A 72089-nucleotide genomic window follows, 5' to 3' on the forward strand; every position below is an offset into this window, starting at 1 on the left:
TCCAACTCCATCCACTTAGCCAAGAAAAAAGGGCTACTATGTATATGTGGGTATCATGTGGAACTTTTCATGTGTGTCTACTGGTTTCCCTGGAAAGTAGATCAAGCAGGAGAATACTTTTAATAAGAGCTAATTTGGTCACACTCAACAAACCCAAGCACATTCACACACTTCTTTGTGGTAAAATCTGTCAACTCTCAGCACCATTTTAGCCATTAACTCAAAGAACGCAGAGGAATGTGCATTACAGATGTTTTATTCTGCCCTGAAAGTGTTTGAGTCCACATGAATACCTAGACACTCGCATATCTCAGGGTATGTACATGAGACCTCCCTTCTGGAAGGAATTTAAAAGTAGAAAAAGAAACAAGCAGAAAGGTCTATATGCCATGGAATTGCCCTTCAAACAATTCAGGAACTGGCAGAAATTAAGGAGAATTTAAGCCTGAATTCTGGTTTCTCTGCCCTGAACTGGAAAGCTTTATAGGAACAAGTGGAAAATAGTAGTGAAATTGCTATCATCATATTAGTGATCTAAACCAAACTTCTCAGCAGTACAGATAAGAGGGTAACAGATTTCACAGGGTATTTTAAATTGTCATTTTGTTTGCCTATTCTTCCCTCACAGCTTATTCTCAGCTTTACATTAAGTAATTCACTGTTAACTTAATAAAGCGATGTGCACACAACAATTAGCAAATCAAGGCTAAATTGTTAAATACATTTATAGGCAATTATAGGCAATAAAAGCCCTCACTCACTATCCAAAGGACTCAATTTGTGAATTTGAATCACAGGTCATCCATTCACCTTTATAATTTCCATTCAGATTTAACCCCAAATAATTATTTGACACTTTTTTTTGTTTGTTTTGCCTTAAAAAGCACTTTCCAGCTGTTTTTTTTTTTTGTAATTGTTTTGTACTACTAGAAAATTCTCTTACATGACACAGACCCCAAAGGAAAGATAAATACACCTGTAAAGACTTAGATCAGCCCTTTCTTGAGAGAAGAATTGAATTAAATTAGCTATCAGCTAGCAATCACTGTCAGTTGAACTTGGCTACTGTTTAAAACCAACTGTATTACTGCTGTACACCACTTACAATGTTTACAGCATTACTAAACTGTTTAGCCAACAGCTGTAAAGAGCAACAAATAAATGGCAGCAAGCAACATGGAGGCAAAAAAAGAACAAATTGGTAGATAAATTAAGTTACTAAAACCTGAGTACACAATTTCCCTGCTAGTGCCAGTCATAATTTGGGTCAGTGACACCACACCCTGACTAATTTTGTTCAGTGTCTGGATCCTGACACAGTAATATTTGATAAATTGGGTACTGTCCATTCAGTAGGTTATCTGGAAGACAGCTTCCTTAAGAAACAACTGGATCTAGGGTTAAGAAACAGCTTCCTTATGAAACAACTGGATCAAACAACTGATTCTACAGGTATGACAGTGCAATGCAATCAATGAAACAAAGAAGCTAATGGTTCCTGTATCCTTCACAGCAAAGCTTACTAGAGTGTGACTACCAGCAATAAGGATAACCTATAAACATGAATGGAAAGTACTATGTAGTAACTTATTACAAAACACTCATATATAAAGGTCTCATTTGTATTGTTTCTACTCCACACTTCTGTTTTACTTAACATACATAATCCTGAGGTTGGGCAGGGATGCTATAACAATGCTGATCTCTGTATTTCAAAACTCAGCCTGCTATCAAAAAATGATAGAGTAATAACTGTACTTCCACTAAAAGGAATGTGTTGCTATCTGCAGTACTGTACGGGTCAGACTGCTACACCAGATTTAAAAAAAAAACATTGTTATGCTTGGGTATAAGGTGGTATAACATATACCCATACTTACTGCACATATGTGCCCATATACTGTACAAATATATACACCATATCTATATTATTCATATATATTCATTATTTGGCAGTGACTAAGGCTCAATCATGAAAATACATTGCTCAGTCATAGTCCCAGGCCTAACCTTCCAAGATCCACCATAGGGAGTAAAAACAATTAGAAAATAAAAGGTATCCATTGGTCATATGAGGAACTGTGCAGACTAAGTGACAGATGTGGTATCAATGTGTGGATAGTAAAGTAAGGTGGCCATGTAACAGCGCCACGGGGCCATCTGCAGTCCATGTATTATGCCTTTCTCAGATGATGGGGTAATCATTCTCCTCATAAAAGACAAAAGTGAGGGAATGTAATAAGAAGGGGGCCTAAAACGTAAGCCAGCCTATCAGACAGCTGGTGTGAGGCCTGAGGCCTAGTCAACAATGGTCAACACTTTATTGATATAAAGCAAAATTAAGCGATGAGCAAGAGGCAGGTCCTGCTCACAGAACTTGGCAAAAATACAGCTCATACAGCAGAAACACTCATACCTAAGAGGTACTAGGCACAGACCATGAATACATTCTAGAGGGATGGTAACAGAACATTTTATTCTGAAGCACCTTGGTACCAATACGCTCCCCACAGATAACATGGACATACCAACCCAGGTTCAGGATAAAGTCCGGCATGACAGCATGTGGAATAGTGACATTTTGATTCAACTACCACGTACAAGGTAATGGATGGTAGCCAAGTCTGGCAAAGGGCAGCATCCTGATACATCAGGACTGATGTGTAACTTGTTTGTATCTGTGTAGAAAACTGTATCTTAAGGGAGTTGTCCTTGTTCAGCCTAGGGGGCAATGGAGAATCCACCCCTGACTGAGCTGAGTCCATTGTCTCAGACTCACATTCTTAGCATAACTGTAAAACATCTGAGCCAGAGAGCTAGGACCTATGCTTCATTTCTAAATCCGCCTTGGGTGCCTTTGTTCCTTATCTGATTTTGTGATTTTTGGGGTTCACTCAGAGTTTCCTCTGCTGGCTACCTGTACAGAGCCAGTGCAACATTCAGGGAAAGAACATACTTACAGCCAAACAGTTATCAGCGAACAGAGCCAGATACCTGTCAGGAGATCACACCAGTGACTTCTGACCACATTTGGTACTCCACCTTGAGAAGAGGAGTACCGCAGATATAGCACTATTCAATGTGACATTCTTGGAAGGAGGTATCCCATAGTGCCCTAATATTACCAGTCTGGCCAACACTTTCAACTCTGCTGCACTCTCTGGAAACTTTTCAATTTCATTTCCTGTTCAGCCAACATGGCAAGCCCAGCAGTACACCTGACTACAAACACCAGGGTCGTAAGCGAACTCCAGCATGGAGCATGCAGGAGATACTGGATGTGATTGCTGTGTGTGGAGAAGAATCAATGCAGGCAGAAAGTCTGTCACGCACTTATGCTTTGTTGCAGTGTGTGCAACAAATGTCTTTGATGACCACCCTCCGCCCCTGGCTGTTAAGACTGGCACGAATCAGAAGGAAAAAATTAACATGGAAAGATGCTGGGCTTGATGGACCTTTGGTCTGACCCAGTATGGCCATTCTTATGTTCTTATGTTCTTATGATATCTTCCTTGAGTGCACAACAGACACATGCAGAGAGGGCACAGTTAAATGTCTGGAGGAGAACCATGCTGGAGGAGAGGAGGGTAGATCGGGAGAACAGAAGGTTTGACTGGGATGATAGAAGAGTGCTCAGAGAGCATGGAGTCCAAATTAGCAGTTCCCCTCACTGTGCTCTTCTTATTGTCTGGGTGTCTGGCCGCTCATAACTAGTTGCCAGACAATCTGCCTTGGCCTTCCAGCATGGCATGAAATATTCCCCCGACTCTCTCGTAAGTTATGGAGCACAGAGCGGGCTGCCACCATGAGGGGAATGTTGCTTTCACTAAGGTCTAACTGACTCGCTCCTGAACCCAGCCTTTAAATGGCCAAATGCGTATTCTGCTACTATTCTGTTCTTGATCAGCTTGTAGCTGAAGTGTTCCTTACTGCACTCCAGGCTGCCTTCATGAGCCAAAAGAGCAAGGGGTAAGATGGATCTCTCAGCATCACTATTGGTGTCTCCAATCGTGATTCTTCTGGTCTGGGAAGAAAGTTCCATTCTTCATCTTTCTGAAGAAAGCTCCTAAAGATGTGCACATCATGCACCTTTCCCAATCATCCCACACTGATGTTGGTGAAACAGCCCTTGGGATACACCAACACTACGGAGAAGTACCCCTTGTGGTTTTTGTACTCTGTGGCAAGGTGGTCTGGTGCAGAGGTAGGGATGTGTCTTCCATTAATCGCCCTGTGTAGTCAGACAGAACCCCCCTTTTGCTCTACTCCATCTTCCCTTCCCTAGGTGCTTCAGAGGATGAAAGGGTTAAAAGGAATAGCCCAGCCCTGGAATGCCTGAGAGCGCAGATGGGCTTATCTTAGCCATGGTCTTTGAAGCTCCAGAGCAAAGCTAAGAACAATGGACTAATTAACAGCCGGGCCTTGGACTGCACTTGGCTAATTACCATCAGTTGATTCGCTGCACACTTGGTCCCAGACAAGAGGAAAATCTCCAGCCCATTAAGAAACAAATGCCCTCAATTGTCTACCTCACAGGTGTGAACTATGCCCTTGAACTGCCTGTGAGAACCAGCATCAGACAGTTTAATTCAATTGGCATTTTTTTTAAACCAAGGAAGAAGCCTACGTGACCCAACAGGTATAAAAGAGGGGTCCGGCAGACCCCCTATTTGAGCTCCAATCATCTTTCCTGTTGGACAGGAGGGTGGGGGTCTCCCCAGGTCCCCGGGGATGCCTGACTCCTGGAGAAAAAGGGACAAAGGACTTCTTCCCAAGGGATTGAGAGAAACTGGCCAAGCCACGTTGGTAACACGGTGAGAATAAGACTTGCATTTGCCATTGTTTTCCAGCAGGCAGGAGGGAAGGAGATAAACGCAAAGCGGGAGGATGAGCACACACCCCCAAAACACCTGCCATACAGTTTTGTCACCTGAGACACTGGAAGCTTAAACATCAATGCAAAGGGGCAGCAGGAACCATGGGATAGGTACCCACAGTGCATTGCTGACAAAGTCAATGCTGTCCACTCTCTTGGGGACTCACTCCCATATGCTAATGTGGACATGCACCTTTGACTTCATAAAAATTGGTGCTAAAAAAATATAAACCTTAATAAATTTGACCTAATCTTCTAGCATAGATGTACCCTAGGATTCACAACAGTTTGCTTGGGAGTTCAAGGCAAGTGGGTAAGAAAGCTGCACCTAATTCTGAAGAACACATATAAAGAAGGAGAACTTCACTGACTGACCGTTGTGACTCCTTTCTGGCAGCTGGTGTGAGAGCTTATCAGCCTGAGGGACTAAGTCATACACAAGCTTTCAGACTGAGAGTGTTTTATTTTTTTGGCCTAAATTAACCATAATGTCGGTCTGTGCTCTCTCTCTGGCAGGGATGTCAGACAGGCCACGGGAGGGGAAGCTATTTAACTCTGAATTGCTTTGATTTTCCTCTTCAATTTCTACCAAAAAGTACTTTCATTTACCTACTGCTGGGAGCAACCTTGCTATGGGAGCTCTCCCAGCGGTCCTTCTCCGAGACAAGTTAAAAAAAAATTCTAATCTGAGCTCTCAGTCCAAGGCATGGGCCAGAGAGGAGCTCCTGCCCAAAAGAGGCTGCCAAGATGCAGTCTGTAATCATGACAAGCAAGGAAAGGCTGATGACTGCCAAAGGTTAGACTCAGCAGGGACATGTAGGGAAGCACTTCAGCCTGATGTTACTTGTGCTGTGCCAAATATGTGTCTGGAGGTGCAGGACCTGTTGCATCCCCTAGGTAATTTTGAATATAAAATATTGAAAAATAGTACATGGGGGATAGTTCTGTCTCTGATGGCCTATTCTGACCAATAACAATGCTAATTTATGCAGTTAAACTCACCCTTACTGTTATCTTGTTCTATCACTTTTTAAAAAAAAAATCTGCTATTGTGGCAGGTTGCCATCCTGAATTGTGAGCTCAGAGGCATCTCTTTTTGACTTACTTGGACAATGACTAGCTTAATGAGGGCCCTGTCCTGTTGTAGCATAAATTAAATAAGAATAATAACGATCTAGGAAGGGCAATATGTATAGTTTTCAGCCAGACTATTTGCCAGACTTTGAGTAAAGAGAGACACAGGTAGTCCTACTCCTCACTAAAAGCTGGACAGACAACATCTGGCAGCGAGAGATGATTATAATGAATGTGGCGTAACACAGAGCAAAGCACCAGAGGAATATCTGACATAAGAGGATAAAAAATCTGTGGGTAAAGCATTGGTGTTAATCTCAGAGGATAAACATGTTACATAGGTCATTTCATATAGCATCACAACTACCTTTGATATATACATTCTGAAAAGTTGATTCAGTTCTATTATCTGTATTTTATTCTGATTTATAATGAAATTATTTTATGAAAGTTTATGGCTTTAGTCATACTAAAAGCTATATCAAAAATTACAGTGCATTCATTTCCACAAAGAAAGTGAACAAAATCAATTCCCCAAAGTATTACTATGCTACTAATTGATCATTCAGTAAACACATTAATCTACATGATCAACTAGTAAATATCAATTCCATCAACTGTCTTCCCAAAAAGTCCAGGTATACTAAGGTAATCCAGAAGTAACAGCATTTCCAGAAATGTTATTTCTCTTACTACACACTGTTCAGTTGGCAGAAATGTAGATTTTACCTTAAGCTTTAGGACAGCCTGATAAACAACAGAGTGGCAACATAAAAACCATTTCCCCACAAAATATTAAGCTTTCATTGAGTACCCTCTGCTGGCCAAAGCAAGAACAGTGATTGGAGCAAGGTGAGCAACAAACTATAACAATAAAAACATGGGCACAGTTTTGAACATGCTAAAAAAGAGTTAGAGTGGAGAGAAAGGTGAGCTACTGTGAAATGGAGAAACCCAGTATAAACTAAATCCAAAGTAACATATAACCCCCACTTAAGTAACTTTTAAAAGTGTAAGAAGGAACATCAGATCTTAGCGGTATCATTATTACTATTTTTATATTAGCTTCTGTGAAAGAATAGGATATAGGAACTCATCATGGCAAAAGCCTCTGGTGAGTGTCTAGTCCTTCAGATTAGGACAACTTCTTTTGAAGTAGCTGTGTCCAGGAATCCTACAAACCTCAACTGGCTCATCCCCCGCCAATGAGGCCTTACCACTTTTTTTTTTAAATTAAGAACTTACTGGCAAAATAATATAATCTCTAAATGAGATTAGGAACAGGTTTCTGTTGTGGTAACTATTCGTAGATTTCACCCTAACCCGACCCCCAAATAATGCTTGTTCTAATTTTAAAAATATAGCCTAGTCACTAAACTAAGGAGGAAATGACATCTTCAGTCTCCTATGCTGCCTCTGAACAGCTTGTGAAGCAGCAGCACCCTATTGATTGTGCAACTGGCCAAGCCAAAATTTATACCATTGTTGCTTCACTAAATTAAGGTTGAACCACTCTAGCCAGCACTCTCATATCTGGCAACATCCATAAACTGGCATGAGTTTAGTTATTTGGATGACCACTTAACATGGGTGTGGCCAAGTTTCCAGTGGTCCCATAAAGATTGTTTACAGCCACCAGTCCTGGCTTTCAGGGTTCTGTGCTGTTATTTACCCCCAAGTGTCTTCTAAGAGCCCAGTAAGCAGGGAAAAGGTAGGTAATGTGCTAGACAATACTGACCTCCTGTGGTTTGGCAAATTCTTATCTGGCACTGATCAGGTCCTGAAAGTGTCAGACTAAAGAAGTTCAACCTGTAGTTCATTACTGTGAGACCTCTCATGGCAAGACTTACTGCTAAGCCCACCTTAAATGAGCTTCACCAGGGAAGATGCTCTTTTATTATTACCTGATATGGATTTCATTGATTAATTTTGGCTGCCGCTGAGTGCAGGATGCACATATGGCTAGTAGGTCAGAGAGACCTCGTTAATTCACAAAATATGCTGGATAGTAGCAGAGAGGTAGCCACATTAGTCTGCATTCTAACAAAACAAACAGAGATCATGTAGCACTTTAACAATAATTTATTAGGTGATGAGCTTTCGTGTGGCAGACCCACTTCTTCAGATCTAACATCTAATATGCTATTGTTCAGTGTTTTCCCAACCTTTTCACTAGTTCAGACCCCCAATCACATCTCCTCCAAACTGTTCAGGGATACCCAAAGCCAATTCTATTTTCTATTATCTTCCCCCCGACCCCTGCCCATGGAAACACCCTGAAGTACCCTCCGCAGATCCCAGGTTCAGAATCACCAATCTAGTGTCTGGCTACCTGTTGGCAGAAATAATTGCACTATTTCCCAATGACAAATGAGTAAAACCAATATTTTATTCTCATTACCTCAGTAAGCAGCAGGTAACTGTGCCTCTGAAAGGTGACCAGATCAGCTTAGGATGGATCTGAAAGTAACATGTTTGTCAGGCTTACTTCCTGATAAGATATGTAGAAAGACTGAGTTTATTGATTGGTTCTGATAGTCAATATTACAGAAGATGTTTCCCAGTACTCTAAAACAAAGTGTGTCATCCCCATATTAGTTATAGGTGCTGACATGTTGAGTCTAACAATCTGATAGCTGTCCTCTTGCATTCGCTCACTCTCTAGAGGCATGCTGCCAGCACAGAAAGTATAGGAAACCTGCTGAAGCGCAATGTCAAGGAGGGGAAAAATGTCCCAAAGTGTACATGTCTGTAGAGCTGTAAAGTTGATAGGATCTGAAATGAAAGCTAATATTTAGTGTAGAAGTCTGTATCATAATGTCAGAGTTGGTTTTTTGGTGGTAAAGTGATACCAAGAGTAAGATTTAGCAATTCATTGTTATGTGTAATCCTACATCCTTTACAGACAAAGGTAATCAAGAGCAATAGGGAAAAGATATGGTTTTAAAGGCAGATATAGAGGATAAATGAGCAATTTTCTTTGTTTACATTGCAACTATTACTAAGGCCATGTCTACACTACAAAATTAAGTCAACCTATGTCGTTGTACAGCCACTGCAGTAATTAAGGTGGTGTTTCACACATCTAAAGTATGTTCCTTCTATTAGCACTGTACATCCTCACCAGAAGAACTTCTGCTGACTTAGCTCGGCAGGGCGCTGTGGGGCACTGACAGCTGGAGACCTGTTGTGCTGAGCTTGAGCTGTCAGTCCCACACAGGGCTCACAGATGGAACTGGATGGCTCATAGCGTAAGAGATGTTATCTCTTGGACTCTACTCATCCCATTACAGATCAAGTAGATCAAATTTCTTCGTCTTTGTGATCACACAGCCTCCTGTGTCAAAAACTGCTATTGTTTTCCTGGGGAAGTAAGATGAACTTTTTAATAGTACATTACAGATTCTTTGCCTTTGACTCTTAGGTTTCAAGTCTTCAGGGTGCATGCAGTCCACATTTTCAAGATTCTTTTCAACCAGGTGCTCTAGAAACATCTTTATGAAATGAAAACTGAGATGACTCCAAGAGCTGAAACATGGCATAAAACCCCAAATATTATAAGTTTTATGGTCAAAGTGCATTAACAACACTACTGTCCTTCCTTTTCAAATCACACAAAGATGTATTACAAAATGTATGATAGTCAGAAATCCCTGCAATCACTCAAGAAACTTATCCTAATTTTTTTTAAATCTCTTTTTCATCTGTTAAATTCTGTGACACAGACTGCATCAAGAAGGTTACCCTGGATGAGTGGGGTCATCCATTTGGTAGGATCTCTCAAACCTCGTTTAAGGACTTTATGCAAATAGCAAATCCTTAGAATATTCTGTTAATATGGGAGTCAAATAAACACACACACACACACACACACCCTGAATAAGCATGAACATACTTGGCTACGAGAATCCAACAGTAAAAATGAAGACCAACCCAATGACCCTCAGGCAATTACAAGAAATAGACAGAGAAGAAAAAGAACACTTTAATAACAATTTGTGTAGGGAGCTGTTAAAATGGTCAATGGTATCGTTAATCACCTGTGGTCACCTCCACCTTGTCTTACTTTTGGATACAAGAACTATTAGCAGTTACATCTCATGAATAGATCTGACTTTACAAGTCATGGGTGAATGTCTGTAATCAATACTCTATTTGTTTAGCAAATCAATTCACAGCAAAGTTAAAATGCAGACAGGAAGAGTGTCCTTGTTTATATGAAAATAAATAAATCTGTTCCAACCCAACAGCTTTGCAGTCTCAGCAGATTATCTTTTTTTAAAAATGCTTTAAAATGCAGCTGAAATCTTTAGGCTAGAAAGATATTACAAAATGTGGAACCATGCAAGGAGATTAACTCCTAATAACCTGCTGAACAGAGTAAGCTCAACAGCATTTAACCTGCTAAATTGATTACATTTGTAGAACTGAGCCAGAGTGAAAAGAATAAAACAAAGCTGAAGCATAAATTATTTTTATTCTGCCGAGAGTCATAAATGTAAGAAGAGGATGATGACTTTCCCTGACTCACCTTTAGGGACACTTCTCCTGTTAAGACCTATTTACTTCTTCACTACTTCTATGTTTGCATTAGATTGTGGTAAATTTCTTTCTGCTCACTCATTGTCTGAACAGACTACCATTTTCTCCTGTGTTTTGGTTAGTTTGATTGAGTGAAAGGCTGGATCAAAGTGTTTTCAAATAAGAGCTTACAAAGACATGGTGTGTAGATGCTTCACGTTTGGTAGTATGACAGAGGCATCATGCTTCAAAGACCACAATGGCTGGTTGAGCTGGGGAGGATAATTTTTGGTAACCCTTTAAAAAAGGCACCATTCTTCCACCCCACCTTCCATTGAAGTCATGTGGAGAACAGAGGCATGGTTCTGCCCATTCCCTCTCACGCTTCAGTTGCTTCTGTGTGGCCCTTTGAATTCCCCTAGCTGCCAGAGCTGAAAATCTTATCAGGGCTGTGCAATGGACAAGGAAGTTCTTACTCCCCTGTGTAGCCATGTAAAGGCCAAACACAGTCAAACTCTGTGTGCTTCTGTACACACTTCCTGGGCTGCAAGATTGACAGTGAATGGGGTGGATGCAGCTGACTGAAAGTATGAGTGGGGTGAGAGGAGGGTTGGTGACATGATAGGGAGGTGATGTGGGGTAAGAAAGAATGTGAAACCATGGCCTGCTGATTGATTTCTCAGCAAGTGAGCAACCAGGTAGCATGAGAGAAAAACAAGGTCTAAGCTGCTGCCTCCACCAGCTTTTCTTTGTCCTGCCACAGATATTCACAGTGCTTCCCCTGCCTAAACTGCCACTCATGAGCTCGCTCAATGCTAGCTGCAGGCATGCCAACTCCAGGAACTCAACAGGTGCAGCTACCTCTGCGTCAGCTACCTATTGCCTGCCTGGCTGGCAGCAGCTGCTTCAGTCATCTCTCAACAATAAGATGCAGCTGAACACAACTATCTTTTAAAAAATTACCATAGAATATTAGAACACTACAACTGGACATGACCTCAAGAGGTCATCAAGTCCAGTGCCCTGCCCTCATGGCAGGACCAAGCAAAACCTCTCTCATTCATTTTAGATATTTATCTAACCTGTTCTTAAATATCTCCAGTGATGGAGATTCTACACCCTTCCTAGGCAATTTATGCCAGTGCTTAGCCACCCTGACAGTTAGAAAATTTTTCCTAATGTCCATATTAAAGCTAGGGAGTCAAAATGAAAACCTACAAATCAGGGGCAGTTGGGCTCTGATATCGAAGGAACAAACTGTGTGTGATATCAGGGCCCAAGAACGAGAGAATATAGGTGGTGAAAATCCGGGGAGTAACGAAGGCCATTGACCTTGGGTCCTGTGTACCCTGACTGTGGCCTAGGAACATCAGAGTTATACACTGAGGCTATGTCTACACTAGGAGTACCTGTCGACAGAAGATACACACTTACTCTGTTGATAGAGAACTACCAGACTGTGCTGCCCTCTGGGGCCAGAAAGCAAAATGGCAGCTCTGCAAAGGGGGCTGCCCGGCAACCAGAAACCCTTTCTGTTGACAGAAGTATCTTCACTGCACTTCTGTCAACAGTGCTCTTTCAACAGATTGTTATGCCTCACATTCTTGAGGGATAATACCGTTGAGGAAAATGCAGATTTCTGTCAAGACTCTGTCAACAGAATGCTTTAAGTGTGTAGACACTCCCTAAGTTATGTCGACAAAACCCTCTAGCGTAGACACATCTTGACTGGTCAACCATGCAGCTCATTTGGAACTGGAAGGCCGTGACTACACTACCTCCCCACTTTTGAAAGGGGTATGCTAATGAGCCACTTTGGCAGATGTTAATGAGGCGTCACCATGCATATGCAGCACCTCATTAGTATAATGGCAGCCACGCACATTTCTAAAGTGCTGTTTTTGAAACACGCGCCACTGGTGTAGATGGGGACCTTTTGAAAGGTATCATGCATCATCATAAGCTGCAGCTTTCAGCTGGAATTTTTTTCCTGATTTTTGAAAGTTTATTTTCTTTTTCAGAATAATGTGGCTAGAAAAAACAGAACAGAACTGATTCTCTTTATCAGTGTGTTACTATTTAACCTCTGGGATCTAGCCATGAATGAATAATCCTTTACGTGAATGAAATATAAGGGTGCTCTTAGATTGAAATACTACCCTTCTCAGGTGTACCCTAGTATATTTAACTAAAGGAATAAAGATGACTTTTGGGAATAGGAGATAGAATAATTAAGTTAAAAAAGGGATGTGTTTTCAGTGTAAGGTGAAGGTTTAGTGCTTATCTCTATATATAATGGTGACAAGTAAGCTAGTTTGCAAACACTGCAAGAAGATAATTGGAAATATTTTTGTTTTTCTCTTAAGAGACGGCTTCAGGAACACTGGTAGCTACTTGTACAGTCCAATGGTGGGAATGGGGAAAGACATCAAAAGGACAAGATGTATTGTAATGAAGGAGAGAGAAATGGCTCATGTAGACACTGAGCATGCAGAATATGATTTGGCGCTCTCTGTCTCTCTGTGTGTGTGTGTGTGTGTGTATATATATATATGTATGTATAAAATAAAAATCTTTCAACCAATCTGCTCCCCTTTGACAGAAAGAAGGGATATCCGCTATAAAATTATTTTAAAAATCACAGTCAGCTTCTTTCCTCATTTCACATCCACCTTTTCAATTTCCTCCTTACTGCCCCATCCAAATAAAATAATAAAAAGCCAGTCAACATCCCTAAAGTCACGCTTCCTCCTCTTGAAATTTTCTATTTGAACTCACTTGGGCTATAATGCTTTTAAAGGGCTATGAATTTTGCACACATGAAAGATGTGTGAAAATAGCAGATTTGTACTGCCCCATGCTTCCCTGCCTAGTTGTTTGTACCTGTTTCACCTGATATCTTGTCTCTTTGACTGTCTGCTCTCTGTGAAGTAGAGGGCTGTTTCTAGGTGCATGTACAGCAGTGGAGGGCAACCTGCAGCCCAGAGGGTATATGAGACCCTTTGAGGTTTTGCGTGCTGCCTGTACAACCCCCCACCCACCTCCTCCTGTGCCTCTCTCACACACTCGGGCCCTGTAGAAACCTATTGCTCCCCTTTCATCCCAGAACTTCCCGAGAGCTGTGAATCAGCAGATTCATGCTTCATCCCTTGTCCTCCCTGCCGCATCCCTGCTCCTCCCCTTCCCTACCAAAGCTTGAATGCTTCACATTGCTCTGGAAATGCTGGGAAAGAGGGAAAAGAGAAGGAATAGGGCATGCTCTGAGGAAGAGGCAGGAAAGAGGCCAGGTGGGGGGCTGTAAGAAGGGGTGGAGCAAGGGCAGGGCCTGCAGCAGATGGGAGAGTCGAGCAGCCCCTGGCAAAACTAGAAGTGACACATTTAAAGCAAGGACATGTGTGAGGCTCATGCTGATTACATCCAGCATTGCGAAGCCATGAGCCTTCTGCTTCTTTCTCTTACTTTTGCTGGGAATTTAATTTTCCCCCAGTAATGGATGGCTGTGTGGAGAAGGCCTGGGAAAGAAGGAGAATCACGTTCAAGGTATTCAGTCTTGTCCATAGGGTTATAGTTAGTGCACATGCTCGATTTCAATGTTGCGGCCCTCTGAGATAAAGGAAGGCCACTCGTGCCTCCCACTCACTAGTCTGGGTTGCCCATCGCTGATGTACAGCAACCAGCCCAACCTGCCTGAGGTCTGTATGTGCTACCACACCGTGAAGGATGACAATAACTCTCTTCCATCAGCAGCTTTTGCATTAACCTGGCCATCAAATGTTGCAATTGCAAAGAGCAGAGAAACAGCAGAGATACACTTTATGCTATAGGAACCTCTTGCACTCAAGGCCATCCCAAGGTGGGTGGGGCCCAGGGCAGCCCTCTCCCCAGTGTTCCTTGTGTGGGACCCTGGGCAACCCCCACACAAGCTGCATGAGCCCACCCCTTCCCTATTCTGCCCCCACCCTCACCCCTAGCCCCCTCCCTGGGCCCCTGCCTGGGTGGATGACAACAGCCACTGCTGGGGATCACTTCCTCCCTTCCCGTCACAAACACACTCACTGTGTAGAGCTCTGCCACACTCACCCAGCCCCCTGGGCCCTAGTTCTCCTCAGGCAGCTGGGAATGGAAGCCTCCTAGCTGCCTGGGGAGAAGCGTGGCTCAGCAGGCTGGGAGGCCATGGCAGAGCAGAGCAGGCAGCTTCTCACACTGTCTGGTAGTCGGGGGAAGGCCCAGGAGAGGCAACCACCTGTGGCTGCTACTGCCACCACTTGCCCCTGCCGCCTGCACTCTGCCCTAGGTAATCCTTTCCTCTCCCATCCATAGGATGACTGGGACAGCAGCCGCTGGGCCTGGGGCAGCGACCCTACCTTGTCCTATAGAGGAGATGGCCCTGCTTGCATTTTAGGAAAGATTTCCAATTTCCCACTCTCCCAAGCCACAATGAAAACAGAGCCAGTGCAGCCTAGAAGGACAAATCAAAGAGATTTGTTCCTCAGGCCTCATGGGATGGCAACCACAAGATGACACACATGGCACCTCATGGGAGGAAGTTAGAAATCCCGAATTCTTTTCCTGAGAAGGGCTGAAATATTAATTGACAAATAGTTTGACTAATTAAGCCTGTTCTTCTGTTTGTTAAGTATTTCTGACCAGATCACAGTGTCCTTAAAAATACATGTGAAAAATGTATTCAGCAAATGTTTGTGGAGTTTCTAAACTATGCCTTGATCACAGGAAGTTTTGAAAAATAGTTCAGCTTTTACTGATACAACTGACTCATTTCTTAGCGAATAATCAAATAAATCACACAATGGTTTGTTCCTCGACTGGATGAGTGCACAAGCATATTTAGCATGAATATACTTGATTTGCAATTGAATTTCAGCAAGTGCTCAAGGGCGCTGTGATAGGGTTTTGGAGGCGGGGCAGGGGAAGCAGGGCAGAGGGATGTTTCTGCCAGTGAAGCTGAGGAAATCAAATGTCAAAGGGATGCACACTCACCTGGAAGTGCTTGCGGATAGACTCCACTGAGACGTGTAACCTTTCGGAGGCAGAGTGCTGAAATTTGGCCTTTTGGCTCCTGTGTCTAGTCTGAGTGCCGATGAAGGTTTTTAAAGTCACTAATACTCTACTTACAACAGCTTCATTAATAAAGAAAGATGCAGAGCTTTACTGTTTATCGCAGCAGGTGGAAGGGGTCAGCCAGCGTGCCCCTGGGCCCTCCTGCCTGCTAACTGAGCATGGGGCAGGCCAGCTCCTGCTGCTGTCCCAGCCTTGCACTCCAGCAGGGAGTCCTGGCTCCTGACATTTTCCAGGGCATTTAGCCCTGCACTGCAGTAAGGTCCACATGCTATGGTGGGGGCCATGTGGCAGGGGCTCTGGGCCTGGGCCTGGGCCTGGGCCTGCACTCTAGCACTGCGGCTGTATGCTCCAGCCTTGGCCCTACAGAGAGGCCCTGTGCCTCAGCTCCACAGCAGGACTCCAGCCCTGTGGTTCTATGATTGGCCCCCAGCCCCCTACCTCCGCAGCAGGGCTCTGGCCTTGGCCCTGTGCTCCTGCCCCCTCCCATGCTGCATGGGGGAGGAGGGACGGGATCCGTCCCCCTCCGCTTGCCACGCTAAGTTGAGTCTTGCTGAGAGTGGCATGCATACTGCAGGTTGCTGACCCTGGTCTGACCATTGTTCAAAGACACTGCTTTGCAGTATTTCTCTGGCTCTTTATGAGTCCATGAGCCTTGCATGGTGCTCAGGTTTGTGAAGAAAAATCCTGTAAATTTGAATTAATTTGTTTGTGCCTTTATACAGCAGATAAATATGAAGTTAAACTTGATATTTAATTACTATTTTATTTAAACCATTGGGCTGACTATAATTTACATACACTGTAACAACTAAAATCCATTTTTCTGCAAGCATGGGATTCTTAAAATTGTTAATGTTGCAACTATTATTTTCAGTTAAATTATTAAAATGTGGAATGCATATTTAAATGGTAGGAACTTGCAGAAAGAACTGGTTGCATGAATACTACAAATAAGCTTACAGTATGGTCAGACCCTGTTTCTAAAAAGATATTTTTAAAGCACAGATTGAAGAGTCCCAGGTCTATCAATTACAACACTAACCAATACCTGGACAAAGAGGAACTAGATGTTGGATCAATGCATGTAATTCTTCCAGACTCCTGATGGCAAGTGATTTTTAAAAAACTTTCACCTGAAGCAAGTTTATTCAGCTTCCACTTTCTCTCTATTGCTGAAATATTACAGCCAATGATACATGCATGTTAAAAATTAAGATTAAAAACAAAATTCTGTATTAGAAACCTGACTATGTCATTAGTTTCTCTGGTATTTTTTTGGAAGCACTAAATAACACTGAACAGTGGAGCAGGAGGAATTTCATAGGGCAATAGTGCTGTGCTAATTACTGTCAGTTAGCTGTTAAAAAAGATTCCAAGAATGTATTGTGTACGCCAAATAAGTCCCAGAAGAAGTGGTGATGATGATACAATTATACATCTATACATTCATAATTTTATATATATATATATATATATATATATATATACACACACATATATATATAGTCTTCAGTCACAAAATAGATATCGAAGTAAAGGCATATACTTAATCTAATCATATAAAATTACGACCAAAGCCCTTGCCCCCAAATACCAACCCACTGAAGAGACCATCTTACACCACCAAGTAACACTAAATCCCACCTATTTACAATGGCCCTGGCTGTAAAAGTCCCATGCCAACCATATGGGACTAGATATATAATTGGAAACTAAAATCTGTCCATTGGTCGTATAAGGAAATGTTCAGCCCAAGGGACACATGGGGCATTAATGTATAGATGGTGAAGTAAGGTGACTATGGAAGTGTTTAGCCCACTGGATCCTCTTCAGGCAATTCATTACACTTTTTCTGGATGATGGGTAAACATCCTCCCTACAGAGACAAAAAGTGGGGGAATGTAGGAGAAAGAGCCTGAAGCATGGGCCTGATGTAAGGCCTGAGTATTGAACGAAAGTCAGCAGGAGTTATACTATGAGTAACATGCAGGCCCCATCAAAAGCAAATATTTGCCTGCAAATCAGTGTCCAGAGCATGAACTCAGCACCAGTACTGCTAACACACATGGAACATATGAATACATTCCAGCAGGACAGTTCAAGGACACCCCAAGCTAGCACAGGGTAAGGATGTCAAGAGTGATGAATAGCCACGTTTTGTCTGAAACATCAGGAAAGAAAGTACAATGAAAGGTAGTGAATAGCAATTTTTGTCTGAAATATCAGGAGGAAAATACAAGGGGATGTCACAAATACATTATGGAACATGTAAAATGTGTATCACAGATTGTTTATCTTAGTTTATAAATGGTGGGATACCTCAACCTAACTCTTTTTCCAGCCAAGGGGGCAGTGGAAAATCCCCCACTGTCTGAGCTGCATCCATTGGAATGAGCATACATGCATTAGCCTAACTGTAGACATCTGATCCAGGGAGCTAGTCTATGCTTCATTGACTATAAACCTGGCTCAGATGCCTTCATCCTTGTCTGATTTTGTGCTGCATGGGGGTGGTCCTGGAGTCTGCTGTGCTGGCTGTCTCTATAGAGTTGTGGCAGCATGCAGAGGGAGCATATGCTTGCAGCTAAATGGTTATCATTATCTGACAGAGGAAGATAACTGTTGTGACCGTCCCCACCCCACCCCGGTGACTTCTGACCCTACCTGCAATCATCCCCAACTAAGCTTCATTTGTGCCGTTCAAACATCAGATTGTAAACTTGAGTCTGCCCCATTGTCACCGTTTCATCAGCTGACCAGCACCTGAGAATTTCAGTTCTCATGTCCAAAGCTTCATCCTTTACAGTACTCATACTATCTGGAGCTCTGAACAAGCTGATGAAGAGGTTTATATCATTGAAATACTTGGTTCCATTATGAAAGCTCCATCATAGATATTTTCACAATGAAGTGTAACACCTGCAGGCCATTGCTTAATATATGCATCAAATACAGCAAAAAAGAAAAAATTAAATCATTCACAGGACAATCCCTTATGCTCTTATTAGCCTTCATCAGTTTAATCTGTTTAATTCACAACAAAAAGTTATTGGGTATGTGAGAATGGTCAGTTGCCCTTCTTGAGTAAAGATAACAAGTTCTTGTACTTGAATGCATCATGCTGGATGAGGACAATCTGCCATCTTCCCCTGTTACATCAGTGGAATATATGATCTGTACCCTGCTTTGTAAAGTGTTCCAGGGTCTATGGGTAAAGAGTGATTCTAGCACCAGTCTGCCTTAATCATGAGGAACAGAAAGAAAGGAAGCCATGTATGGGAAATGTCGGCAGAATGTTCAGTCAGTGATCATAGTACTGTAATGGCCTGAGTAAGCTATGCTGTTCACCAGCAGGAAACTGCTGTTCTAAATGCAAGAAAGGGGAAGATAGAGATTAATAAGATTTATGTGAAGAACTTTAAATAGCTACTATGTTTTCATCAGACTTTGCCTAGCTCTGTTTCTACTTCAATAACCAATGAAACATGTACAAGATACTACCCTCCACAGGCATCTTAGGAGACTGGTGTACAGATACCCAGAATGCACTGAGCACAATCCTCTATTAGAAAGGCATCTGCTTAAATCACTCTGACCCTCTGTAGGAGTCCTGGGACGCCCAGCCGTTGGCCCAGGGCAGGGCGACAACCAAAAAGGGTTATAACACCGGCCCACCCCCCAGTTCAGGGCGGGGCAACAGTTCACAATTTATAGTACAAGCCCAGCCCTCCATTCAGGGCAGGGCAGCAGTTCACAGTTTGCGGCACAGGCCCAACACTCAGTTCAGGGCGGGGCAGCAGTTCACAGTTTGTAGTACAGGCCCAGCCCTCAGTTCAGGGCAGGGTAGCAGTTCACAAGGGGCTTGGAGCCCAAGCCCAGCCCTCAGTTTGGGGGGGGGCAGTAGCACAAGGGTTTGGAGTACAGGCCCAGCAAGGATTTGCCCTGTCAAGGAGGGGGTAGGGGGGCGCAGGCCCTCCCACTCCACTGCGACCTGGCCCGGGGCCCTGGGGGTCGTTCACACACAACCACGGCAGTGGGGATCCAGGCCGCAACACACTGCCATGGGTTCAGGAGCGTCGTTCCCCGGGCCACTTCCTACCTCTACCTCCACCGGGGGAAGGTCCCAGTCCATCTGGTCAGGGGGTCCCACGGGGTCAGTCCCCTCCAGATCGTCCACCTTTGGGGGCTCCGGCCAATCGGTCACGTCTATATCATTGGGGTAGTCTGGCGGCGGTAGCACGGTGGGCCCGTGGCGATCCTGGGCCTGGGGGCTGCAGGGGTCCGCTGGGGCTCCGGGATAGGCCGCTCCTGGGGCCTCGTGGTCGCTCGCCCTCGCCGGTCTGGCAGCGTCTGGGGTTTCCTCCAAGGTGGGGGGTCTCCACCAGTGTGAGGGCCCTGGCAGGTCTGGGAAGTCCAGGTAGGTCCCTTGGGGCATCTGGATCCGTGGCTGGCCTGGAGGGTCTAGGCTGCTGGGGGCTTGCTTCTCTGGACCAGCCAGCTGGTAGAGGGCTCTCTGCCCCTGGCGCTGGGGAGCTCGCGGAGGCGCTCCCTCCCTGCTCGGAGGCCCAGACTTTAATGGGTCCCAAGCCCTGCCCTTGGCCCTTCTGGCTCTAGGCCCTACCCTCTGAGGGGCGGGCCACTGGTGTTCTGGACCTCTGAGCAGCCTCCTCTGCTTCTGAGTCAGCAGGAGGCTATACTGGCTCACTACACCCTCCCATTCTTTGAATGGTCACTGGACATAGAGTGCATCCCAGGAACACAGCAGAGCACCCACAAGATCACATTTTGGCTTACCAGCCTCAAAAGCATCACCTTTAATGCTGGGGCATTTTGAGGTGGTCTTGGAATGTGGTCAACTATATGAAGAACCTGAAAAAGGACTTGTCGGTCCTTGCGTTTGCACATCTAGTGTACCTAAGAGTGTTATCTACACTGGCATGTTAAATCATGTCAGTGATGGGGTATGGAGAAGATGTGATAAGTCGATAGCAGAGTGCTCTCCAGTCAACTTTGGTACTCCAATGCCCTGAGAAGCAGAAGGTACATTCGTGGGAGAGCATCTCCAGCTGATATAGGATGATGTAGACACCACATTATGCCGAGGTAAGCTACATCATTCAGCGTATTTGGATTTTTTCACACTCCTGAGTAATGTAATTTCCGTCTACTTAAGCAGCAATGTAGACCAGGATTTACTGATGCAACTAGAGGTGGCATTTGGGTCTTCAGAGAAGGCACTGACATTTGAAACCTGGGCCCACGAAGACTAGTACATGGACACAGGCACTTATGCTCCAATGTCCAGCTGTGCAAAGATGCCAAAAACAAGTCCAAAAGGAGTGACAGAAAATGTACTATTCCACAGACTACATAAATCCTTTTGTTTGCCATGATCTAAAAGGTCATTTGCATAGTTAGTACAAACATATTTATATTTAATTAAAGGAGGCTTTTCCTTCTGTAGCATTCACTGTAAAAATTATAGCTCTCAGCACAAAACATATTACCCAGGACAGCACTTCAGTTTGCTTCATAATACCCAGTAGAGAAGAGTCAGATCAAACGATCCCATATCATGAGAGTTCATCCTCTTAATGTTATGCTTCGATGAAAGAATTCTGTTGAGAACTAACTAAAGCCTCATTTACTGAAAAGTCATTAAAAAGAAATTCACCATTAGGGGACAAATCAAATAATTTTGTTTACTCTTTGGGGATCAGAATGAATCATGAAACATTCTTCAGATTTTGAATGTTGCATTCATTCCATCTGTCCCTGGATGGTAATAAATCCTCTTCACAACTTTACAGGGAGATATCAGAACCTGTTCTAGAAACAGCTTAGATATATTTTGATAAGTAAGAACAAAGACAACAGTTTATTTTTCATGCTCTGGGAGCAGGAAGTCATTTTTATAAGAGACTCAGAGACAGTATCACTTCACAATGCTTTGTATAGTAAACTTACTTGCACAAGAACAAAATTAATTTTACTTCACGGAAGTCAAAGGAGTTACACTGATCATTCCATAGTGTTTGCCACTCTCCTGTACTGTACAGATAGTCATTCTTTTCAGTATATTTTACTTTTGTTTTCACAATGATTCTCCTCAGTAGAGTGTAGCACACCAAGATTGTTACTACAGAAGTGTGGCAATGGTATTTGTGAACACCTCTTCTAATTACAGGTGTGCACCTTTTCCAGAGCTCTAGTCCAGGATCTGATTCCCTGACTGAGCCTGACAGCTGCAGCTGGTAATAGTGATGTAAGGTGAACTAATCACTGTAAGTAACATGGAGATGTAGAACTATCATTGCATAGAAGCGTAATGACTGGGTATCAGTGAAGAAGCTAGGAACTTTATTGATAGAGAGATAATATCAAAAGGTATTGAACTGTCCAACTTGCTGCCTTCCCTTTATCTCCTGGAGCAATGTAGTTCTTCCCTGCCCTCTATAAGATTAAGTAAAAGCAGTGCTGGTGAAAGTTATTGACTCGAAGCCCTGGAGATTGATATCCTGTTTTCATCCACAGGATGGCTACAGCACAGACAGTGCTAAGTCAAATGCGATGACAACAGGTACAACAAGACAATGAAAGACTTCCCTCCCACATCACTACTGATTGGTCTGAGTTCTGTCATGGAGGAAGTGCCTGAGGGGTTAAACAAGCAGTTTAGTTTCCATGCTTCTTCATGCTGCAGCCACTCGATTAGTTTTCAATTTGATGAGACCTTGTTGGTATGACAAGCTCATCAAGTGTTGCCAAAATATAAAAAGAGGTTGACCTCCCCAGGGTCTGTGAGAGACTCACCACTACACCACCTACTGCCAGTCACATGGGAATTAGCTTGTCCAGCCTCTAGAGTGCCCTCTTCTGCCTGGTATCTTCCCCACTGTTGTCTATCAGTTTGTTCTCCACCTTATATTAAGACCCATGTCCCTCTATAACCACGCAGGCCTTCTCTCAGGCTACTGCCATGCTGCCGCACCCCACACTCTGGGGTCTTTCTATTCCAGGAAACCTCAAGCCTTTAAACCCACCTTGCCTCAGTAATCCACTGCCAGTCTTCATCTAGTCCCTTACTCAGGGGCAAACTCCAGTCTGAAATGGCTCCTCATCATTGGCAAGGGGTTGGACCTGCTACCTTCCACTATCCTGGCCGCCTCTCTGCGACCCTAATAACCTCAGTCCTTGTCTCATGTCCTACAGCCTCTGACTTGCATGGCCAGAGCTCCCCTGGCTCACCCTGCCGGTCCTCAGCTCTGCTCTGTCCATGGTACTTAACTCTAGCAGGCAACTAGGCCCCTTCCATCCAGGGCTAGAGCAAGAGTGTCTTCACATTGGCCACTTATCTCTTTTATACAGCCCTTCTGGGCTCTGACTGGCTGCCACAAGCCTTATCCCTGATTGGTTCCTGGAACAGCCCTCTCCCAGGGCTGTTTTAACCTTTTGTCTACAAGTGCAGGGCAACTCCCCTGTCACAGACCCATACATGCAGGGAGGAAATGTTGTGTAGAGTGTGATCAGCTATGTCCATTGTTCATTATTGTCCATGTTGATCCTGAGACAGGTTGCTATATAGCATCTTACCACTCTGTAAAGCTGCCAGCAAGGGTACCAAATTCAGCCATGGCAATTGTGATATTGATGCTTTCCCTCTGGAAGTCGAGTGAGACTCCTTCACATTAGCTGCAGTACCAAGGTCGGGGAGTACCCACTCTCAGCCATCAGCAGCCTTAATGGGACTCACATAAGCAACTTATAGGCCAAAAGCCTGATGTCCTCCTTCCAAAACACCAAGTAGTCCTGTAGCACCTTAATAGTAAAATAAGGAATACATTTGCTAGTCTTTACAGTGCTACAGGACTGCTTGTTTTCATTATTTATTATTATTGTTTCCATTATTAACTAGCACAGCAACCCCTCTAATCCTGTTACCAGTACCCACAAATTCTCTCAGCTCCAAGGAAGTGAGACGCTCTTTAATCCACCCCCTTGAACAGCTATACTTTCTGCTGTCCCGAGAGAATCACTGCCCTGATAGCTTGTGAGTTGGGGAGCAACTTAGATAACTTCCTATCAAGCCATCAGTTGGAGCACACAGATGATTCTCTGTCATCTGGCCCTGTCACTGCACTTTTGGGGATCTACTTGAATCCTATTATTAACTCTTCAGAGTATTGCTAAAACTACTTGCCATTTGAGGACACGGTTACATTTCATTTACAAGCAGATGTTTTTTTAAAGGACACACTAGTTCAATACAAGTGTAGTCTGATACTCCTGCATTGGGAATTGTCACACTTTAGTGCATGCTGTCTTGTTGCAGGGGTAATACAGCCCCTCACCCTTTGGGGTGGGGAGGAGACATATCACAGCCACAAAGCCAAGTTTGAAGGGTACTATATGACTTGAGATGAAGTGGCTCAGTCACTGTGGTAGGGGCACCATTTAGAGGGGGGCTGAAGGGGATGTAAGGCCCCCCTGCCCCCAATCTTTTGAACCAGAGGTCTACTCACCTGGGCCCCAGGTAGCACACTCTGCTGCAACACAGCCTGAGTGTAATCTGTGAAGAGCTGGGAAGATGGAGCAACACAGGGCTGAGCAGTCCAGCGCCATGCCTACCATTGCATGGGGATCGGGAGGCTGCTCTGACAGGGAGCCAGTCTGTCTGCAGAGAAGGCTGTGAGGAGCGGACTGGAGCCTCAGGAGGCAGCGAGCAGCACAAAGACAGGCTACAGGGCTTCCGATGAGCTGGAGAAAGATGGTATTTTGAAGCAGGAAAGTGGCGCTTCTTTCCAGCCGCTGGCTGGATGGCTGGACACTTACAGACTCTGTTTATGCTGCTGGCTGGCACCTGGAAAGTGGTGGCTTCCTGTGGGGTGGGGAGGATGGACGGCCATGGCAGTTTGCAGTGAAAGAGGGGAGACAGGTGGCTGGGGGATGGAGAGGCTACAAGCTACCCATCTTCTGTCCAGCAGCTGGCTTCATGGCTGCACTGCCCTCTCCTTCTGAGTCCCCCCATCCCTGTAATGTTGCGCTGCTGTTGACCACCACCTGGTGAGTGGCTGATACCTGTGGGTGAGGAAGACAGAGTGGCCGAGGGATAGGGAGTCTGGGGTAAGTGTGGGGAAACTCAGGTGGCTGATGAAATTGTGTCCCCCCTCACCTTCAAGTAGAGCACATGTGGATCTCTGCCCACTTCTCCAGGCTAGCCAGAGGATGGCCACTGGGTGCCTGAAACCACCCTCCACAGTCATGCAGATCTTTGTGTCTCCTCTGTCAGACTGTTTCTCTGGCCCCAGAATGTGTTTCACCTGAAGGTGCGGGGTGACTCATCTACTCTGCTCCTGCACTTGTCTCCCAGTTCCACATCTTCCACCTAAGCTCCCCGCCCCACCTTGCCCAGGGGCCTGGTTATTGTGTAAGCAGCCCTGTTCGAACCTTTCTGTAAGTAGAGGAATGGTCCCACTACTGTGGGGAACTTTCCTGGCTCCTACACTACCCTGGTGAAATGAGCTAGTGAAAGGATCTGAGTCACCCCTCCCATTTCCTTTACCCAGAGGCCCGGGGCTTCCCTTCCACTTCCCTCTGTGGCAAAGCCCTTGTAACCCCAACAAGGCTGGGCCTAGGGTTCCTGGAGCTTGACCCCACAGCTTGTCGTGGTCACCTGGGGCAGAGGCTGAGTTAGCCCCAGTCCAGGATGCTCTCTGAACACTGGCTGTTTCCTTCACATACTTACAGTTGCATATAATTTAGGCAAATACAATTTACTGAACAACAATCCATTAAAAATACCAGAAGAACAAGGAACAAATGGAAAAAAGTTAAGTGAAAACATATCACTCCACTCTGTGACCTGGAGACCTCACACACCATGTCTCTAGGCTGTAAAGACAGGTCACAATCTGTTCCTTGTAGGTTCCAGGCCTCCTTATCAGGCTGTAAGCTATGCTGCAGGTCAGATACTTGCTTCAGGTGTCAGAAACCTTCTCCCCAGCATCAACCCCCACAGTTCATGTTATGATCCCCCTCCAAGTATGACTGGCTAGGCCTCTTGGCTGGAAAAGTCCCACTGCACATGGCCTTTACCAAGGGCCTTCCCTGCTGCTCTGTATAACCAGCTCCAGGCCACATCAAGCTTCTAGGCTTCTACACAACACATTTTGAAGCTGCCCAAGAAGCAAGTTTAGCTTTTTAGCAATAATGAAGCAATGCCATGAATGTGGTAGTCAAAAAAAAAAAAAAGTGAGTCAAAAAAGACAAATGCTAAGCAAAAAGAGTTTGTCATCTTATTTTAAAAATCTTGAAGTATTAAATAGAGGACATTCATCATAAAGTATGGGCAAGGAAACATCTCAACTATCTGATCACTTGCCGAGTTGTGGGGATACCACAACGACTGTGAAGGTTGAACAAGCTGACTCTGAAGTGTCAATGAAAGTACAAAATATTGGTAATTTTGTTAAGGTAAGGGAAGAAACATACCCTGAAAACATTGCATTATGGTCAAAACCTATTTTTTAGATATGATAGAATATTTCTTAGTAAATAAACCAAAAAAATAGGTAATAGGGAAAATTTGAGAAACAGTTATTTGGTTGGAGGATGAAAGCAATTTAGAAGTCTTCATGAATCCCATTTTCTGAGGATGAAGAAAGATGGGACCACAGAAATGAGAAATTGGTTGATTTTTTTTTCCAGAAACCACCAAGAAAGTCTACCGTTATGTTTGACAATTATTCTCTGACCATAGTAAAGGAAAACAAATATTTATCAATGACCAGTCTAATTGGAGAAGTGTTGAAAGAGATATGGCTGATCATGAAACTTCCAAAGCTCATATTAATGTCATATGTAAGTTTGTTCAGAGATGTAAATTATCCTGAAGAACTGATTGTGCATTATCGTCTCAGTTTGAGAAGATGTTCTTATTGAAGGTAAGTGCTGAGATGTATTGTTGCCACGGTGAAACTGCCATCTTCTTTGGGGCTACCCCTAAGAGGACATAATGAGTCATCACAGTCAACTCAAAAAGGTCATTTTTAACCTGCCTTGATTACCTTAGTAAACTTGTCAATTTTCTCAATGAACTTTTGAAAAAATTATTAGTATTGTGGCTCAGGGAAAACCAACTTTTTAACGCACCAAACCTACAATGAATTCATTATGATAATGGCAGAGCAGCTCAGAAACCAAGTCACTGATGAAGTAAAGCAGGGGTGAGCATAGTGGGGAGCTGGCCCCCTTGAGCCCCCATGGGGAGGAGTGAAATTTTGTAAGGTGGTGTGCAGCATGATCAGCTGCTGGGTCTCAAAGTTCATCTATCTCACTAAATATGTTGACACAAGTTACTGTTTTTATGTATCTGTATTTACATTTATATACTGGTTAACAAAGATTTTACATTCTACATACTTATTGTCTTACACATTCAAAAAGCTTTTTTTCATATGAACATAACTGAAATTTCCATCAATTTGGATTACGTTAGACAGGTTGTGGTGCCCTGCTAATTGCAGGGATGAAAAAAGTAGCCCAGCGTAAAAAGTGTGATCACTCCTGAAGTAAAGGGTGCTAAGTATTATTCTGTAACAGTTGATTCAACACCATATGTGTAGTTATGTAGACCATTTAACATTAATTTTAAGATATGTGACCAGCAATGATGAAGTTGCAGAGAGATTTTTTTTTTGGTCTCCCTAAAAGCCCACACTTCTGAACACCTAGAGACAGTGGCTTTGGAAATCTTGCAAACTGAGGTTTGGACATCAAAATTATCATGTGCAGAGCTTCAATAATGCCGTAAATATGACAGGAGAACTCTGAGGGAAATCCACCCCTCCACATTTTCTTTCAACACGTTTCTGAGCAAGAATGTTTATCAGATGCTTTTACTTCCTGAAATAAGTCAGGTGCACACTGAGAAGACCATTTTAAATCAATTAATAACCACCTCCTGCTGGCAGCAATGCAACCATCCTGCAGCTACGATCTAGGCACACAATGGAATAGGTTATAAACCAGACTAGTACCTTTAGAGATTTATTGTTGCTTGTTTGACACTGGACATAGGAGCAATTTTAGTTCTTTCTATATATTCATCAGTATTTGATTTGCCAGCACTTATTTGTTCAAATATACAGTTCCATGATTCTTTTTCTCTTCCCCTGCTCCTGCCTAAAGAAGAATTATCAGCATTAAGTTAGACGTTTAAATTTGGGTCACCATATGTCAGACAAAGTCTCCCATGGGGCAGAGAAATACATACATACATTTCCTTGGCCTCATTAACTCTGCACTGTGAATGCTGATGAAATGGATAATGAAAACAGATAATGGATGATGTGACTGTGACCAAAAAAAACCAGACAAACCAACATTGTAAAAAATAAAAATACTCCTGCATATTAGAGTACCAGGCTTGGGAGCACAGGGTTTGCAGATAAGGCTGTGTGGCTGTTATCCCTTCCCCGCCCACCCAAACACATAGCGTACTATTCTTCAGCTTGTTCCCTATGCTTCAAGTTCTCAAATATCAAATTCTATCTAGTCCCCTCTTCTCTCTCAACATTGGCTGGTAGATAATGATTTTGGGCTGCTGCACCATCTGGAACAACATCCCTACTGCTCTGTGCCTAATTGCATTTGAAGAAATCAGAGCATCTATCTCAGAAAAACCCATCTCATCTGAGGGTCACAGTTCTGCTTATTTATCCTCCTTCATTTACATTTTCACCATTTCACCTGTTTACTCCATGTCCCACCACATCTTCAAATGACATGTATTCTAAACTTGATTTGCATTCACAGGTATATTACAGTCCAAGCTGCTGGGTAGAGTTTGTAAAGCTTTTATATAAACAATAACACATACACTCAGTGGCCATTAATGCAGTGGTAGCAAGACATGGTGGTATGCTAAGCCCTTGCAGAACAGCAAGCTAAACTCAGCCATCAGAAAACACAGAGGTAAGGTTGTCCATGCACCTTTAACTCTTCCCATCTTTCAGCAAGGCCTCACTATACCCCATTAACACACATACCTTTACTCTGCTGTCCCCACAGCTCGCTTTCTTTTGCAACCCATTCACTCCCACCTAACACTACTAAAGGGCAAAGAGGTCCAACAAAGTTGTCCATGCAGCTGTACATATCACATCTTGCAATTTGCTCACCAAGCCAAAGCAGCTTGTGTTAGAAATCCCAACGCTAGGGTTATCTTCTTGCCCTCCCTCAATCTTCTGAAATGTCCAGTTCCAGGAATCACCCAGAGCCCATATATTGGAGGAAATGCAATTAAAGTATTTGGTAGGGAAGGATATTATGGGGCAGAGCAAAGGCAGGGGTTAGGAACTAGGGCTTCAGTGTGGGGTTGGTGCCCAGAGAAGGGGGCAAAGGAGACTTCAAGTGGCTGAACCCCACCCCTCCCACCACCACACGCACACTGGTCCTTGCTCACCTCCCTCACACTCTCCCCTATTGCCCGCAGCCCTCCAACCCTGAGTCCCTCCTCCTCCTCCTCCAAGCCCCCTACCCAGCCCTTATTCCCCTCAAACCTCCCTGCCATGAGCCCCCAACATCCTCAGCCCCTGCCATTTATTCCTGAACCCCCCCAATACCTCCTCCCCTGAGTTCCCAACCCCAGCCTGCTGCTCTTATTCCTGAGCTCCCCCAAACCTCCCTGCTCTCCATGCCTCCCATTTCCATTTCTTACAGGATTGTCATATCACCCCACCCCACCCCCATTCCTGCCCTGAGCTCCCCACATCCCCGCAGTGGGGTGCAGTACAACAGTGCCTGTAAGGAGCTTACCTTACTTTGATCCCTGAGTGTGGGGCAACATGTTTAAAATACAAGAACCCTGGAAAGTTGTTGAGTGGGATTTTCAAAAGCACTTAAGTGACTTTGTAGTTCAGGTCTGCTTGACTGTCCATAGGAGGACGTGTGGCCTTAAATCATTGAGGAGCCTTAGGAAAATTCAGCTGTATTTCATCCTCATGAAAAGGAGACAGATAGTTTTATGGGTAAAGCACTGGACGAGGAATCAGAAGCTCTGCTTTGCTTCCTGAATCTGTTACAGACTTTCTGAATGGATATGGGAAAATCACTTAATCTTCTGCTTTTATTCCTGATCCATTAAACTTCCAATAGTCCCTGACTACCACTGGCTGGCTTGCTGCCCTCCATTCAGCCTAATTCTTTCTCTTACCTGTTTACAGAATGGCTATTTGGAGCAAGGCCTATCTCTCACACTGTGTCCAAGTCACATGTAAAACAAATGGACTCTGCTCTCAGCTGGGGTTTCTAGGCACTACAGTATCACCAATGATGCAGATTTTGAATAAAAAAATAACGAATTGTTATAACAGTTAACAGATGCAGGTGAGAGGGATTGTCTCCATTTTTAGTAATGGAGAAGCTACAGTGCAGAAGGGTAAAGGGACTTGCCCAAGGTCCCAGTGCACACCAGTGGCACTGCTGAGACAAGAAAGCAGCATCCTGACTCTCAGTCCTGTGTTAGAGTCGCACAGTCTCCTTATTTCAGAAGTATCTCCTGTGTCCATTGCATCTGGATCATTATAATGAATCCACAAAAGCCCCCCGTATATTTAAAAGGAATATAGTGGAGCTCTTGATTCAATAGGGGATCCTGGGCCCTGGTGTTACTACAAGTTTGAGGATTAATTGCACTGGACCAGGCTATTAAGCAGATAAGATAAGTTTCAGCTGAGTGGCATGTTTGGTTTTATACAAATTAAAATATCACAATGCAGGATAAGAGTCCCTATTGAAATTACAATGCCAGATGTCAAAGCACCTCGGGGAATAAAATAAATGACATTGTTGAAGTATCCTGCATCTCAAGAATGCAACTAGCAGTGTGTAATGAACAGTGAAGGGTAAACATTGTCTACCATGTAAAGTGAGTGCTACGTTTGTGGAACTACATCGAAATTAAAAATTCCCTCAAGGTTTCATTTCTCACATTAGCTCTGTGTGTGTGTGTGTGTGTGTCATTAGAAAAACAGAATCATCTAAGAGATGAAGGTCTCCCCTCTCTGAAGTGAGATGTATGGGAACAGAGAGAATCTGTAATTAGTAAAGATGAACAATACCTTTAAGTACAGAATTGAATCAATACCATTGATACTTACTGAAGTGCGCTTTAGAATAAGTCCTACTCCTGTATCTGGGATAGCACTCAAGTACATGGAAGCCAGGGTACTGTGGATTGTTATTGGAGTGGTTCAAATACTAGAAGCAATTAAAACTGTGCAAACTTATTCAATTGCTCCTTAATATACTGAAAAGATGCAATAAAATAATGTTACCTAAGCAGTAATGCTCAAGAGGTGAGCAGTGAGAGAAGGGCAGGGCAAAGTCAAGATAGTTGCACCCCTGGAGGACAGTAAGCGGGGTCTGCTACTTTTGAGGAGGCAGGTAGTTTGGTGCCCACCAGGATAGAAGGGAAGTCAGAATGGCTCTTCTGTGAAGTTCAGGGTGGCTGCTAGTAGATCAGGGAGTTGAATAGGCCCTAGGAGCAGAACAGTGGGGCAGGAGGGTTGAGCTAAGGTTTATGCTATAGTCATTTCTCAGTTAATGGAAATTTCAGGAATGGAGTGCTTGGTCTTGGTCTTAGAGCAGTTTGGGAAAGCCACCTGCATAGTGTGATAAAGCTTTTCCACAAGTATAATATAGGTCCCCTCTTCTCCATTGCATTCCCTTCCACTGTCCGTTAACCACAAGATCCCAGTGGGTGATATACCTAATCCAGTACAAACCTGTAAGCTCACCCAAGGATTGTAAAATTCCTAAAATGAAAATCTTTGCCAAAAAGACCAAATGCTGGTCTGTTCTCGGAAAGAGATTTTCTTGAGTAGGAAATGGGATTTTATCACTCCTAGTAATTTGCATTTTAATTTAACTTAATCTGCTTTTTAATGTACACTCTTTGCAAATGTGAAGGCCAGAGTTGGAGCTGGGTGTGTGACAGTGATAGATGAAGAATTATATGGAACTAGGAAACTGATGGAGAGCTTTAATTGTTCATTTTCACACGTAACATTCGGGTGGTGACTTGTAACAATAGAATTACCCCGAAAGAAAGGAAAATATTTTTGGCAGTTTTTTGACTTTATTGAAGCCCACTTTCAACTTCAACCCTTTTTCAAGTACATTTTGCTTAGGAATAAAATAAACATGGAAGCTACGTCTACAATATAGAGATCTTTCGAAGGAAGCCTTTCTGGAAGATCTCTTCCAAAAGAACTTTTTCGAAAGAGTGTGTCCACACACAAAAAAGCAACTTAAAAGAGTGATCTGCTCTTCCAGTAGAGAGCATCCACACAGCCTCTGCTCTTTCAAAAAACCAGAGCAGGGAGCGAAAAAAAATCAGACCCACTAGAACTGCTTTTTGGAAAAAGGGTCTGCAGAATGTCTACGCACGCTTACTTTCAAAAGAAGTTTTCGAATGGGGGTGCTCTTCCTGAAACGGGAAAGGAAGAGTGAGTTCAGAAGAAGCACACATTCTTTCAATTCACTTTCAAAAGAACATTTTTTGTGTGTGATGCTCTGCGGGATCTTTTGAAAGAGCCCCCTTCTTTCAAAAAATCTTTTGAAAGAACTTGGTAGTGTAAATGCAGCCAGAGACTATTTCGTGTGTGTGTGTGTGTGTGTTGTTTTCTTGCTTCTGTACATTTAATCACTACTCTTACAGTAAATAATTTGCAATGGCAATTTCTAACAAAACTGACAGGTTTTATGAGATGTAAATTAAACTTACTCATTAAATTCCTACAATCAAACATGAAAATGTATACTATTCCTGTGAGGAAGGAGAAGTAATAATATAATCTCAGTTGCATAGAAAATAGCTGTAGCTGAGCAGAGTGCCTGATCCTAGTGCTTAAAAATACAGGGCTGTGCAGTAAATGTGATTGGATTTCTTATAATCTAATCATATTGCTCCATATGTGGCCCCCAATCTGTTTAGGATTTTAAAATTCCTGAGTATTGTACTGCCTTCCCTGGAGAATGCTGGGAAGAATTATGGACAGGGCCTGGAACAGATGGGATGCCAATGACTCAAAGCCAGCAAAGACTAAAAAAAAAAGAGGACAGTTATTAACTCCTTCTCTGCCAGCTGTAACGGAGTGTTTGAGACAAACAGGTACAAAACATTCGGAGTACGAAATGCTATTTAAATGTTCAGGCTTTTCAGTGAAGATAAATGTAAAAGAGCCCTTTCTAGTAGTCATTCAGCTTTTCAGGTGCAAGTATTAGATATATTAAAATTGTCACAGCTCTGTGAAGAAGGGATCATCATTGAAACACACACAAAGAAAACCCTTCTCTTTCAGAGTGGAGGTGCCATAAAAGTGTCTTCAGACTAATGCAAAACCAAGGAGTTTCCTGCCAGATAAAAGAGACTTGGCAGCCCAGAGTAACTTGAACCAAATGAAATAATCTGGTTGCTCAGAGTTGCCTGCTTGTTTCCAGCTTCTTACTAAGAAACTCATATCAGCATTTGAGAGCCTCTGCCATATAAAATACATGGATATTCCCCTTTAATTGTGTTTTATGGCGGATTAGTTCTATTAGTTTAATGCCTTGATATGTATGACAGCAACACATTTTCTAAAAATACAGGATTACCCTATTAAAATGACATAGATTAAGGGGCTAAATTGGCTCTTTCTTTTTCTGTGGCCTTTTCAATTCCTGTTCCATGGAGATACCCCCAAGATTATGTTAAAGTGAAAAAAACTGCCGATCACTGTCTGACATGCACACAAAATAAAGGTTTTGTTTGTTTTGAAGGCCCAGGAGGAAGTTCTCAGTTTGTTTCCAAGACATGATTTAACAGAAATTAATCTAAAATCCTAATTTCCCAAGGATGGGTGGGAGCAAAGGAAATTATTGTAGCTGCCCTGGTCCTTCAGTATGTTATTCTCTTTAAGTCACGAAGAATCTGTTAGTATCATCATGCAGGGCTGAATTCTGGCTGAGGAGTTGGCACATTTTTCTTTTTGCACTGAATTTTACCCTTGTCGAGCAACAAAATCTGTCATAAATAATAAGGAATTTCCCCCATTAAACCTGATAGGGCAACTTGAGAAGTAATCTCCTGGCTTCTGCAAACTCCATACCTTATTCAGTAACCCTTTTCCTCCCCATAGCTCCGGACTGCCTGCAGGTGTCTCCTCCTTCCATCTCCCCATTAGACATATGAAGGAGGCTAATATGCGTATGTTTAGATAGCTTTCTACTGAAACACTCTCCGCAGCTGAGTTTAATTTTCTTAGTTAACAGGCCTTACCTTACATGGAAAAAAAAATCTAAAATAGAAAAACCACAAGATGTATTCTTTAGAAATGAGGCTGCCTTAAGGAAAAACTAGTTGTAGGTAGTCTGTCGTGTCTGATGATGACGTCTTGAGCTTGCACAGGCTCATCGGTTGTGGACTCACATGTGGCTGAGGAGTCCAAGTTTAAGGAAAAATCTGCCCCGTAATTTAACAGATATTGTAGCGAGAGCCACATAATGCCACAGACAACTTTACACACAGCATAGGCATATAGAGTGGGTACTTTGGAGCCAGAATATGGAACAACAACACATGCGACCCCCACAAAGCAAACAGAGGATGTCAGGACAGGAGCTACCAGTCAAAACAGTCTACACTTAAGAAAGCTAACAAACAGACAATAGAACAAGAAAAAATGTATTGGGCAGTCTATCTTCTTTTCTACATGCAGCTCCCTATGCCTATGGCATATTAATTTCTGACTTGAAATAGGCTCTGCTTGCCCTTATTTGGAAATCCTCAGAGTGCTTATGCATTGCCAGAGGCTCTCAAAATATGACAGAAAAAAGAACTATTCCAATAGTAACAACTATTTCCCAAAGTTTGAACCCCTGAATGTCATATCTGAAGTCTGCTTAGAGTGCATGCCCTATCCCGGGGGTCAACAACCAAAGTAGCAAGTAGAGACATTTCCTCCAATTCCGTAAAAATTCAATAATTCAAGAGCCACAGTGCAAGTGAATACAACACGGTCCTTAATAAACAACATAACCTCTATTGTAAGAACAGTGTACACACACAATGATTTGTAATGTGATCCCTGTTTATTGTAGGATGTTCACAAACTTTTTACATACCTATTTCTTCATACCTGATGTGTATGTTTGTACCACTGTCTTCCTGACTTCCACTCACAAACCTTTTCTCTCTCTGGAGGGTGTAAAGGGGAGTTATCCAACATTTTAAGATGACATATCTTTGCTGTTTATATATGAGTTGTTCATTTGGTGATTTTAGACTGGAACCCCAGCTGGGGCTGGGGGGAGACCCAACCCCATGGCTGGAAACCGGCTGGGGCAGAGTCCAAGCCAGCAGCCCCAGCGGCGGGAACCCTGTGGGAGGCTGGGGTGATCCTGCCTCCTGCAGAGGCTGGAAGCAGGGAGCTGATCAGTTCTGCCCTCCCTCCTAACCTCAGACCCAGGCCCTCACCTTACCTGACCTGGGTGCTGCTCCTCAGGTACGCAGTTCTCTGCCCTGTCGCTGAAATGGTTCTCAATTTAATTGTAACAGAGAAGCAGCAGTACTCCAACAAAACAAAGCAACCATGTTAGTCTGTACTCCAACAAAACAAAGCAGCAAAAATGTAGCACTTTAAAGACTAACAAAATGATTTATTCAGTGATGAGCTTTTGTGGGACAGACCAACTTCATCAGATCAATCTCATCTCCAATACAGACTGACATTTATAAGTACAGAGGAAAAAATTGCAATAAGAAGTGACGAATCAAATAGGATTGAAGGAGTGGGGTGAAGGGTGGGGAATGTTAATTGTCCTGTCTGAGATAATTATGAGGAAAACCCCGCTGCCAACTTAGTCTACATATTTATTCTGGGGATACCATCACTGGACCTAACTTTGTTAGTTACAAGATCAAATGCAGATTCTCATGCACTTCCAGTAACATTATATATGTTATTACGTGCCAACAATGCCCTGCCACTATTTACATTGGACAGACTGGGCAAAAGCTTCTCCAAACAATAAATGGACACAGGGCAGACATCAAGAAATTCAATACACATAAGCTGGACAGTGAACACTTCCATGGAGTGGGCCATTCTGTTAAAGACCTGAGAATTTGTGTCCTAGAGTACGGAGAATTTAAAAACAGATTACAGCGAGAAAGTTGTGAATTACAATTCATATTCAAATTCGACACATTAACGCATGGTGTGAATAGAGACACCAATTACCTCACTCGTTACAAGGACTGCTTCCCTTCCTTTGATGGTCATAATTATCTCAGGCAGGACAATTAACATCCTCCCACAACTCACCCCCTTCCTTCAATCCCATTTGATTTGTCAGTTTTTCTCACAATGTCTTTTTGGTCCTCTATACTTATAAATGTCAGTCTGTATTGGAAATGAGATTGATCTGATGAAGTGGGTCTCTCCCATGAAAGCTCACCACCAAATAAATCATTTTGTTAATCTTTAAAGTGCTACATTTCTGCTGCTTTGTTTTCTCAATTTAATTGTATTGGCCTAACTGCCTGATGACTGTTAATCCAATTAAGAAGTTGAGAACCACTTCAGGAGTGTGAATGGCTTCTTAATAGCCACCTGTGGAAACGACCAGCCCAGCCCAGCCCAGCCCAGCCATGTAATCATGACCCATGTTGGGTCCTGACCCATAGGTTGGGAAACCCTGGTTTAGGGGTTTTTTTGGGGGGTCTGCACTAATGAAAAGGTTAGGAACCACTGCAACAGAGCTTGTGCTGCTCCCAGCTTTGCTTTTGAGCAGAAAGTTTGCTTATAAACAAAGGGAGGCAAGATGATTAAGACAGCAAAAACTTGACATTCATGTAACTGAAGGATTGTTAAATAATCTTGAAAATGTTGCCAGGTACTCTACTTAAAAGACAGGAAGCAAAGGATAGGACTAAATGGTGATGTTAGAGAGAGTTAAATAGTGGAATGCTTCAGCGGTCTGTATTGGTACCACTGTTGTGCAGTCCATTCACAAATGACCTGGGAAAAGGGATAAACAGGTATATGGCAAAACTTGCAGATGATACAAAATTACTCAGATGAGCTGACTGCAAAGAGTTACAAAAGGATCTCACAAAACTGCGTATTTGGACAACACAAGGGCGGATGGAGTTCAGTACTGATAAATGCAAAGTAATGCACATAGACAAATATAATCCCAAACGGGCATATAAAATGATGGGGCCTAAATTAACTGTTAACACTCAAGAAAGAGATCTTGGAATCAATGAAGTTATCTGAAAACATCTGATCCTTGGGCAGTGCATGGACAGTGGGTGAACCTTTCACTTAGGGAGCCAGGAGCTCCCTTGAACAGGCCCCACCCCCTTCCCACTATCTCTCTCTCCTCTTCCCTGTGCATCCCGTGTCCCTGTTCAGTGTGTGTACCGGTCCCCTTCCAACCAAATCCTTCAACAAAAGCAAAATTATTTTTGGGAGAAAAAACCCTTCCTATTTTGTGCAATTTCTCAAAAAAAGAGCATGTTTTGCACCACGTGCCAGACATGCAGAGGGTACCTAATTAAAAGTGCTAGATTTGGGAATAAGAAATGTCAATCACAGGTCCTTATGTACTCTGATAGCTGACAAGTAAGCAGCTTGCAAATGTCCCAAAACCCCTCTCCTTGATCCTGGGAAACATATAATGGCAAGCACCAGTTAAAGCTAATTGAGAAATATCTGTCCTTTCTTCACATGATAAAATAAGGTGTCAGACATCACCAGCAGCTGACATCTGGGTCCTGACAGGGAGAAAATGACTGGAATCAGACTGCAAAAGTTGCCACTTCATTCTCACTTCTTCATACAAACAAGCTTGAGCCCTTTGTATGTTTATTGTTTCAACAGCAGTGACCACATCAGACAAGTCATGAGAACTGCCAGGGGACCTGGATCCCGTCAGGAAAATACTGGCTGGTTGCTGCTCCCGTTCAGCTCACATAACCAAGAAGGCAAACACCCAGTTGAGACAGTGTGATGGTCCCAGCTTTATGTATCAGATGGGCAGAGCCAATATCCCTAGGAGCGAAGGAACCAAATCCCCAGCCCTATTTGCACCAGACAAATGTAATCTTCCACCCACTAAGAAGCACTGAAACTGAAAAACGTTGAGACCTATCCTACCAGTCCCTTCTCTCCTTCCTGCCACCACATCCCTCCTCTCTCCTCTCCCGCTTTCTTCCCTCCACATCCCTCTGTCCCAGGCTCCCTCCTCCTACCCAAGCTTACTGCCATCCCCAACCAAGTCCAAGTTCTTTCCCTTACCTGCCCATCACAGAATGTGAACAATTAGAAAACCCTAATTCCCTGGCCCAGGCCACTGCTTACCTGTGGAATGCTCTGATGGGTCTGGTCCATGCAGAGGGGGATAGATTCCTCCTGACCATTTATTGCTCTGCCCAGTCCCATGTAACTGCCCCTGAGGCCCCAAATGATCCAGCCCTCCCTGCAGCACACACACAACACAGGTCTCTTCTGGCAAACTGCTCCAGCATCGTTCCAGTAGCCATCCCATAAAATCCCATACTGAAATTCTCCTGTTAGCCAAGGCAGTGCCTACCACACAAATGAAATGCAAAAGCTTTGGAATTGTAAACAGCACTTTTGTAATTTTACAAAATTTACATGTAGTTTACAATTGTAAACTCAGTGTTTTCCATCAGCTGACCTCAAAGCACCGAACCAAAACCAATGAATTGGCACAAATGCTTGTGAGGCAAGCAAGTATTATTGTAATTATTCCTTTTTTTCTGATGAAGGAACTGAGGCAAAAATGGATAAGTTCCTTATCCACTTTAAAAAAAATAGGTGGAAAATTTCCCCTTGAGATCAAGCCTTAAATGAGGAGTCCAATGTCATACTAGAAGTCTGTGGCAGGAAGGCCATTATGAAAATCCCAGATCTTCACATTTGCAGCAGTGGAGGACCCTTTTAGTCACCCTCAGATCTGCTATTTGGCTTATACTGAGCTTGTACTCCATTCTCCATGCCTGCACCCTGCCCCTCCTATTGCAGCATGCACAGCCCCCTCAGCTCCTCCCCCACCAAAAAAAGAAGTCTGAAAGGGTGTGCCTGAATAAGGCCAATATTCCTAGTCCAACACATGAGTTCTTTTTCGGCACCGGAGTTTTATTCATACTTCCCGGCCAAAGCCTCAAAGGGATATATGGCACTTAGTTGAGCTCTGGCAGCTGTTTAAAGAGATCTGGTTTCTGAGCAGGAATTTAATCGTAAGTGTCTTAGCCAAATATGGATGTATTAATTCAGGAGGCTGTCAACCAGGAAGAAAGGGCTTTCGAAGTCGGGGGCGGGGGTCCTTTTGAAAGGCCCCCTTCTACACAGGTGGTGCACAATTCGAAAGCAGCACTTTCGAATTGTGAGCAGCCATCATTATGCTAATGAGGTGCTGCATATTCATGTCAGTGCCTCATTAGCATCTTCCCAGCTCACTCATTACCATGCCCTTTCTGAAAGAAAGGGGCTAGTGTAGACGTAGCCAAAATGTGTTTCAAAATTTCTCTCAGCAATAGAGCCTATTTTGAAACAGTGCCATTGGACTCACTATGGCTTATTTGAAAATAGGTTCTATTCCCTGTATACATAGTCCCTATATTGAAATACCTGTTTTGAAATAGGTTCTATTCCTTGTTAAATGAGGTTTAGCGATTTCAAAATAAGCCATCCACTATTTCAAAATAGTGTCAGAAGTGGATGACTTAGTAAAGTTATTTCAGAACAGGGGCTGTTATTTCAAAATAACTTTGCTGCATAGAGATATCCAATGGTTCCAAGAAGATACTTGTAGGGGGCCCATTCTATTAGTGACGTGTGTCAAACATACCTTCCTTCTTTTGTGTCTTCTGTGGACTTTGAATTGACATAAGCAATATATCTGTCCTTTAAATCACTGGGCTCTATTCTGTGCTGCCCGTATTTCAGCCCTGGGCACGTCCCTTTAAAAGTCTATCTAGCTACCCCTCCTCTACAGAGCTCAGGGAAAAGCTCCCCCCGATTCCACTGATGTAACCAATACTCTTCCAGGCTGTGTCCACACTAGCTCCTCAGTTCGGAGGGAGCATGGTAGGTAGGGTGTCGGGAGATTATTAATGAAGTGCTGCGGTGCATGTGCAGCACTTCATTAAGCTAGTTCTCCCCCGCAGCAACTCCAAAGTGTTAAACTTTGAAGTGCCAGCTTGCGTGTAGCCATGGCTAACTTGCTGGTACTTCAAAGTGCCTGGGCAACTTTGAAGTCCCTTTACTCCTCAAAATATTGAGGAATAAAGGGACTTCGAAGTTGCCCAGGCACTTCGAAGGGAGCATGGTAAGTAGGGTGTCGGGAGATTATTAGTGAAGTGCTGCGGTGCATGTGCAGCACTTCATTAAGCTAATTCTCCCCCGCGGAAACTCCAAAGTGTTAAACTTCGAAGTGCTGGCTTGCGTGTAGCCGCGGCTCACCCACTGGTACGTCAAAGTAGGGAGCTAATGTAGACACAGCTCCAATGTCCTATTACTGTACATTTCTTACACATGTTGCCACTATCTGGGCAAACCTTATCTGCCTAGGTTCTCCCTTGCTACCTACCACATTTCAGGAAATATATTTTTCATTACAGGCATTTTCTTTCTTGCGTTTCTTTTTCCATTATGGAAATATTTTCTTGGTTAGTAGTTACGCAAGCTTTCTTGGCTTCCTCATGAGGTGTCTTGCAATTTCATTAACTCAGAGGGCTGTTGCTATGGCATTGCCTGTTCTGGAGTTGGCACAGACTTTAACCATGGCTTTTCTGAAAGCGCCTTGTTTAAAATGATCTCCCACATGTTCTTCCTTAACAATAGCAAAGACACAATACACTGCTTGTTCATACAGTACCACACTTTCTTTGCATCCCTTTGGTAAAGGCAAAGCCAGATAGATAGATAGGTTTTGCTCTCCGATTGTATAAATGAATGAACTGATTTATTTCACTGTTAATTTAGCAATCTTAGGCTATGACTACACAGCAGTATTATTTCAAAATAAGTTATTGCAAAAGACATTTTCCACAATAGCTTATTTCAAAATAGCGCAGCTACACACAAAATGCATATTGAAATAACACTCAGCTATTCTGAAATAGAGTGTCCAGACACAATAGAACCTGTTTCGGATTAGAGCCCTTATTTCAAAATAGCCCCTAATTCCCTGGCCACACAGCCCCTTTTCTGAAATATCTATTTTTGGAATAGGCACTATTCCTCACAGGATGAGGTCTACCAAATTTGAAATAAGCTAACTGCTATTTATTATTATAAATTATAAAACATTTTGAAATAGCAGTTGCATTGTGTAGACACTTGCAAAGTTATTTTGGAATAGTGTCCATTATTCCAAAACAACTTTGCTGAGTAGACAAACCCATAGGCTGTGGCTGCACTAGCTCCCACCTTTTGGAAAGGGCACGCTAATAAGCCACTTTGTCAGATGCTAATGAGGCACTTCCATGAATATGCAGTGTCTCATTAGCATAATGTCAGCTTCACACCTTTCAAAAGTGCTGCTTTTGAAATGCATGCTGCCTGTGTAGACAGGGGCCTTTCAAAATGACCCCCTGGACTTTGAAAGCCCCTTCTTCCTATTTGGTTTTGGCAAGAAGGGGCTTTCAAAATCTGGGTGCGTCCTTTCAAAAGGCCCCTGTCTACATGAGCAGCATGTGTTTTGAAAGTGATACTTTTAAAAGGCATGCAACTGCCATTATGCTAATGAGGCACTACATATTCATGGCAGTGCCTCATTAGCATCTGACAAAGTGGCTAATTAGCACGCCCCTTCTGAAAGGCAGGGGCTTATGTAGCCACGGCCATAGAGTCTTGCACTGGGTTGAATTTTGGCCTGTTGTAACTTCTTATTTATGCTAGTACAAAATGAATCCACTTCTGACACCAAGTCATGTGATAATGGTACAGAATCACAAAAGTCATTTTCTGCAAACACTGAACAGAGGATTTTAACTTCAGAATATGGAAAACCATATTTTCCCTAAAACTTCTCTCTCTACATCTGCTTTACTGCATAGCTCCATCCTGAAACCTCACCCAGCTTCCCACCACCTGATTTCCTACATAGATTTTAAGAAATGCTATATATACCTTCATGAAAGAGAACAACATGCATTCCCCTCAATGCCTGCTGATATGCAAACAAGTACATGTAGCCAGAGGACCTGGCCATGCCCCTGGCATTGTGTAGATGGACCAGGCCTGTTAGGGACCATGCAGTATCACTGAGCACGTCTAAACTAGACCTTCGAGTTGATCCTAGGTTCGTAATTCCACCCGCAGCAATTGGCTAGTTGGAACCTATGTATCTACAATCATCTTATCTGGTCATCCTCGCTAATGGAGGTATCAACCTCCCTCACTCCTCATGAGATTGAGTAGTACAGGGGTCAACTGTTGACCCCGGTAGTTCAATTTCGCACCCCCCCACTAGGCATGTGAAATCAAACTCCAGAAAATTGACCCTGACAGGTTTGATTGGTCAAACTCCCAATAACTATAGCTGTACCTATAGCCTCAATCGCAAAAGCAACACTGTGTGTGTCCTGTGAATATTTATTCCCCCTGTACCGGTTTTTCTGCTGGCATCTCAGTTTCTTTCCCACACAGACTCAGGAATTCAAGAAAGCTTCACAGCTCTGCTCAGAATTATTCTTTCCAGTCTGGTTTTAAAAAAATACAGAGCGGTCCCTTCCTGAGAACTTTTTCCCACTTCTTTTTGCGAGTGAATTAGCACCTGTTAGCCATAAAAATTACAGACATTCAGTACATCTAGAAGAATATGGAGCTTCTCCAGTGCTGGGGATATTGCAGGTCTGAAAAAACTGCATCTCATCTTTAATTTCAGGGGATACATTTGGTTTCGGTTCAAATGAGATAGTGAATATGATTTGATCAGAATACTTGAGAGGCAGTATACAAAGATCACAGAGCCGATAATAATAAACTATTAGTTTTATGCAGAGATCACTGGCAACTGTGGAATAAAAGGAGTTAAATGTGTTCACTCTCTCTCGCTGTGTCTCACCACCCTCCCCCCCTCAATGCATTTCTGTCAAAGACCCAATCTCTGGCAAGCCAATAGTGAGATTAGGCTGCTCTGACAGTCTGGCTGACACCTTGTCCAGGGAAGAAGGTCTCACTATCTGAGGGAGAACACATGCATGTACTTTCCCCTCAGAAGACTTCTAAAAAATGAAATACGTTAGACTTTGAAGAGTTCTAAAGTACCCAGGTTACTACCAAAACAACACAAAACCTTCCCTTTCGAAAGCTTGCAGACAGTTTAGTTAATGTCTATGTGGAAGCCACATGGAAAAATCAGTTCTGTTAACTGGTTTCACAGTTTTGGTTTTCATCTATCAACAGAGATCTGAAAAGTCTACGTTGTTTTGTTTTATTTAGCTTCTGTGAATAAAAGAGGAGCATCTGTCTATAAACATTATAGGTAAGAGAAGTTGTTTTTGTTTTGTTTGTTTTTGTGAAAGGTGTCTCCAAGATTCTGAGAGCATGTTGTCCGTGTAATCAAGAGAAGTCAGCCTTTGGGATGATGCTATATTAAGGCTAAGCCAATTATATATGGTGTTTGTTTGTTTATTTCTTTGCCTTTCTGTCATAGAAAAGAAAAGAAAAGAAACTCACACAGCCACTATGTGACTTTTGTTTGCTAAATGCCATTTGAACTAATCAGCTCAGAACAAAAGAAAGGCAAAAGTGACAGAGAAGTATTACCATAACAGGGAAAGCTTTATTGTAAAACGGATTATGAAAGTAATCAAAAGGAAGAATAATCTTTTCAATGTTTGTTGGAATCATTAGCATAATTCTATATTGTATTCAGTTAAGTGCTTTAAATACTACCAACACATTTTCAAAGTGGAATAGGAGTAGTCTTAAGATGTTAAATCAGACGTTCTGTAGAGCCATAGCCTGGTAGACAAACTAGTTATTTTGAAAATCACCAGTGAAAACTAGTTTTCCACCTGATACCCAGCAGATACATTCAGTACTATACTGTACTTAAATGTACAGGACCAAGATGGAAGTATGAGAAGTCTGCTCCATTGATAAATATTGTTAACAAGCAGTAGCTCAGCTAAGCTGTAGACTTTTTGACTTTGTGTTCCTTCTTAACAGAGGCTACAAAAGGAAAGTGCCAGCCACAAAAATTATATAGATTATACATCATGGATTCATTGCGACACTGATGTTTTTTATATCCTCTTATTTTACTGGCTGATAATCACATTTGTTAATGTCTTTACTCTTTCCTATTGCTTGTAAATTGCAACAGTTGTCCTTTTTTTCCCCAAAAAGAGATACTGCTCACAGAGCACCCCCTGCCTACCAATTCATTGTGCTGCATTTCACAGAAGTTTGGAAGAGACTTACCTTGCTCCTTCTCCCAGGTCCAGAACTTCCTCTCTCTTGATGAATGTGAGGCAGATGGAAGAATACTGTGAGGATAATGAGCAATCTAACACAACACACTGCCAAAAGTTCTAGTGCTTTCTTGACCCTGTTACTTGTGTGGCTTTCTGCAGTGTAGGTGTGGGATCTGCATCTGCATTTTCACAGACCCCTTGCTGGAACTGTAAGCCTCATGCACTCTTTGTCCAGCTAAAAAACTGTCTAAGCAAATGAGAAAAATAGGACAATTAAAAAGTCTGAATCAGAGGGACATGGACAAACTAGCCTTAACTTAAAGCAGGGAAGAACTGCAGAGAAGGATGGGAAACACAGTCAAGTACTCCTAATGTTGAGGAGGAAAGCTGGAATATAAAATATAAAGTGCTGGAATTTCAGAACTGTTTGTCCAATTGTTGGATTATAATACAGGGTTCCTCTGCAAAGAATCCAAAATCTAACACATCCCAATGCAATGTCACTCATGTGGGGTCTACCTCCTTCTTTTTAATATTCTTTTGTATTACTTTTCTGTGCATATAACTGTAATCCTAATTAATTTACAATCAGTATGAAATAAAACCAGAATTACAAAAAACACAGATGGCAGAGCCTTGAGAATTGAGTAGATTATCACCAATTTGTGACTGGGAGATTATATGTAACTTAAAATAATCAAGTGAACTAATGCAATAAATAATCCCAGCCAACCATCTAGAAGCGTATTTTGTCCATTTATTTCTTAGCTGTTTTTAGATTGGATTTTCAATTCTCTACTTCATATTATACTCATGAAATATATGATCATCATATAATATATAATTATATTCATGCAATATATAAGGCGTTATACATGTATTTGGTAATATGACCCCTTACTTCAGCTTCGCTGTTTAATCTTTGCTGAGACTAGGGGAGACCTCTGTGAACATAAATGATTCAGCAAAGTGCAGATTAGCGGTATTCTGCCACATCCCGACTTTAACCATTTCTGACAAGGATTATTGGCAAAGCACAATGCAAAGTGTATGAAGGGAATGTGTTGTTTATTTTCCCCTGTGTTAACTATTTCCATAAACGTTTGTTATTCCATGTTGTAGTGCTGAAGATGTTCAGAGTCTGGATTTACTTGCCTTTCCATCTTCTCATGGCCTCTATAAGGGTCCACACCAATTCCCAACAGAGTGATCTCTTCAACTGTAATCATTCCCTGACTCTTGTAGATGGCAAGGAAATAACAGTCCACCTGTTGAAGGACATACCTAAAAGGTAGGGGCAAGTAATCCAATATTATTTTGCATAAATTTTTTTTTATTTCCTTAGCCTTGCTGCTAAAACCAAGGAGATAGTTGCGCTACACACTCTACCTGCAGTACACTGGCAGTGCTTTGAGTTAAGCAATTCAAATTTAAGTATTTTCCAATATCTCATTCTAGCCTTCTCTCTCTCTCTCTTTTTTTTTTTTTTTTTCTTTTTGGCGCACTCCCTTTGTTTCCTTAGTTGAAAAACTTCTTTTGGGGGCTGGAAAGATTTTTCAGGATAGATTTCAGCTGCTTATATTCATTGTAAATTCTTTCCCTGTTTGGCTATCTGGTAGACTTTTTAATTGGTGCAATTACCACTGAGTTTATAGTAAGCTCCAAAAGTGCATAGCTTTTGCTACATAATTAGGTGATACCATAATTACAAAACTGTGGAAATCCCAGGGCACCAAGATACCCAAAGCCAGTTGCAAGTATATTTCCTTCATAAATAAACTACTCAGATCAGTGATATGCATATATAAAAACTCTGAAAGTCAGTTTTCAGATGCATTGCATGTTTGATTGTAGCTTTGGTGAGCAGAATGAAAGCTTGCCTAGATTAAAAACTTTTAGTATAGCAATTCCAGTGACAATTAACCTGTGCCTCTCAAAATGCCTGTGTTTTGTATAAAGTAATGTCAGTGTGTCTATGTGCTCACATACATCTAGACATTGGTGTTTGGCACAGTACATCTACTTCTGATAGACAGGTGGAAAGAGAGGCTGTTTAACCCTATACAGCCAAAACATTCTTTGGACTTTAACTGCCATTATTAGTGGCAATAAATCTGATATATATTCTTGCTGAATGGTCAGAGAGCCAGGCTTGCTGACAGGGTTGGGAGCAAAGGGGCCAGTTGCACGGGGCCCAGCGTTTCACAGGGACCTGGACCTCTAGCCCTGCTCCCACTACTTCAGCTGCAATAGCGGCTGGATCTCCAGGGCCCTTTGAATTATTGCAGCAGCACGGTTCTGTCATTCCATGTGCCACATGGGGGGGTGGGCAGCACCTCAGTCTGAGAGGCATTAAGGGCTGCCTGCATGAGGCTCCACCCCTTCTGCCCTTGGCCCCGACTCCTTCTGGGGATGTGGAGCCAGGCCCCCCGCACCTTGCCTTGAGGCCCACAGTGGCTGTTAGCCCTGCTGCAGAGAGCAGAAGGTGAGCCAGATGGCTCAATTCTGATGGACACTGCAGAAAGAAAATCGAACACTGCACATGTTGTTATATAACAAAATTATGGCCACAAGAATGAACCTAAGAATCCTCCTTGTTAAAGGGACATCAGAATTAAAATCTAACAGAGAAGGGTTTATAGCATGTGGTATAACAAGAACATATACAATTTCTGATTGATGTTTTTAACTTTTCAGATGGAGTAAGGAAAAAAGTACGCACTTAATAATAAGCACTGCAAACTTCACAAGAACCTCATAGTTTTCCGGTGATCAAACAAAAAAACCAGAAAATTCAGAGCCTTGATTTAAGTTAAAAGAAGCCAGAACATTTGAAAATATGGAAATGCTCAGTTAAGGTTTCTCACATAACTTTAACTGTGGCCCAGTAGCAATGCCCTGAAAATTAGTAAAAACTCTCTGAGGTGACCTTATATGTCTATAACATCTCACCATTGAGTACAAAACTGGAATTTAATTTCACCGTAGTCTAACCAAGTCTGCCTGGCCTTATTGCCATACTAATGCACTGAGAGACTGAGCAGACAAAGAACAAGAGCAAAGCTGAGACTCTGGCTTTACTAGGACCAGCCAGGAACTTATGTCACTGGGATACACACCGGGACACATTTTCAAAGTGAAGATGTTAAAATGAAGTTGTGTTAGATGAGATTAGGGACCCTACGGACTTTTGAGTGCTGTCGGAGTGGCAAGTATTTGGGGTGCCACTCACATGAATTTCCACCAGTAGGAAAAGACTCACTGGGGAGAAGATAAGAGTTAAAAAACTGAATTTCTGTATAACCAATCACTTTTTAGGCACTGAGTGGCAGTTACTTTTCATATGCATGGAGGAATCATTCATTACCCGTACACATTTTGTATCTAGTAATTTTCCTGGATAGCTTCCAGATGAGCAGAAGACACCCGCTGCAGTAGAGAGACTACTGGTGCACATGGATGGAGAACTGAGGATAGCCTCCTTATACGTGCAGTCTAGAACTAGGTATGCCATGGATACACATAGGCTCTAGCCCTTTAAATATAGAGTGATGCCCACAGACTGTATTATTCTTACAGTACCTGCTCTTGGCTGATCCAGGCAAGAAACCTGGATATCAGATCCTGGGAAAACACGCGCTTATTCCCCAGTGTTAGCCTGGAAAGGAGTTCTAATAACAGTCAGTTTTCTAATGCCATTATGCCATAGTATTTAGTTGTCCAATAGTGTCTAAAAAGTCAGTATTGTAGACTATATCTACCCTGTAATAAGTGGTCAATATTCAAGAAAATGTTTGTGGATTAGGAAGAAACACAGTATGTGTTCTTTTGACATAAGAAAATGTAGAGCTATCTTCATGCTGCTGATTTTAATGTACCTAATAGAATTGCCGTTATGAATGTAACGTAGCTTTCAGTTCGAATGGCTAATTACCTGACCTGCTGGGAGTCTTCTGTATGTCCGAGTTTCTTAATGGCTTCAGTCCACTTTTTTAATTCACGTTTTCAGGTATTGCTTCATTCTAGAGGAAGACAGAGCCCCTGCTCCTTTCACAGTAACTGTGACACCCTGTGATGTTCCCATTGAATGGAGTTTACTGGTACATAAGGGGTCAACCAATTTCCTTGGGAAAATAGCACAAGGTAAGAGCTAAATGGAAGGAACTTTAAATTTTTGGAAGAGGGAAAGTAACCCACATGGCTGGTCCTGGATATTTGGTGGTCCTGGGCAAATTTTGACACCCCCTTGAAAAAACCCTGAGCCCAGTGTTCTGCCCCAGGTTCGCCCCCATCAGCCATCCCAATTCTGGAGTGTGCGGCATGGCAGAGGCCATCCGGGAGCAGATCGTCTGCCCAGTAGCACGTGCAGCATGGCAGGGGCCAGCCTGGGGGCGGAACTCAGGCAGTATGGCAGGAGCTGGTTTGGGAGTGGAGTACCTGCTCAAGAGTGCGCAGTAAGGGGGAAAGCTGGCTGCTGAGGCAGCAACTGAGCTCAGCATGCTGGACTGGCTTTTTGGCAGCCCCTTGAAAGTGACAGCCCCAAGCAACCACCTGGATCACCAGCCCCTAAGACTGGCTCTGGTAGCTCATTCATAACAAGTGCCAATAACATAGGAAATTTCACCACCAACAATAACGATCGGTGCACACTTGAAGATACAGGTACAAATGTCCTATCATATGGACTTCCCTGTGGGTTTAGAAAAAGACAACCCAAAACTCCACGGATGAAATCCTCTCCCCGCCCATTCGAGTAAATGCTGTTTTTGCCATTGACATTAATAGAATTCTAAAAGATTAAATTCAGCTTCCGCCATGTTCTTTTCTCAGGGTGGTGTAAGGAAAGGACAGGTATCCCGCCCCCCTCCCCTCCCGGTCTCCAAGAGCCTTCAAAGATAATGGCAAAAGGTCCATTTTGTCCCAATCCTCCAATTTGTCTAGGTCTCCCATGACCCTTTCCCTGCTTTCTAGGATATAACCCCTCCCTCTTCCCCTACAGTTTAGTGTCATCTGCAAATTTGCTGAGGATGCAATCCATTCCCTCATCCTGGCCATTCATAAAGATTTTGAACAAAACCATATCCAGAACCTACCCTAGGGGTATGCCACTTGATACTGGCTGCCAACCAAGCACAGAGCCATTGATTATTACCCCTTGAGCCTAACAATCTAGCCTGCTTTCTACCCACCTTACAGTCCATTTATCCCAGCTACACATCTTTAACTTGCCGGCAAGGATACCATGAGAAACCGTATAAAAAAACCTTTGCTAAACCCATGGTATATTACTTCCACCGCCTTACTAAGAGCCACTTATCACAGAAGGCAATCAGATCAGAGCCTTGCCTCCAATGCGATCCACCACTCAATGCACACCTGGAACAAAGCACTCCCTATTCACACTTTTCACACAGTCACAGCTTTCCAGTGGACAAACACACACAGTGAAACAGACCCAGCAAGTAGCCCCAGTCAAACAAATATCCACAGAGACACAGACACTCAAGATACTCATCCCACAAGCTCACAACACAGCCCCCACCCCCACAATGCCACACTCAGCCAACCTCCTTTCAGGCGCTTCCCAGGCAAACACACACTGTTGGATTCTCCTCTGTTTGCTGCTCTTGAATCTTATCTGAATATCTGCCAGGCTGCCTGGGGAGCATGGAAAATAAAGTACCTGCTCCCCAGTTCCACTGTTAACAATTAGAAGCCACCTCAAAACCAAGGGACCCTACCTACATAGTGTTCATATGGAGAATGTTCTATAGAATCACCAGGGAGGGAAGGAAGTGCATTGGGCAGAGCTGTCTCACTCCCTGCTTTCTGTCTCAGATCTCTCAGGCTGGTGTTTACTCTCTTTTGCTGTTCATGGCAATATGAGCAGAGGGAAGAATTTGACATATTCCACTTCCCTGGGAATACAATGTATAAGGATAATAGACACAGAATAATCTGAGGCTATGTTTCATTCAACTTAAAACTGAATTATTTTGTAATTTCCAGAAATATTTCAAAAGGTTTGAAATTTTTTTTAATTATTAAAAGGTGTAGAACCTGCCAGAAAGAAGAGGTTAACTATCAAGGAGATGCACTTGACTAGTCAGCTTGCTATGCATTCCTTCAAAGCTTCTGGCTTCTTTTGTTCCTTCGAGGCAGTGAAGGGACTAAATGATACCAATTCTGTACAAAATGTGTCAAACTATATGTGGCAGAGTCAGCCTTGCCCCTGGGCTTCATACCCTTCGCTCTGAGTCCTGCAGGTAACTCAGGTGCTACAGGCTTGAGCTGCAGTCTGCCCCAATGTCACGGGGCTGAAGGGACTGAGGGAAAACCCCTTCCCTCCCAGCTGCCTGGAATGCAAATGGGGGAAAACAAAAATGCAAAATAGGATGAAGCGTTTTCAAAGATGTGTTTATTTTTGAAAGAGCCCCGTCTACACCGCTTTTTTTCTTTTGAAAGAATCGCTTCCAAAAAGAGATTCTGCAAATGAAGCACAAGATCTGTAAATTAGTGCCTTGTTTGCATTTTTGATTTCCCTCATTCACATTCCTCTGTCGAAAGAGGAGTGCAAGTGTAGACACAGCCTGCTTGTGTCTTGGCTGTCATTGGTGTGGCCCGTGCAGGGGCACATTAGCCGGGCCTGGAGGGGATAGGCTGCATCTCCAAGAATGCCCAGCAGCATGCTTCTGGCACTCCTTAAGCTCTTTCTCTGCTCTCTAACTCACTCTCACCTCCTCTGATCCAACTTCCTCACCATTCCAACTTCCTCATCCATGCCCTCCTGGTTCCCAGCAGGGGAGACCTTTTAGCCAGTCATAGGGAAGTCTCCAGTGAGCTTAGCTCGTTCTAACTGGTTTATAGCAGCCCCCTTCTGAGCTGCTTCCCCAGCTTAGCTGTTCCTCACTGTCCTGGGGTAAGCCCCGGTTCCTTTGCTAGGTGTTGCCTCTCTCTTTCTCTCAGAGCTAGCTGTCTGGCTGAACCCTGTCCCATAGAGTACAGGAAGAAGCACTGACAGTAAGTGGAAAATTGCAGTGACATCCAGTACTATATGGGTAAAATGTTTGTAAAAATTCTCTCTCTCTTACAATATTAAAAGAATGGTCACTACAATTTTCCTCTCATAAAATGCTAGTAGCAAGAGGAATTTCTTTGGCCTATGAATAATAAAGCTGAGAGCTTAAGTGATTAGTTGTTTTAGGGCATGGAAAGAAAACTGATAGGATCTGTTTTTCCTGTTTGCTTTTTATGTGCAGGTGAATATGATGTTCTTGAAGCCACAAAATCTCAGAAGATTCCAAAGTTGGTTTCCGTGATGTTTAACTACAAAGGAAATTCTGTGGAGACTTATATGGGTATGTCTTCCTATTCCGCTTTCTATATGCTGGAGGTCCTATCAATTGAACGAGACACACACATTACTGTTTACTTTACAACTGATACAACATCTGGGCATCTGTATCCAGAACTCCCAATAGATCCACGCATAGATGTTACTGGTATTGGCCATGCAACTGTGACTCTAGCTTGGAAACACAGCCCATCAATCTTACAGCACAAAGAGAACATCCAGTATTGTCTTCTAGTCAATGAAAAACATAACTACAAGAGTTTATGTGCAGCCGAGACAGCTATCAGATCTTCAGGAATGAAATCCCCACCAGTGCTAGCACTCTCTCTCTTTCCATATCTCCTAGATCATCAACAGATGATGATATTGTCCCGTAGTGAATTAAGTATCATCAACAGGGTTAGTAATGGGGAAGTGAGGCAGATATGCATGGGCAACAAAAATACATATACAGTGCCCAACCTTAAACCCAGTACTCAATATTACTTTGATGTATTTGTAGTCAACCTCCTCACTAATGCAAGTGCTGCCTACACTGGAACATTTGCACGGACTCTTGAGGAACCTCAGCCTAAAGTTATTGAGCTGAAGGATGGGAAGGCAATTCATCTAATCCTGGATGGGGAAAAGCAGAAATTCTACAGCTTGCAATACCAGGCTAGACACCAGAAGATCCAATTCACTTTTCAATCTTGTAGTGGCCAAGTATGGGTACAGATAACAAGGAATGGTAAAGTACTGACATCAGAAAACATTGCAGGCTTCAGGCATTTCTCACTGAAAGGAAAGCTGCTGGACACATATTTGGTGCAGCTAAGATCCATGGACCACACTAATTCTTCGGTGAAAGTTCAAGTATCTTCTCACTTCCACAAGCGTTTTTTCCCACTTCTTCCAGAGAGCTTAAAAATCAAGTCCTTCAGCAAACTGAGGACCTGTCATTCAGTCACCATTGCCTGGCTAGGAACACAAGAGCAGAGCAAGTACTGTGTGTACAAGAAAAGGATCAAAGAGGATCAAGTTTGGATGGAAGTAAGGACAGCAGACAGGTGCTCAGGGCCCAAATCCAGACACAAGTCTGAAAAAGTGATCTGCAGATATTTCTATGATATAAATCTACAGCGGGCAGTCACCACACAGACCATCAAGGGATTGGAACCAGGAACTCTCTACCTGTTTGATGTTTATCTAACTGGACCTTCTGGGATCCCAGTCAGATATCACAGTAAAGTTGTAAAGACCAGGAAAAAATGTTGAGAGTGTTTCAATATATTTTTTCTGGGCAATAAATGAGGAGCAAAATGAAAAATATTCACAATAAACACCAATGCTCTATGTAGCTCAAAATATTTTGGGGCATAAAATTAAAGCTGCAAGATTTGTAGGGAAAGAATCTTTTCAACTATCTAGAAAATTAGTGTCAACCTGTATCTTTTTTTCCTATATAAGCTTCTTTCTCAATTGTCTCCCATTGACAATAAAAACAAGATACACTCTGTACCAATGCATTCACCCAGGGACATGAAAGAAATCAGTGTAGAGTAAAATGAACTAAAATGAACCGGAAATCAAACTCATGTTGTGAAATACCTTTCAAGGGTTATTGAACTGCTACTTTAAAATCCCAACATTGTTTTTCATTTTGCATAGTTTGCTTGTAACTCTGTCAATGAGGGACTGAGCAATACCACCAGAAGAACTGTATTTGACAGAATGACTAATCTCTGTCAGTTGAAAGACATGCTTGTGAGGACAAGTGGACAATGGACTGGTATTGTTGCAAAGCATTTTCATGCACAAAGATGCAAGACTGAAAACAATGGTGGATTGGGTGTCCAGTTGCTGTAGTTTCACATTATGTCAACTGTCATTATAAGAGATCCTCAAACAAACTACTTCACACTTAGATGCATATTTGTTTTACATTCAACTCTTTGGAGAAATTATTTTTGTTTAGAGATGGACCTGAGTCATACATTTTAATCTGGTAATTAGATCTGTAGCTAAATTTCCTCAAAGTTGAGGGTATTTCAATACAGTTTGTTGGTTCTGTCTATATAGACAGACCTGAGTAGAAAAACATGAAGAGACAGAAGATAGTTTTGATCTAAAATGTTCTAGTTCAGGCCCATTGGGACACTTATTTGGTTTATGTATTCTGTAAGCAAGTATATATCAGCAAGAGCAGCCTCATCTTTGGAGCTTTGAAAATTAAAGATTTCCTGGAGCAAGACAGGAAGGGATGAGAACATTACCATTTATCCTTCCTTCACCCCACAGACTTGGTAAACCCCACATAACTCACTGTCTGTATTATTTAACACTTACAATAGGTTACACAGTCCCCAGACCATAATTTTTGACCCTGGCAAACACCAACACTCTTGGGATCAGTTCCCCAGACCACCACATTCCAAGTGCCCGGCCCACCATGCCCATGCACACACAATCCCATGCCGACTGTGTGATATGATAATTTCTTCCTCCCATCCAGCTCCAGTACACCCTATTTTAACGAATGTTTTAAAATGTTATTTTCCTATTGAGTAGCATGGAGTAGCATGTCTGTAGTAAAACTTGACAAGCACTGATTGTTTTACTGTCTCTGATTCTCCGTTTCCAAATTTGGAAAAGCAAAGAAATATATTGAATAATAAAAAAAACAAATCCCCCCAGCAGGCATCTGAAGTGCACCTTCAGACACCTGGACGCTCACTCCACTGTGTTCCTGGCCTGGTTGAGCTGGGCGTTGTAGCAGTCCTAGCTCTCGTTGGTGTGGCTCGTGTAGGGGTGAATTAGTCAGGCCTGGAGCGGGTAGGTCACATTGCCAATAATGCACACGGGTATGGTCGTGTCCTACACTGGGAGCTCCCATGTGGGTGCGTAGGTGCCCCCAGCCACCCTGTGCCCGAGTCACGAGTTCTGCAGGATGTTGGCATCATGGGCCCTGCCCAGCCAGCCCCTGGAAATGTCTGTAAAACATCCTCAGGCATCCACAAGGGCCTAGAGGATGACAGCATTGTAGCCCTGCTGATTAATGTACCATCTGCAGCTGTGTGGTGGGGACCAGATGGCAATGTGGGTGCTGTCCAATGCACCAATACAGTTGGGAAATCTCAGCCACTGGAATCTGGCAATCATGTTGTCCATGTCCCCCATGTGGATGAGCCAGGGCAGGAGGATCCAGTTGATGGCATCGATGACCTGCACGGGGTGGAGGGCATGGGTGTCCATGAGCATGTGGTGGCATGCAGGGGGACCTCCTCTTTGGGACACCCCCCATAAGGACCCCATCCCCAAGACACCCTCCCCAGACTCTGCCGTGGGTGCATGACCTTGGCTGCCTTACCTCTAGAAGGACAACCCTGATGGTGGCTTTCCCCACCCTGAACTGGTGGCCAGCCAAGCAGTTGCTCTCTGGGGTGGCCAGCTTCCACATGGCGCTGGCCACCCTTTTCTCCAAGGGAAGCGCAGGCTGCATGTGGGTGTCCTGGTGGTGAAGTGCTGGTGCCAGCCACTGGCACAGTTCCATGAAGGTGGCCTGGGTCATCCTAAAATTGCAGAGCCACCATTTGTCATCCCAGTCCTCCAGGACAATGTTGTCCTACTATTCCCCGCTGGTGGGGTACTGCCAAAGGCGATGGAGGGCCCAGGAATGGAGATGTTCTGGATGCACCATGGAGGAGAGGGCCTGCAGGAGGCCAGCCACATGGCGGGCAGCAAGGAGCCTGAAGTGGCATGCTGCCAGGACGGCCATCAGGCTGGACATGATGTCCAGGACGGCCATCAGGCTGAACATGATGTCCAGGACATCCCTGTCTGTGAATTGCTGCAGGTCCATCCCAGGCTGTGGTGCTGGGACTGAACCAGACTCTGCTGGTGCTGAGCTGTAGGTTGTATGCTGCAAGTTTGAGCCCTCAGCATGTGCACGGGGGTGTTTGGGAGGGGCTCCTTAGAGGGGCAGCTGGCTCATGCTCCAGGAAGGGCTTGCCAGCCATTGACCCTTCCCTTGCCGTATTCTGCCCCATTATTTTGAAAGAAGGCTCTGGGCTCTGTAGCTGCTCCCTTTTGAAAGGACGGGGAGCGTGGGGGCGGGGGTCTCTTCAATGTTGTGGATTGCAGCACGAAACAACTCACTTCAAAGTGACAGACCAGGATTACCCCTTTTGACATTGTTTTCTAGTGAGGCCAGAGCCATAGTGTTGTAAGACACCAAGTCCAAGGGCCTTAAAGCCAATGGCAGTTGTCCTATTGACTTCAATGAGCTTTATACTAGGATCTCCAGCAGGCTGGAGAAAGGCAGTTACTGCTCTGCCATGATTTACCATAACACAAATATGGAACTAAATGGCATATTGAATAGAGAGGCTAGCTGGACCCATTCAGTTTAGGGGATTGTAGTAATAGTCTATGATTGATCAGAAGGCTCTAACTTGTACAGTGCCTGGAGTTTGAATATGATCACATTTCAGTTGCCAAAGTGGTGGTCTGCACGTGATAATATTGGACCTTAAAGGAGGAGAAGTTGCTTCCTAGGGCTCTGCTGTTATGTGAAACTTTGCTGCTGGACAGGCACCCATACAGCCTTAATGACTATTATAATGACAAAGGAAAAGGATACATGGACTGTATCTCAAAGTCACACTTTCAGTTTTTGACATTCAAATGCAAAGCATCTGAGGGGAATGTAAAAATGCTTGTCCCCCAAGGTCAAGTTTTCTACTTTAATACCCAGGTAATTTACTGAAAAGCTCCTTCAGGATAAGCCAAGATCCCACATAACTGTAACATTTGCTAGTCTGTTCATTTACTCGCTGATCTTAAATTATGGCAGAACTATACAAAGCATTTACAGAGGCAGTTGCTAGGTGACAAGGTGAACGGCCTGCTGGGAATATGCTTTGTGTGGATTTTGTTTGATTAGCTTTTTCCCTCTTATTTCTAACTTTGAAGACATTTGATACGATCTAAAAAACCTCTAAGTTGATATAGACAACCAGTGCTTTTGTTTTTCTTGGGAAAAGGAGGAGATGGTGTGGCTCCGCACCCTGCCTTGCTGGTTCCCATGACTGGGGCTGCTGGGAGGGGCAGTGGATGCTCCAGTTCCAGGCCCCATGGCAGCCTCCTGGACACTGCAGGACTGGTGGGGAGGGGCAGTGGGTGCTTTGGCTCCCAGGGCCTGCATTGTTGTGGGACCAGCAGGGAGCTGGCTAGGGCACTAAGCCCTGACACCAGCCCCAGCCATGGGAACCTTGGCAAGGAGGTGACAGTATGCAGTACTGGCATGTATCACCACAAAAAAAGCCCTGGATATAACTTAGAAAACATATTGGTCATAACTGTGCCAAGGTGTACAGTGTGCCATTAATTGTTGCTTGGGCTGCAATGCAGACATACCACTGAGATGGGCACTAGACCAGGGGTCAGCAACCTTTCTGAGGCAGAGTGAGAAATTTGACCTTTTGACCGCTATGTGCAGTCCGAGTCCTGGAGATACTTTTTAAAGTCACTAATAGTCCTACTTACAATATCTTCATTAATAAATACATTAAGATGCAGAGCTTTCCCATTTAGGTTGTGGCTGGTAGCATTAGTGGGTCTTTTATTAATCCACAGGAAGCCTGGCTTACAGGAAAATCCCAGCTGCATGGGGGAGGTGGGGTAGGGCCACGCTCCCGCCTTGCATGCTGATGATATCAACTCACGTACCGCTCTTGGCACCCGTGCTGGGGGTTACTGACACCCGCACTAGACAAACATGAAATCAGTGACACTCCTTTCCCAAGCAGTCCTACAACCTCAGCAGCAATGCAACAGATGCACGAGACAAACAAGGCTACCAAGATCAGGAGGGGACATTACAAAAATAATAGGACATGATTAGCATACAGCACAACCATTACGGAACTGCGATCTAGTAAAGATCAGTTAAGCCATTCAGCTCCTACCATTCCCACTCTGACTCCAACATACCCTCCTTTTTGGATTACACCACAGATAAAGGACAATTGACACAGAAGGAAGTTATGCAGCTCTCCATTTCATTTTCAGGTTTGGAATCTTCTATTGCTTATTGTCAAGAAGGTCAAATTCAATGGCTTAGCATGCTGAAAAAAGAATGTTGGGGGAAACATTAACAATGGAATATTAAGTCATGTATTTCCTGTCTCTTTAACATATCATTTATTACAAAAGAACTACAACAAATATTTGTAAAGCCATAGATTTTAAAGTGGTATAACAGGCATTTTTTAATTGTCTAGTCTGACCTCTGGTGTGACAGACCATAGAATTTCACCCACTGTTCATGCATCTAGCTCAGTAACGTGTGGTTGAACTAGTGCAGGGGAGAGCAGTAATTTTTGATGGGAAGCCACTCTAAGATTGTGTTAAGTGGTCAAGTGCTGCACATTTCTAGGGAGCTGGTGTGGGGTCTGGGTTGGAGGCTGGGTGCAGAAGTGAGCTATGGATAGGGTCCTGGGCTGCAGGGGAGGATGAGGGATCTGAGAGGGAGTTTGACTGATGGATGAGATTGTGACCTGGGGCGAGATATGGAGTGCAGGAGGGGATTCTGGCATGGGGAGCATGTAGGAACAGGTGTAGGGTCTTGAAGGGAGTCTTGTGGTGTAACGTCAGAGGCAGGCTGTGGCCAGGAGGTGCTTACATAAGCAGTTCCCGGCCAGCAGCCCTCTCAGGCACGGTTCCCGGCCTGGCAGTAGCCCCAGCTAACCTGCTATTCCACATGGCTGTCTGCGCTGGAGAGGGGGGCCTTAAGGCACTGACCCCACCCTGAGAAAAATCCCTCAGCTCCTATTAGCCAGAAACGATTGGTTTCTTCTGATTTTGACTTCCAGACTGTGTCTCAGTAGGTCTTTGATTAGCTTAACGACCTCTAACACATCCTCTGCATGCAGATACTTGGACCATGATCAATGCTGTTAATGAACTTAACTGATTTTTTCCCCAACATTTATTTTTCTGATAACACCTGTGTTCTTGCAGAGACTTTTACACTCAAGCCGCTGCAGTCCGTACCTCTTGCCTCACTTAGTATGATGTCTTGGGGAAAAAGAAGCTTAAATGTTGCACACACCAACTGGATGGCCAGTTAAGAACACAGTTGTTGAACAGAAGCCTTAAAGGGCACTGGAAAGCCAGAGGCTCTTGTCATCAGTAACTCTCTTTTCTAAAAAACTTTCCTATCTTCTCTTTGTTCATGCTTTTCAGGGTCCCGGTATTAACTTCAATAAAGTTAAAAATCTTTTTTTTTCCTAGACTTTTCTATCCTTTTTCTTCTGACTTGGAGGGTCCCTGTATTATTTCCAGGGATCAGCATATTTTCTGGGATTGGATGCAATCATCGGAGAAGGGACACTCAGTGCATGGCCAGTGGAGAGTTCAGCTACAGAAGAAAGACATTTCTGTAAACTTTTTTTTCCATCAGTGCGGATGACCTACTTTTCCTTCCTTTCAATGGGAAAAATGGATGTTTGCTTAGTATGAGAGGGGAATGAGGAAAATGCAATGTCAGAAGATGACATCAAAGACCAGCAAGCACACCCAGAATGCTACGGGATGAGGGAACTGGGGGATAGGTTCCCACAATGCACTACTGCCAGTCGATGTTTTCCAATTTGAGTGTGGCAGCAATGAGTCAACTTTGTGAGGAGCACGTGGGAAGTGAGGATGGTCAAATGCAAACTTATAAATTCCAGAATTATGAAACTGATATTAATACATTCAAATTTATCTCATAGCATAGATGCAGCCTTAATCTATTTGAGCAGAGAATGTGTCTCACTGGATTTGCCACTATAGCATAAAACTGGGATACCATTGTGCTGCAATCATGCTGATGGCCACTTGAGGGCAGTGTCATATTATATCAATTGAAAACTGGCTCTTTGCTCAAGCTAACCAGAAGCAAATACTTCAGAAAGTTTAACAAGCCAAACACAGTGTAGATAATATTACAGAGGTAGCGTAAACAGAAATTAAGAATCAGAAAACTCAACCATTCCAAGAGCATTTAGTATTTCTATTAACTGAAAGGCATAGTTACAGACAACACTCCCATGAACTAGTTCCTGAAAGGACTTAATGGACATTAGATGGATGCTAGGTAGTTTGAGACATTGAAGACCCCAATTGCTGCAGTAGAGAGCTAAACTGCACTAAAGCCCTTGCAACCACAGGCAGCAGAAAACTTGTTCAGCATTTCAGTATTGACCTATGCTGCACAATGGGCTATGACCACAGACTCTCTGCTTGGGAACTTTCTTACCTTGTCCACTACCTTTTTTGCAGCTAAGGGAAGGTGCCCTAAAATGAAATATTTGTCTCATATCATGTCACAGCTTAATGTCATAGGGTAGTAACTGTGACAAGATACCATTGTACAACCTGGAACTGAGGTACTGCTGTTCTCCCTTAATCTTCCCCCTCAACTGTGAGTGACACACAACAAACCATTCTAGGTGTTACCACTCAGTACAACCATATGCACACCTCACATCCAGCAAACCGCATGCCTCCAAGTCCTCCCAGAGCTACTCTCAGATCACAGAGGCACACACCAGCCAATTCTTAGCCTGGCACCCTGTCCAGGATAAGTTTATTACTTAGTGTGCCCCTTCATCAGTGTGGAATAGGATATGTACCAGCCTTTGGAAACTGAGCTGAGATAGCCCAAGAAATTCAATCGAAAAACACAGTTTTAAGTACAATATAAAAGAGGTTCAACTACAGAAAGCTAGATTGTAAGTTACTGGAAGTGGTAGGCATAAACAGTCTCAAATTGTGACCAAAGAAAATATGTAAGCACACAGTCTAAATCTGGGTCAGTGACCTTTCTGAGGCAAGTGCCAAAATATGACCTTTGACCTTCATGTACATGCCAAGTGCCAGTGATACTTTTTAGTCACTAGTAGTCCTACTTACAACAGCTTCGTTAATAAATTGATTAAGATGCAGAGCTTTACCGTTTAGTGTGATCTTTGGCCTTACTTTGTCTTGGTGACTTCTCTGATCTCGGGCTTGTAGTCCTCAGGGGATGTCCTAAGCACACCCTACCTTGGAAGCTGCAGATAAAGGCCTACAAAGCCAGGCAGGGCCCAGTGCAGCAAATCAGTGTGTCAAACAGATGGAGAATTTTACCAAACTTTCTGAGGAGACAGGTTCTTTGCACTAGGCCTAGAGAAGTCACATAGAATCATAGAACACTAGGACTGGAAGGGACCTCGAGAGGCCATGGAGTTCAGCCCCCTGCCCCAATGGCAGGACCAAGTACTATCTAAACCATCCCTGATAGACATCTATCTAACCTGTTCTTAAATATCTCCAAAGATGGAGATTCCACAACCTCCCTTGGCAATTTATTCCACTGTTTGACCGCCCTGACAGTTAAGAACTTTTTCCTAATATCCAGCCTAAACCTCCCTTGCTGCAGTTTAAGTCCATTGCCTCTTGTTCTATCCTCAGAGGCCAAGAAGAACAAGTTTTCTCCTTCCTCCGTGTGACTCCCTTTTAGATACCTGAAAACTGCTATCATGTCTCCCCTCAATCTTCTCTTTTCCAAACTAACAAAGCCCAAATCTTTCAACCTTTCTTCATAGGTCACATTCTCTAGACCTTTAATCATTCTTGTCACTCTTTTTTGGACCCTCTCTAGTTTCTCCACATCTTTTTTGAACTGTGGTGCCCAGAACTGGACACAATACTCCAGCTGAGGCCTAACCAGCGCAGAGTAGAGCGGAAGAATGACTTCTCGTGTCTTGTTCACAACACACCTGTTAACGCATCCCAGAATCATGTTTGCTTTTTTTGCAACAGCATCACACTGTTGACTCATATTTAGCTTGTGGTCCACTATAATCCCTAGATCCCTTTCTGCTGTAGTCATTCCTAGACAGTCTCTCCCCATTCTGTATGCGTGAAACTGATTGTTCCTTCCTAAGTGGAGCACTTTGCATTTGTCCTCATTAAACTTCATCCTGTTTACCTTAGACCATTTCTCCCATTTATCCAGATCATTTTGAATTATGACCCTATCCTCCAAAGTAGTCGCAACCCCTCCCGACTTGGTATCATCTGCAAACTTAATAAGCGTACTTTCTATGCCAATATCTAAATCATTGATGAAGACATTGAACAGAACTGGTCCTAACAGAGACCCCTGCGGAACCCCACTTTCTATACTTTTCCAGCAGGATTGAGAACCATTAATAACTACTCTCTGGGTACAGTTATCCAGCCAGTTATGCACCCATCTTATAGTAGCCTCATCTAATTGTATTTGTCTAGTTTTTTGATAAGAATATCATGAGAAACCGTATCAAATGCTTTACTAAAGTCTCGGTAGACCACATCTACCGCTTCTCCCCTATCCACAAGGCTCGTTATCCTATCAAAGAAAGCTATCAGATTAGTTTGACAAGATTTATTCTTTACAAATCCATGCTGGCTGTTTCCTCTTACCTTACCACCTTCCAAGTGCTTGCAGATGATTTCTTTAATTACCTGCTCCATTATCTTTCCTGGCACTGAAGTTAAGCTGACTGGCCTGTAGTTTCATGGGTTATTCTTATTTCCCTTTTTATAGATGGGCACTATATTTGCCCTTTTCCAGTCTTCTGGAATCTCTCCTGTCTCCCATGATTTTCCAAAGATGATAGATAAAGGCTCAGATACCTCCTCTATCAGCTCCTTGAGTATTCTAGGGTGCATTTCATCAGGCCCTGGTGACTTGCAGACATCTAATTTTCCTAAGTGATTTTTAACTTGTTTTTTTTTTTTATTTCAACTTCTAACCCTACCCCTTTCCCACTCGCATTCATTATGTTGGGCATTCTTTCATCAGACTTCTCAGTGAAGACCGAAACAAAGTCATTAAGCATCTCTGCCATTTCCAAGTTCCCTGTTACTGTTTCTCCCTCCTCACTGAACAATGGCCCTACCCTGTCCCTGGTCTTCCTCTTGTTTCTAATATATTTATAAAAAGCCTTCTTGTTTCCCTTTATGCCTGTAGCTAGTTTGAGCTCATTTTGTGCCTTAGCCTTTCTAATCTCTCTCCTGCATTCTTGTGTTGTTTGCCTATATTCATCCTTTGTAATTTTTCCTTGTTTCCATTTTTTATGCAATTCCTTTTTTATTTTGAGATCATGCAAGATCTCCTGGTTAAGCCAAGGCGGCCTTTTTCCATATTTTCTATCTTTCCTACACAGCAGGATAGCTTGCTTTTGGGCCCTTAATAATGTCCCTTTGAAAAACTGCCAACTCTCCTCAGCTGTTTTTCCCCTCAGCTTTGCTTCCCATGGGACCTTACCTACCAGCTCTCTGAGTTTACCAAAATCTGCCCTCCTGAAATCCATTATCTCTATTTTGCTGTTTTCTGTTCTACCCTTCCTTAGGATTGTGAGCTCTATGATTTCGTGATCACTTTCACCCAAGCTGCCTTCCACCTTCAAGTTCTCTACCAATTCCTCCCTATTTGTTAAAATCAAATCTAAAACAGCTTCCCCCCGCGGTAGCTTTTTCAACCTTTTGGAATAAAAGATTGTCTCCAACTTAATCCAAAAACTTACTGGATAGTCTGTGCCCCGCTGTATTAGTTTTCCAACATATATCTGGATAGTTGAAGTCCCCCGTCACCACCAAATCTGGGGCCCTGCTTGACTTTGTTAGTTGTTTAAAAAAAGTCTCATCCACCTGTCTAGGTGGCCTGTAGTAGACGCCTATCAGGACATCACCCTTGTTTTTTACTCCTCTTAATCTAACCCAGAGACTCTCAACACATCCATCTCCTACATCCTCCACCTCAGTCCAAGTGTGTACATTTTTAACATATAAGGCAACACCTCCCCCCTTTCTTCCCTGTCTATCCTTCCTAAGCAGGCTGTACCCTTCAACACCAACATTCCAATCGTGTATTATCCCACCAAGTTTCTGTGATGCCAACGATGTCATAGCTATATTTATTTACTAGCACTTCCAGTTCTTCCTGCTTATTACCCATACTTCTTGCATTTGTATACAGGCATCTAAGATATTGATTTGATCTTGCCTCCCTGTTTTGCCCTGACCCTCTTTTTCTCTGATGTTGTAGCCCGTGCTGCCTCCCATTTCTGACCCTTCACCCAGGCTTCCATGTTCTCCACTTACCTGTGGGCTTGGCTCCCCTGCCCCCGTCAGGGGCATAACATGGAGTGGCTCACCAACTGGGCCACACACAGGTTGCTAGCCTGCCCAGGGCGGGAAGAGCAGAGACCTTTCAGCCACTATCTAAGACCCATGTCCTGACACAGCCAGTGCCGCCCCCATCCCCAGCTACAGGCACTCCACAGCTAATGTGGAAGGGGAAGGAAGATATTAGAGCTGCCTTCCCTGCCGCCCCCAACTTCTTGGGGCCTAAAGCCCCACGCTGCCCTGTCTCTGCTCCCAGCTCCACTACAGACATGGGTCCACTGCCTCCAGATAGGATACCCCCCGGGCAGGCACAGACTCCCTCCCTTCTGCTGGGGCTGGCCATGACCCTTCCCTCCAGGGCGGTAGGCCACAGGGCTGAGGCAGCAGGCTATGAGTGGAAGTAGTCAGCCAGGCCCACCCTTCCTGGGGTCAGTAAGCAGCGGACCCTCAGCTGCTGCGCTGGCCCCATGTCTCCCAGTGCCAGACCCCCTTGAGCCCAAAGGGTGCACCTCCCCTGCTTGGCAGGGGCTTGGCCAGACCACCCTGCTGTGCACAGGGACATGTTGTGCTGGATGTCCAGTGGCAGTGATTCCATGCACTCCAGAGAGCAGCCAGAAGTTACCGCCCCCATTCTAAATCTTAAGTCATATTACACTAGGCAATATCCTGACCAAGCTATCCTTAGCTCACTGCATGTTGCAGGTGTTAATACACAGGTTCCCCTTTTTACAGCTGAAACCAGTCTCCTCAGATGATGTCTTTGTCATCCCAGCATTCTAGTTGCTGCCAGCATAAGTGGGACAAGAGGAAGACCAAGGCATGATGCCACTGTCCCTTATTTAATACCCTCAGTTCATGTGCCGGGAAAATATGACCCCAGATATCCTGTCTTGGAAAGTTTTGCTGAGCCACATGGTTGACTAGTTCCCCACTGTGTGATGCATTGTACATTCCTTGAATACAGCCCCCCTGCTGATTTTTTTCATAGAACCATAAAGCTGGAAGAGACCTCAGAAGATCATTGAGTCCAGCCCCCTGCCCAAAGCAGGACCAATCCCAACTAAATAAAATTAAAATAATAAATGGGCATTGAACAGCATCCTGGGAATGATTTCACCTTTAAATATCTCTAGCAAACGTATAATGTTTCAGTAACAACCAGGCAGAAAACTATCACCTTGATACACATTAATGAGACATGTATTTTGAAAGAACAATGGGTTTCAGAAGATCATGACATTTCATACACCTTATACATCATGCTTTGTATGGCATGTACCACGTTATATGAGATGGGAGGATACTTGAGTTCCAGAGTGTTGCTCTGAGGCATAGAGTGCCATGGTAACCATTTTAGAAAGAACAGTTCACACGCTGGGATAGAGCGCCTTCTTTCAAAAGCTTCTTTAGAAAGAAAGTGCGTGTAGACACTCTGCAGGGCCCTTCTTTCGAAGGATCAGTCCTCATGGGGTCTGATTGTTTGATCCCTGGCCCATTCTTTCGAACGAACAGATTGCTCTTTTGATGCGCTTTTTTGTGTGTGGATGCACCCTTTCAAAAGATCGCTGTAGTGTAGACATAGCCTATATGGATTAAAGCCTGAATCTGCAAGCATTGATGCATATGTTACATTATGCACCTGTACAAATCCCGTTCACGCATTGGGATATCACAGCAACAGCTGATTTTGAGGAGGGATTCAAAAGAATATCGATAAAGCCCAGTTCAGGAAGGGCACTCCATGCGCAGAAGGTGGCAATGAAAAAAAGCACAGAAAAAGGATGTGAGAAGAGTGGACAAACAGGGATTCGAGGCTGGCATTGTTTTGGTGGCAGCAACAATGTTGCCAATTTTTTATACTTTTTATGACAAGATTCATGATCTCAGAGGTGATAGTAGGTTGGCTGAAGCCCAAGGCTGCTGTGTCTTTGACTCCATTGAGACCTCCACTGATGTGTATTATAGATGTTATTGCTCCTTCAATCATTTCAATAAAAAAAAAAGTGTCTAGTCTTCATGGTTCTGAGAAAAAGCTTAAAAACATCAGTGCCAATGGCTCACAAACCCAAGAGAAGGGGTGATATAAGCAGGAGAAGGTATTACCTCCCCAAAATGATCAGGTGGTTCCACTCAAGCTCTGGCCAGCCAGGAATCCTGTGGCCATTTATCTGGGATGTTACCTTTACTGCTGCTGGGGCTAGGCCCAAAGCTGGACGGCTGCTCCAGGAGAGCTGGGAGCGCATGGCTGCCTGGTGGCTCCAGCTGGTTCAGGGGGCAGAGCTTTAAGGAGGGGGGAAAACTGAGGGGCAGGTGCTGGGTGTGGGCAGGGCCCAGCTGCCATGCTATGGGGATGGGGACAGAGGAAGGGGGCATATGTGCAGGGCAGGAGCAGGGATGGGGCTTTGGGGTTTGCCTCCCCAAACCAGCCATTCACCTACCACCCCTGCCAAAGGGCAAACAACAAACCCCAAACTCACTGTTTTTAAAGCAACCTCCTGATTTTGAGCACATGGAGCTGGCAGTGCGGTAGTAACCGATAACATGTGAGGATCAGAACTGTGAAGGATCTTAAAAGGTCAGGACAAAGTTTGAATGTTGTGAAGCCATGGAAATTTCTGAGAAGCTGCACCAGTGATAGGAGGTTCTGTCGTACAGCATTCTCTGCTTCTTGCATATAGTAGGATCCAATTAACCATTTTTTAACAGACACCATATATGTTTAGGGTAGGGCCAGTGTTAATCATAAGCAACACAAGGGAGCATTTGGGCATATGCCCTTTAGAAGTTGTCTCAGAAACAGAAGTTTGACTCCTGCCCCTAACATCAACTTTCAGAACAGGCACTGAGACCCCAGGGGGAAAATAAACAAAATTTCATTTTGTTTCGTCTGCCCTGCCAAACTCCTAGCCCTTCAAAGCAGCCATCCAGTTCAAAAAGCAGAACCAAACACTCTGCTGTCATGAAGTGGTGCAGACACAGCAAGGGTCAACTTTCCAAAAGGGTTAGGGGGCCAGCTGTTCAAGTATTCAGAAATCAGACAGTCAGAATGCTTTGTATCCACGATTTTCTGTGCTGCCAGATTTTCTAATGTGTCCCTAAATCAACGAGCTGCACCATTTAACACATGCAGATAATTTGGCCCACTATAATCTTCCATTGTACTTATGCCTGTGTGGTCAAAGAAAAGTCAATTATATGAACTACTGCTACATGATCTACCTATTTTACACATTTCATTCACGAGTACTAATGCTGAACAGTTTTTGATACAAAAATCAGTGACAAACTTCCTTTTAAAAAACACAGTAATTAGTTTACCTGAACACAGTCATTTCTAACCCCATTGCATCATGCTTTAGCGGTGTTGAAACCCCGCAGAAAGTTTTACAGATGTAAAGGGTAACCCTAAAACCAACAACAGTGGCCAAATCCTGGAACACTTTCTCATAAAATAGTCCTTATTCAGATGAGGAGGTCTACTGCCCATGGGATTTCACATGAGTAAAAACTGTCAGATGACTGGAATTGAACTATAAGAAATTTTGTGGCACCTTATAGACTAACAGATATTTTGGAGCATAAGCTTTCGTGGGCAAAGACCCACGTGAGTCTTTCCCCACGAAAGCTTACACTCCAAAATATCTGTTAGTCTATAAGGTGCCACAAGACTTCTGCTTGTTCTCAAAGCTACAGACTAACAAGGCTACCTCTCTGATATTGGAATTGAGCTGTGTATGCTATGAGTCTACGTAACTAAAAGTACATATGGTGAAGATTCAAACTTTTTAGACCAAATAGCTAATGAAACTTATAATACGAACAGCTTAATTTAACTATTTCAACACTTTTAAAAAAAATCCACATCATTGGCAACAAACCTAATATTTCAACTATTTGGATAAAGCTCTTCCTCACTGCTAAGGCAGTGCCTTTTACTTGCCAGGATGCTAACTCTAATTTAAATAAGGCATTCAGAAAATGTGTGACAGCAGGATGGATCAATCAGAACATACTGAACATTCTTTTCTAATGAGAAATAATTCATCTCTTTGAAATAGGTCTTTTGTAACATCCACAGGCTCCCTGATTCCTTGCTCTTTTTCTTATGGGCTGGTGAATTAAATCTGTTTTGGTTACAGTTCAGTTTATTATAGCAATTAAAGGAACATATTTGCCTACCCTCCTAGTCCATTTAATACATCTGATTATATAACAAAACATTTATAAGCAACCACCCTTTTCAAAGGAAGCAGTGTAAAATATGCTCAGTTTTTAAAAAGAGTTTTACAAGGTCTGACAAAAATATTTTTATGAACTACAAAGACTCCAAACTATGTTTAAAATGTGGCTGACTGTGCTAATGCATAACAACCAGTCAATGACACGGCAAACACTGGCATTGTTTCATTGCTGCAGCTGAGTGACTGTACAAACTGTAAACAAACTCCATTAAAAAGTGCCATATCTCAGCTTCCTTCCTCTCCCACAGCCAGCAGAGGCCACTTGCAGCTGCCACCCAGGAAGAAATGTGTGATCAGGCCTCCTGAGAGCTACTGCTCCATCGGCAGGGAAAAGAGTGGTTTCTGGGCCAAGGCCCAGACAGCCATCTCAGGGGAAAGACTTTACTGGTTTGTGAGGGACTTTTCAAACACTTGCACATTTTCTGCCTATGCTGTGTCTGTGCCTCCTTCTCACATTCCCCACCTGTGGGATGCTGCAGGAATGTGGGGTCCCTTTAACCACACAATCTGAACAGTCTAGTGGAAAGGAGTGAGTATAGCCAGGACGGCTGATGGGGGATAGGAGAGGAGGGCAGTTGCCCTAGATCCTGGAGCCCAAGCTGCCGCCACTGCCAAAGTAGCAGCAGTGGCAAGAGCTCTGAGCCGCTCGGGGGTGGGGGATGGTTGGGGGGGGGCTGACTGCCCTAAATCCCAACCCTTTTGCCCTTGGCACTGCCCCTTCTGGAGTTGGGGAGCCAGGTCCCCCTTCCACCTTGCCCTCAGTAGTTGTCAACCCTACTGGGTTTACCTCTCTTTCCCATTAACAGAGGTGGCTCAGGATGCATCTACGCTACAGGATAAATTCAAATGTAAGAAAGTTAGCTCAATATTACCACGACTGTATTCACTGTAAATACCACGAGCTCGACTTAGGGTGCATGACTCTCGAGATTACAAAATGGCAGTTACCTGATGGTTATAGCATCAAGCTCCAATTCAGAAGTTTGATTAAAGGCCAGTGTGAAAGCACTATGTCCTAAGATCAAATTTATTAGCCTCCACAGGTGTCCTGTATGTAACCCACATTGCCCCTTTCACTGCTCCACTCTGGCCACTACTCTCCAGTAACAGGAAGACTGTGAATTTCCAGGTGGGAGCAGGGAGCCTTTGACTGTGGGCTCATGTTTGTAGAAGAACCTTAAAAATGTCTTTCTTTGCTATTCGTGCTGAGCGCACCTGCCCCTTCAAATAGCCCCTGCAGGGAGTTTGTGGCTTTGTTTGTACAATTGTTATTTTTTTTCTGCACTGCCTGGTGCCAGCCACTGCCCCGCCGCATCACATGGCAACAAGGCCGTGGTGAGGGTCATTCTTGCATGACATGCTGAGAAACTTCTCAGCAGTTTACTTTTGTGTGCAAACCTCCTTCCTTCCCCAACAGGTGCCACACACTCTGGACCTTTCCCGTGCTCTGCCACATCATGTGGGTACCCCCAACCCAATAGAAGGATGTGTCGGATATTCGGTGCCAACCATGCTGCCAGGCATGTGTTTAGGAAGCCAGGGACAGGAAAGATATTTGGGGGCTTGCTGCCACCATGGAGAAGTCTCTCCAGCAGCTAAGATACTGAGGGTTTGGCTGCTGCCATGGGTAAGCCTCTCCCAGTGTCTAAGATACTCAGGGAGGACCACTTCACGTGGTCCCCCACTGAACCTCCCCACATCCATACCAGGGCTTGCTGCCAGTGGGGGGAGGGGAATCTCCCCCAGCAGCCAAGATACACACAGGCTTGCTGCCACCAAAGGGAACTCTCCCCAGTGGCTAAGATACTGGAGTTTGGGGGAAGTTTCATGAGCTGGAGGAGGGGGGCTGATTCCCCCTGTAAGAGCCATGTCAACTGGACTGTCAGTACTTGCCCCCCTCCCACGTCCAGAAACACGAGCTGGCCACCCCAGTCAATGAAATTTGGGGCTTCCACTATCACCTTATTATGCCTACAGTGACATTCTTTCTGTGCTGTTCTGTTCCAAAACTACTTTAGCAAAGGTTCTTCCAGGGATATCTTTTACAGAACATACACGATTTAAATCATTCTCATCCTCTGCATTATTTTCACTCTTATGTAAACATTCTGGCAGTGGGCCTAATTTTGGAGCAATATAGTGAGGGGAGAAATCAATAATTCTTTTTTCCTAGACTTTTCTACCCTCTTTCTTCTAACTTTAAAATACAGTCTGGACCCCAGTATTATTTTCAGGGATCACATACAACTATGGGAGGTGGGACACTCAGTGGATGGCCAGTTGAGAATACAGTCACTGCACAGTGTTGGCAATGTAATGTAGGGGGAAAAACAGAGATTTCATTTTTCCTAGACTTTTCTATCCTCTTTCTTCTAACTTTGACAGTCCCTGCATTAGTTCCAGGGATCAGCATATTTCCAGAGATCGAGAGAGGAATGAGGAAAATGCAATGTGGGAAGATGATGTCAAGACCAGCAAGCATACCCAGAATGCTAGGGGGGATGAGGGAACTGTGGGATAGGTTCCCACTGTTCCCACTGCAACAGTCAATGTTAGCCAGTTTGAAGCCACGTCTACACGTGCACGCTACTTCGAAGTAGTGGCACCAACTTCGAAATAGCGCCCATCACGGCTACATGTGTTGGGCGCTATTTCGAAGTTAACATCGACGTTAGGCAGCGAGACGTCAAAGCCGCTAACCCCATGAAGGGATGGGAATAGCGCCCTACTTCGACGTTCAACGTCGAAGTAGGGAACATGTAGTCGTTGCGCGTCCCGCAACATCGCAATTGCGTGGTCCTCCGTGGCAGCCATCAGCTGAGGGGTTGAGAGACGCTCTCTCCAGCCCCTGAGCTCAATGGTGGCCGCGTGGAGCGGCCCCTTACAGCTCCCCGCCCCCTCCCTTCCTGTGCAGGAAGCTGAGAGAGCATGCAGGCAGCAGCAGTAACACGCGGCTCGCCTGCAAACTCCTCCGCAGCCACCCCCACCCCCACCCAATGTGATGGCCGCCCAGCAGCCCCCCCCAGCGGACCCCCCCAAGGGGAGCCAGGGCTCACAGCCCAGCAGCCAGGCAGGGAAGCGGCAGCGGGGCCCCTCCTGGACGGAGGCCAAGCTTCGGGACCTACTGGGGCTCTGGAGCGAGGAGGAGGTGCTCCAGGTAATGGGGAGCAAGAGGCGGAATGCAGATGCGTTCGCTCGGCTGGCCGAGGGCCTGGCCGCCCGGGGTCACCCTGCCTGCACTCCGGATCATGTATGCAGTAAAGTGAAGGAGCTGCAGTAGGGTTACGCCCGGGCCCAGGATGCAGCCGGCCGTTCTGGGGCCGCCCCCGTCACTTGCCCCTTTTACAGAGAGCTCAGGGACATCCTGGGCCCCTGGCACACCTCCTCCCCTCCGGCCACTCTTGATACCTTGGCCAAGGAGCCCCAGCAGGCCCCAGAGGTGGAGTCCGCCCTGGAGGCAAGCACCGCACCCCGGGGACCCTCCCAGGAGCCCACTCCCAGGGCACCGGAGGAGGAGGACAAGGAGAGGGACTCCTCCTCCAGTGACGCCGGCCTGCACATCATCCTCCCATCCAGGAGCTCCAGCCGGGCATCTGTCCCCCGGGTGTCCCCCGACCATGGGAGTGGACCATCAGGTATGTACCCCCCCAGTGCACACCCCCGGGGTTGAGGGGCGGGGATAATAGATATGGCCAGGGCCCTCCACATGCTCAGATGACCATGGCCCCAGGGACAGCAGTGGCATGTCCCTCACAGGAGTGCATCAGCCCCTGCCTCCCCCCCCCAGCACGACAGTGCCATGCCCCATCCCCAGGGCTGGGGGGAGCAGAACCTCTAGGGTCCCCCGGGGGGAGGGGGTGGGACACCCAGCAGCAGCAGCAGCAGCAGCATGTGATGGAGTGGGGGGAGTGCAAATGCGAGACTCAGGCTAGATATGAGAAACAAGCTGAATAGCTCCCAGTGGCTAAGGATGATCCTGGGGCTACAACTGGCAGGTTACACCTCTGCCCTGAACAAAGAGGAGGGAGGAGCCGAGCTGGGTTTGAATCGGGGGCAGCAGTTAGAGGCTAGGGGAAGGGAGAGCTGGAAGGCAGCCAGCCTGAGGAGGGGAAAGCTACACCCCAGAGGGGCACCCTCGGGGTCTTCTCCCCAGGACAGGTTGGAAGGACCGTCTCTGACTGCTGTACTGTCGCTTCTGGGAGAAACTGGGCATCTGTTGCCTAATAAACCTCCTGTCGTACCTGCTGAGTGAGT

General features: G+C 44.1%; 1 protein-coding gene across 1 annotated transcript; it reads left to right on the top strand.

Annotated features, from left to right (window-relative positions):
• Window positions 1–25894: 25894 nt before the first annotated feature.
• LOC142015782 (protein NDNF-like) lies at window positions 25895–52668 on the top strand. The gene is made up of 4 exons (XM_074999582.1): window positions 25895–26009; window positions 45180–45348; window positions 48067–48200; window positions 51317–52668. The coding sequence occupies exons 1-4, from the start codon at window positions 25895–25897 to the stop codon at window positions 52666–52668; spliced, it is 1770 nt and encodes a 589-aa protein (XP_074855683.1).
• The last annotated feature ends 19421 nt before the right edge of the window (window positions 52669–72089 follow it).

Source organism: Carettochelys insculpta, chromosome 7, assembly GCF_033958435.1.
Source record: "Carettochelys insculpta isolate YL-2023 chromosome 7, ASM3395843v1, whole genome shotgun sequence".
Taxonomy (NCBI): Eukaryota; Metazoa; Chordata; order Testudines; family Carettochelyidae; genus Carettochelys; species Carettochelys insculpta.

Coding starts and splice junctions, on each gene's coding strand:
- LOC142015782 (XM_074999582.1), top strand. CDS start 25,895: ATGGGCAAGGAAACATCTCAACTATCTGATCACTTGCCGAGTTGTGGG. Junction 26,010..45,179: donor AATGAAAGTACAAAATATTG/GTAATTTTGTTA, acceptor TCCATGTTGTAG/TGCTGAAGATGTTCAGAGTC. Junction 45,349..48,066: donor TTGAAGGACATACCTAAAAG/GTAGGGGCAAGT, acceptor TCACGTTTTCAG/GTATTGCTTCATTCTAGAGG.